Source organism: Ambystoma mexicanum, chromosome 8, assembly GCF_040938575.1.
Source record: "Ambystoma mexicanum isolate Mex_15411 chromosome 8, UKY_AmexF1_1, whole genome shotgun sequence".
Lineage (NCBI taxonomy): Eukaryota > Metazoa > Chordata > Amphibia > Caudata > Ambystomatidae > Ambystoma > Ambystoma mexicanum.
The window spans coordinates 806,652,377-806,724,465 of NC_090929.1; positions in this window are offsets into that span (position 1 = coordinate 806,652,377).

A 72,089-nucleotide genomic window follows, 5' to 3' on the forward strand; every position below is an offset into this window, starting at 1 on the left:
GGCGATTTCTCTCGAGGCTCCGCCTCCGAGGGGGTCGTCGACGCCATCGGCGCCTAGGTCGTCGAGAGACACGCTCGGAGCTCCGGCTTCGAGGCCTGTGTCGACGCCGCTGATGCTGGCGGTGCTGCAGCTGACGCCGATTCGCTCGACGTCAACGCCTTTTCTGTCGACGCCGGCGCGACTCGTTCGGCGCCCTCGACACCTTTCGGGGTTTGCCCCTAGAAAGGCTCTGGCTAAGGTCATGCACTGCTTTGGTCCCCAGAGGTCTTCCTCTCCCCGCCTGGAGTACATTTCAGAGGGTGATGAAGGCTCTGATGCCAGCTTGGTTCCGGTTACGGTTCCCGATGAACTTATCTCGGGCCATAGCCAGTTTGATGACCTGCGGCAGTCGCTGCATGATGCCAGTGGACTGGACACCTCTCCGGAGGTGGAGTTTTGTAGGCCGGAGCCTGGCACTCATGCCGATTCTTCATATCGGCGCCTTATGTCTCGGGTCACCGAGTACTTGGGTTGGTCAGCTCCCCCAGGGGAGTTTGTTCAGGATGATCTCACGGACATCCTTGATCTCGGTCCCCCCACTGACCCGGTTTTGCCTTTTCATATGGCTCTGCAGAGAAGGGTGGCGGTGGCTAGGACTGCTACAGAGAGTCTCCCGGCAGTGGGCAAGTCTTTGTCGTAAAAATACCGTCCAGCCAGTAGCGACCCCTGCTACTTGTCTAGGCACCCCACTCCGGAGAGTTTGGTGGCGCAGGCGGCTACAGCCCCGGCAAAGCAGGCGTCGTATCCTACCATCCCTCTGGACAGGGACGACAAACGTTTAGACGGCTGGGTGAAGAAAGTGTTTTCTTCGGGGGGTATGGCGCTTCAGGCGGCCAACTTCATATGTGCCTTGTCTCGTTTCACACACACTCTGTGGAACTGTGTTGCATTAGCAGGTGAACATATTCCCGAGGGGGACGAACGGGATGGTTTCCTTGCTATGGTTCAGGATGGCAAGGATGCCATGTGTGAGGCCGTTCAGTTGGGTTTGGACTTGGCGGATTGTGTCGGCCGGTCCATGGCGGCGAGCACCGTAATGCGCAGGTTTGCGTGGTTGCGGAAGTCTGGGTTCGCTCCTGATGTGCAGTCCCGGCTCCTCAACATGCCCTTTGACGGTGAACACCTTTTTGGCAGCAAGGCTGACGAGAGCCTTGAGAGGTTGCAGACCTCCAAAGCTGCAGCGAAGTCGTTGGGCGCTGCAGTTCGCCAACCTCTGCCTTTTCGTCCTAGGGGACAGAAATGGAGGGGAGGTTCCTTTCGCTATTACTCGTCCTTCAGTAAAGCGAGGGGAGCTTACAGTCTTTGCCCTTGGGCAACGCCGCAGCCGCTACCACTCAGTCATGAGGCCAGGTCCCATGGTTCGCCGGTTGGGGGAAGGCTGGCGCAGCATCTTGTAGAGTGGCAAGCCATTACTTCGGATGTGTGGGTTCTGGAGATCATAACACACGGCTACTGTCTTCCTTTTCGGCAGAGGCCTCACGACAATCGACCAGGGAGCCTCTCTTTGAAGAGTGCGGATTTGCTCCTTGCGCAGGAAATTCAAGCCCTGCTGGAGAAAGGCGCCATAGAACTGGTGCCTGTAGCGGAGAGGAACAAGGGATGGTATTCCCCTTATTTTTTGATATCGAAGAAAGATGGGGGATTGAGACCCATCATGGACTTGTGCGGTTTGAACAAACTCCTCAGGAAGGACAAGTTCAAGATGGTGACTCTTTCTCAAATCCTCCAGGCCCTTCAACTTCAGGACTCGTTGGTGTCTCTCGACCTCAAGGATGCTTACTTCCATGTGCCGATCCATCCCAAGCACAAGAAGTACCTGAGGTTGGCGGTTGGCGACTCGCACTTTCAGTTTCGGGTCCTGCCGTTCGGATTGACCTCCGCCCGAGGGTTTTCACCAAGCTCATGGTGGTGTTAGCAGCGCATCTCAGGAAAAGGGGGATTCAAGTCTACCCCTACCTGGACGATTGGTTGATCAGGGGGAGCTCTCCCGAGCAAGTCCTGGATCATCTGTCCGTCACCTGCCACTCCCTTCACAAGCTGGGCTTCTCCCTCAATTTAAAGAAGTCCCATTTGACATCAATACAGCGGCTCCAGTACATCGGAGCAGTGCTCGACACGTCCCTGGGGTAGTGTTTTCCTCCTCAGGTGAGGGCTCTTCACATTCAGCAGATGGTGCACAAGTTTCATTTTGCCCATGATCTCCCAGCGTCCGAGTTCTTGAGACTGCTCGGCCTCATGGCATCCTGCATTCTTCTGGTGCCAGAGGCTCGTCTGCGGATGAGATCTTTGCAGTGGGCACTCAAGCTCCAGTGGTCTCAGTCCTCCGGCAGGCTGTCGGACCCTGTTCAGGTGCCGCCCTCGGTAGCCCGGGACCTTCTGTCTGTGGTGGGCCGTCAAGGGCAATCTGATGAAGGGGGCCCCATTTTGGCTGCCCTGGCCGGAGGTGACGATCGTGACGGACGCATCCCTCATGGGATGGGGAGCTCATGCCAACGAGTTGACAGTCAACGGTCGTTGGTCTCCGTCGGAGTCCAGACTCCATATCAATCTGTTGGAGCTGAGGGCCGTCAGACTTGCCCTGAAGGCTTTTTTGCCGACTGTGCGCGGAAAGAGTGTCCTGATTCTAACGAACAACACGGTGGCCATGCACTACCTCAACAAAAGGGGGGGGCAGGGTCACTTCCGCTGTGCAGGGAGGCGATGCAGCTCGAATTCTGGGCCATCCAGCAGGAAGTTTCGATCTCGGCTGTTCATCTGGCCGGAGACGACAACGAGACGGCGGACGCTCTGAGCAGGCAGAGCACGATCTCTCACGAGTGGGAGCTGGCTCAGGAGATTCTTCTGGAGATCTTTGCCCTTTGGGGGACCCCTCAAGTGGATCTCTTCGCCTCCAGTGTCAACCGGAAGTGCGAAAGGTTTTGCTCGCGGGAATTTCCTCCAAAAGGAGCCTTAGGAGACGCGTTCGTGGTGGAGTGGTCATTCCCACTGCTGTACGCGTTTCCTCCAGTCCCCGTCATCCCGCAAGTGCTGCGGAGGTAACGGAGGTTCGGTTCCCGGATGATCCTCATTGCTCCGGCCTGGGCCCAGAGGACGTGGTTCCCAGACCTTCTCGACTTGTCCATCTGTCCTCCACGTCGTCTTCCCTACCGAGACGATCTGCTCTCACGGGAGGGTCGTCAGGTTCTCCATCCAGAGGTCAGATCCCTCACCCTTCACGCTTGGCTTCTGAAAGGTTGAGGTATAAGGATTGGGACCTCCCTGAAGACGTGATGGAGGTGTTGCTCTCGGCCAGGCGGCCGGCAACTAAGTCTCTGTACCGTTACCGTTGGAGAAAGTTCTGCGACTGGTGCAGAGTTCAGAATGTGGATCCTTTTGAATGTGACATTCCCATGGTTCTGTCTTTTTTGCTTTCTTTGGCCCACAGGGGCTTGCAAGTGGGGACCATTAAAGGTTACCTGGCGGCGCTGTCCATATTTAAGCGCTCGTCTGAAGAGTGTTCCTATTTTAAAATTCCTTTAATTTCGCAGTTTTTGAAAGGGCTCACTAATGTGTTCCCTCCGTCACCTTTGCTGGTGCCAGATTGGGATTTGAACCTTGTTCTTAAGTTTCTTATGTGTGCTACGTTTGAGCCTTTACATTCTTGTCCTTTGAGGCTGTTAACTCTGAAAACTTTGTTTTTGGTTGCGGTTACTTCCGCTCGCAGAGTTAGTGAGTTACAGGCACTTTCAGTTAAGCCACCCTTCACTGTGTTTCACAAGGACAGGGTTGTCCTTAGAGTTCGTCCTTCTTTTCTTCCGAAGGTGGTTTCGGACTTTCATTTGAGCCAGAAGGTTGTCCTTCTGGCGTTCTATCCTCCTCCACACCCTGGTAAGGAAGAAGAGAGGCTCCATAGGCTTGATCCTAGGAGAGCGTTGAGCTTTTATATTTCGCGCATGTCCCAGGTCAGAGTGGACGATCAACTTTTCATTGGTTACGCTGGAAAGCGTTTGGGACAAGCTGTGACGAAACAGACTTTGTCTCGTTGGATTATTTTAGCTATCTCCGAGTGTTACCGCTTGGCGGGTAAGGATCCTCCGGCTGGCTTGCGGGCCCATTCTACCAGGGGAGGGGCTGCGTCTACTGCTCTGCAGAGGGGAGTTCCAATTTGTCACATCTGTGATGCAGCCACCTGGGCTTCAGTACATACTTTTGTACGTCGCTACTCCCTCGATTCCATCAGAGGGCAAGATCTGGCCTTTGGCAAGGCAGTTCTCTATTACGCAATTTGATTGGGCACGCTAAATTTGTATTCTAAATTCTTTCCCACCTCCTTGCTTGGTACTGCTTTGGGAGTCTGTCATAGATATGGAATACTTCGGAGGACCCAATCCCCTCGAAGAACAAGTTTCTTTCTTACCTGGTAACGTTCTTTCGATGGGATGGTCCGACGACATATTCCATATCGCTCCCTCCCTGCAGAATTTCTTTTGCGAATGCAGCTTGCATTCCGCAAGGCCTTGTGTGTCTGACTGGCAGAAAACTGGCGGCGCACGTTCTGGAAAAAAACTATAACTGAGGCTATGGGCGTCGTGCGTCCTACTTATCACATCGGGTGACGTCGGCCGTCGGAGGAGGTCCTCGGGGACGGCGCATCTACATCATCGAAGCAGGACGCAGACGCCAAAGATGTTCCGAAGCAGCACAGCTGTGGACATTACCTGTCATAGATATGGAATACGTCGTCGGACCATCCCATCGAAAGAACGTTACCAGGTAAGAAAGTAACTTGTTCTTCTCCCTCGTTCTCTCCTAGGATTGGGGTCTGACAGCATCAGCCCTTCCCAGGCCACCTGAATAAGGTATTCTCGAGGCTGGTTTGGGAGAATACCCTCTGGTTTCTCTCATTGGGCTCTTCAGCTCATTCAGTGGGGTAATTGTCCGCCATTTGTGAGAAAACCACCAAACAGACCACTCCCTCCACCCCCAATCCAACCGGGACAGGAGCTCTGGGAGGTACTGAGAGCCCTGATGTTGAAGGGTGCCGTGGAAGAGGTACCTTCCGAGCACAGATGATCAGGTTGGTATTACCGGTATTTCCTGGTACCTAAAAAGGGAGGTGGTCTCCATCCCCTTCTGGACCTCAGGACCTTGATCAAGTACTTGAGGAAAGACACATACGGAATGGTGATGTTGAGAAAGATTCTCCACGCTCTTGAACTCCAGGACTGGCTGGTGTCAATTTCCATGTGCCAATCCATCCAAAGCACAGGAAGCTCCTAAGGTTCACCATAGGGGAAATGCACTATCAGTTCAAGGTGCTTCCCTTTGGTCTTACTTCCGCCCCAAGTGTCTTCACCAAACTAATGGCGGTAGTTGCGGCTCACCTCAGGAGATCCAGGGTCCACATATTTCCATATCTGGACAACTGGCTGATCCGATGGAAGTCTGCATGCAGGTCTTGTCCCACTTACAGAACACTTGCTTGCTGCTGCATAAGCTGGGCTTCTCCCTAAATTGAAAAAAGTCCCAAATGACACCAGTCCAGAGGCTCCAGTTCATCAGAGCAGTCTTAGATACCCAGGTATGGAAGGCCTTCCCTCCTGAGGAGAGAGTAGTCAGCTTGACACAAATGGTTGACTTGTTCCGGAACCGTGCCACTCTACCAGCGGCTTCCTTCCTCTGCCTCTTAGGTCTCATGGCCTCCTGCATTTTCTAGTGCCAGAGGCCAGGTTGCGCATGAGATCCCTGCCGTGGCTCCTGAGGGAACCGTGGTCTCAGTACCTCAGCACACTCTCGGATCTCATCAGGGTGGCCGCTTGTGTGGTCAACGACTTATCCTGGTCAGCGGAACGCAACCGTCTCCTGGCGGGGGAACCCTTCTGGCCTCTGACCTTAGTGGTCACGAATGCATCTCTGAAGGGTTGGGTCGCTCACTATTAGGATTTGCGGGTGAGCGGCCTCTGGTCAGCAACGGAAGGTAAGTGGCACATCAACAGGCTTGCCCTGAAAGCATTCGTCCCATGTCTGCAGAGGAAACATGTCCTCGTTCTGATGGACAACACAGTGGCAAAGCATTATCTCAACAAACTAGTTGGTGTGCGCTCCCGCCCCCTCTGCGCAGCGGCGATGATGCTTTGGTTCTGGTTGCTGGAGAACAGGATCTCAGTCTCAGCAGTTCATCTGGCGGGCACAGAGCACAACTTTGCGGATGCTCTGAGCAGGCAGTGCACGGTCTCACACACGTGGGAAGTGTGCCAGGAAGTCCTAGAGGATGTCTTCTCTCTCGGGTGTACCCCCAGCAGTGGATTTGTTCTCAATGGCGTCCAACAGGAAATGCAAACAGTTTTGCTTGAGGAAATTCCCAGCGAACAGTGCACTGGGGGAACACGGGTCTGGTGGATTGGACCATTACACGATCCCTCCGATTCATATCATTCCATGGGTTGTCTGGAGGTTGAAGAGGTTTTGAGCGACCATGATCTTGATCGCCCCAGACTGGGCGAGGAGAACTTTGTACTCCGACCTCTTGGATCTGTCCACCTCACCGATTGCCTCGGCATCTGAATTTCCAAACCCAGTCGGAAGGTCAGATACTCCACCCAACCCCGCAATACCTCAACCTACATGCGTGGCTCTTGAGAGGATGAGATATGATGACTGGGACCTCTCTGAGGAAGAATTTGAGGTGTTGCTGGCTGCACGCAGACCGTCTACAAGATATTTGTATGCGTGCATCTGTTGCCCAACCACTACAGTGATGGAGTTCCTTCTATCACTGGCCTCAGCAGGCCTTCAGGTCACCATGGTCAAAGGTTATTTGGCGGCCTTGTCTGTGTTTTAAGAGATCCCGGATGAGGCTTAATTTTTTACGATCCCGGCACAATTCCTGAAAGCCTTGTAAATAAGTTTTCGCCAATTCCCTTTGTTGTCCCGGATTGGGATATTAATCTGGTACTAACATTTCTGATGGTGGCTCCCTTTGAGGCTGTGCATACTATACATTAAGACTTCTTTCCTTGAAAACAACCTTTTTGGTGGCTATTACATCTGCTAGGCGGGTGAGTGAACTGCAGGCCTTATGTTATAAGCCACCATTCCTGCGCTTTTTTTGCACTAAAGTCTCACTCAGGGTAAGGCCTGGCTTCCTTCCCACGGTTTCTCTGAATTCCACCTGTAGCAATCCATTGACCTTCGGGTCTACTACCATCCTCTGCACCCTTCTACGCAGGAGGAACAGTTACATCACCTAGAACCTAAAAGGGCGTTAAGTAATTTTTTTGTGAGGACAGCTGATTTCAGGAGAGCTGACCAGCTCTTCGTGGCCTTTTCCTTAGCCCGTATGCTCATAATCAAACAGACTTTATCCCGCTGGATAGTTTTCTGCATAGCTGAATGCTACCAGTCCGCTGGGAAGGAATTTCCAGCAGGAATCAAGGCCTAGTCGATAAGGGGAGTCTCTGTGTCAATAGCTTTACATAGGGCAGTCCGTTAGAGAGATTTGTCGTGCTGCGACATGGTCACCCCTCATGCTTTTTCTAAGCACTATAGTCTGGATGTCGCTCATGCAGTTGATGTGCTTTTGGCAGGGCAGCGCTGCAAAATTTCTTAGTACAACTTTCTGCCCGCCTCTTTCATCTGCTGCTTTAGGAGTCATCAGATGACAAATCTGTGGGAGAAAGTAATCCATTGACGCAGAAATTACTTAACGTAATGTTCTTTCCATGGATTCTTATCCCGCAGATTCCTCATCTCACATCCATCCCTGCTCAAAGGTGGTGGTTGGTGTGCATCTTCTCTTTCACGTTGACTTGGTGATGGTCCTCTGTGTCCGTTTTCTGTATTTCCTACCACTGGTTTCTTTAAAAAAAAGATTTTTCTAACGCTACTTTGTAGTGTTTGTGGCAATTGTTCCTTCTCCGGAGGTATATAGTTATTTCATTTTAAGGGATCATTGGCCTGTTTGTTCTCTCTGTTTTCCGAGGTAGTGTGGTGTGCCCTGAAAAAAGGGGGAAACTGAGGTGTGGGGCGTAGTGACCAGGTAATTATACGACGCCTGACATCACTTCGGAGCCAACAATCAGATGTTGAGCAAGACGGATCGACGGCTGGGTCGAGGTCCACTATGCCCCCTGTCGAAAATATTACGTTGCAGCAGAGCTGGAGGGACTATCTATCAGATAAGGAATCTGCAGGAGAAGAATTCTTAGAAAGAACATTAAGGAAAGTAATTTATCCTTTGCTCACGGCTACAGACCCAACCGCTGGATGGGATTTGTACCAAACTTGTGCCAGGAGTGACAACCTTGTCCTGAAAGCATGCTTTTGCCAATTTGGTCCGTTAAGTAGATTCTTTCAAAATGATGCAAAAGTAGGTCACAAAAAATATGTATTATCTCTGTCCGGTCAGCGGACTCAATTCCTGATTCGTTGTCCGCTGATCCCTCGGAGTCAATTGCGGATCTGCGTGACATTCTTGGACACCGTATGTGTACACTGGTTGGCTAATTAAAAATATAAAGTGTGTGTAAACATTTTCAAATCGACACCATTTTGGAATTACAAACTGTGCCTATAGTCCATGGCTATACTTATAATGAAACTAGTGAGTGTGAGTAATATTTGTCTGTTTCTGGTTATTTTTTAGAATGAAAGGACTGTTTGTAGAGAGTGAGGGGAAAAAAGAAAAGTAAAAGTGTATGTGTTATTGTGTGTTAGCATTGCTCTGGATTTGTCGCTGAGTATGGATATAGTCGTCATACTCCTACATCCAGTCCCCTTTCCTCAATACTGAATAGGCGTCCCTAGCTAGGGACGAGAAACAGAACCCTTTCCCCCAGAAAACATTGGGCCACACCCCCTAAATCCAGATGCGTGCGGGGGTGCAGCCCTAGGAGCATGTGTTCCCCTGACTCTGCCCCCTGCCCCACTCCTCAGTCCTCTTTTCTGCATCGATTGGAACGGACCGCTTTCACCAGCGCTCCTAAGTTAGGCCTCCGGCTTTGTAATTCCAGGCGCTCTTCCCCAGAAGTATTTCTTTTCTCCTTCCTTTTTCTTATAGCATTTGTTAGAGAATACTCTGTCCTCTGGTGCCACGCTCCTACCTGGCGCATGCCGACGACGGCGGATTTCAGCAGGTGTCTAGCCTGCGAAGGTTCCTTCCCCACGTCGGATCCCCACGCGCTCTGCCTCCGGTGCCTTGGCCCCGACCACGGTTGGAACGGTTGTTTTGTGTGTGACGCATTGAACCCGCAAACTCTAAAGAATCTTTTGGCCAGGTGGAGGGAACTGTTAGAAAGGTCACCTCCAAAGGCCATCAAGACATACGTGAGGAGGAAGACCAGGACCAAGGTAGGTGCCTTGTCTCCTCCGCACGGGCGACTCCTTCCCATGGAAGCCCCCAAGTGGGAGGGGCCTTCCGGGTCCTAAGACCAGCAAGGGGACTGAGGCTCCTAGAGCTACCAGCCAAACAGGCCAAAGGATCTCGAGGTCCTCCCAGTCCCACTGCTGAGGGGCCACAAGGCTCTGGTACCGGGGAACTCCCCGAAGGGCTTTGCTCGAACACCAGGCTCACATCCGAGTGGGCGTCTATACTCAGCAGTTGCACTATCGGTGTCCTGGCCGAGGGCACTCCGCCTCCTGGGGGGCAGAGAATGTCCGAACCTTTGCTCTTAAGCGTGCAGGTGGAGACTGGTCCAAGCTAATCAGGCACCACGCAGAATGGCACATGACGCAGGGAATGACAGAATAGCCACCAGACCAGACAAGATGGCGGCTCACCCGGAGCTTCCTCCTTCAGGAGAGCAGGCATTGGAACGCATGTCTAGACGGGACTGGACAACACCAGTGACCTGGTCCACATCATGCCCAACCACACTGTCACAGGGGTGGTACGTAGCCCCCAGCTTCATGCGACAAGGTCCGGCAAGACCTCAGCAGCCACAAGGCCCAGCTCCTATGCCCCAAGGCCCTTTACCTGCATCCGATTCTTTGAAAAAGTAGGTTCTTTGAAAAAGTTCCTTACCCTCATGAAATCACCACAGATCGGCACCATCCTCGGGGGTCATCAAAGACATGCTCCCTCCGGTACCACCTCAGGCTCTGACCGTGGTCCAGACCCCGGTGCCAGATCAGTCCTTGGCTCCCGTGGTCGCACCAGTCACGGTGGCTCTGGCTGAGGTGCAGCCCCCAGCACTGCCAATCAAGTCCAACACAGCTGTCCACACCCAGCACTCCTCCGACAGCTCCTGACCTGCAGGACACAGCGGGTGAGACAGACGAGGACCATGATAATCCTTCCTCAGCTATTGCTTTCCATGCAAGGCTGGCGGGTGTGGCAGAAAACCTGGGGATCCCGCAGCCTCAAATTGAACAACCTGAGGTGGGGGTCCTGGCCAAAGTGCTGACCATATGCCCTACCACAAGGATTGGCATCCCTCTGCAAAAGGATGTAGAATCCCTGGACAAGAAGGGATGGGTGAAGCCGCATTCCATGCAGCCTACCAATAAACACCTGGATGCCAAGTATAGGCATGCGGGGGGACTCACTCATACTGTTGATGCAACTACAACCGCATTCCTCCGTCATAGCTGCAGCCTCCCTTTATTCCAAACCGCAGTCTTCTTTATCTGCCCCCACCTCAGCACTCCTAGGGAAAGAGGAAAAGCTGTTGGAGTCCTACAGCTAAAAGATTTACTCTAATGCCACGTTCCACCGGCGCCGGGCCAACACTGGTGCTATGTTGGCTGCAGTGAGTCAAAAGCTTTGGCGGGAGATTGCAGTCTTCCTGCCAGAGCACCCAGTGCATAGTCTGGTGCGATTCAAGGCTGGGTTGACAGATGCCAATATTGTGGCCCAGGCTATCGTGGAGTCTACTGTAGCGTACATCGACACTGCAGGTAAAGCTATCTGTATCGTCACTGATATGAGGAGGACAGCTTGGCTTAAGGCGACAAGTTTAACCCCAATGTGCAGGAGTGCATTCTCAACCTGCCGTTTGAGGGGGTGGGGGGAATTGTTTCACTCGACAAGGAGATAAATAGCTTGGAAATAGCGAAGTCCTTGTCAATTCTTACAAAATGGCTGCCCAAGGCCTATAGCCAAAGTCACCAACACTCGGACAGAACCCAGATATTCGGTGGCTTCAGGAGCAACACGCTAGACAGCCCGACTGGTCTCCTAGCCAGCACAGGCTTAAGCAGCACAAATCCTCTCACAAGGGGTTTTCCAGTCCCCCCTCCCAGGCACCAGCCTCAGAGGGTAAAAAGCTGTATCAATGCCATCCAGAGCCAAAAGACTCTGGTGGGGGGGGGGGGCTTGCCCTTCACATCCACTCCTGGCGGGCAAGGTTTGCAGACCCATGGATCCTCTCTGTAGTTTCCACAGGCTTCCGTCTACCATTTCCTCTTTACTCCACTCCCACAGATTGGGACGGCAACTCTATTGGCAGAAATCCGCTCGCTCATCACGAGTCAGGCGGTTGGGGAGGTTCCAGCTCCACAGCGAGGCATGGGCTTCTATTCCCGGATATTCGACATTCAGAAAGAGTACCAGGCTGACCTGAGAGTTCTTCTGGACCTCTCTCTCTTTAATCTTTCTCTACCCATTCAAAAGTTCAAGATGGTGTGAGAAACCTGAAGTTGTCTCCCTGACTAGTCCCCAGGGGGATCAGTCATCCAGGTGACCAGGACACAGCCATCGCTATTGGATCCAGTTCCTAGGGGGGCGGACCAGTGCGGGAGGATCTCCTGTTGGGGGGGGGGGGGGAGTCCTGGGGGAGTGAAAGTGGGAAACCGACAGGTGAGATGCGGTATCCCCCTTCTTCTAACACCTTTTCCCCAGCCTACCAAGTAGGATACTTAGAAACTCTACCGCCCCCTTTCCAACATGAACACTTTCGCACATTACAAAAGACAACCGATGAACACCAGAGCTGTTTACCTGACATGTTCCAACACAAGGGTCCGCAAAGTCAGGCAAATCACCAGAATTATACACACCTGACGGCCCTTCCCCACAGAGATAAAAGGTGGAGCACGAAAGCACACTATAAGAGCAAGGCAGACTGCAAAACGAGACAGCTATCCAAGTACGTCAGTTTAAGAGGAGGAGAAAGGTGGTGAGAACCGAAGGGACGACATGGATTGAAGCGACCTTGCCCTTTCGGACCTCAGCCCATGAAGCCTCAGTGAAGGGAATCATAAGACCGCAAATAATAGCCAGTGTGTGTTGCAGCAGATGTCAACAGACTTGCCTCCAGAAACAAGTAAAGCCAAGCGGTTAATCAGAGCCGGTGAGTCGAGGGGAGAACCGATAAGAAATCGAACTGTGTTGCATGAAAGTTGCAAATGGCAAAATTAAAGGGAAATTAAAGAACTGTTAACTCTTCAGGAGAAAACCAGCTGCAGAGGGGTCTGGCACCACGTGGGTGCTCACTCTGGAGACTCTGGTTAATTCCCCCTACTGCGAAATTGCCCTTTCTGACCCAGACCCGCAAAGCCTCTGTCGAAGGAATTGTAAGACTGTGAACAATAGCCAGTGTGTGTTGCAGCAGATGTCAACGGTACATGGAGCATGCCTACGCTGATAAGCAGGACAGAGAAAGACACCTGGTACCGTCCATGACTCCAGATACGAGGAAATCCAAGTGGTTCCTTTCACCTGGTGAGTCAAGGGGAGAACTGATAAAGAAACCAAACTCTGTTGAATGAAAGTCGCAAAGTGGCAAATTAAGAAAAGTTCACAGAACTGTGAACATTGAGGGAAAACCAGCTGCAGTGGGGTTCTGCACCACATCGGTGCTCACTCGAGAGTCTCTGGTTGATCCCCTGTTCGTTGAAACTACTGAAACCAGAAGGCCATACCAGAACCGTAAGGAAAAGGTCAAATGGGTCATATAGGGGTCTAGCAAAACTCCCTGTACAGTTGAGTCTTTGACCAGCAAACAATTGGAAAGCTAAGAAAGACGAATCTCGCTTGGTGAGAAAGGAGAAGGTGTGGTTGGCAAGAGTGAACCCAAGGGATAGATGTCTGCAGAAATGGGTGCAGTATAATGCCCCAGTGAACATTGTGTCGACAAGACTGTCCCCGGCGGAGGAATGTTCACAGTGGATTGTTTAAAAGGCATTAAGACTTGTGAATGCCACAGGTGAAATCACCCAACGTACCTACGAAAAGGAACTTTGTTTGTTTTTTTTGAATGCATCAGGCCCTCAGAGGCAAGAGACTTTTTTATAGAAAGGTGACTTAACCACCAAAGGTCCTGATACCTGAGAACGGAACTGTTGTCCCATGCCGGGAAAGCTAGAGCATGTGCTGTGCTCAAAACGTGGGGAAGGGAGACCCCGGCTACTACATCCTGGCTTATCATTTGTGAACCTTTCTTTCTTTCTTTCTTTCTTTCTTTCTTTCTTTCTTTCTTTCTTTCTTTCTTTCTTTCTTTCTTTCTTTCTTTCTTTCTTTCTTTCTTTCTTTCTTTCTTTCTTTCTTTCTTTCTTTCTTTCTTTCTTTCTTTCTTTCTTTCTTTCTTTCTTTCTTTCTTTCTTTCTTTCTTTCTTTCTTCCTTATGAACCCTATCCCACACTCTTTTTGTATTTAGTTGTAAGGATTGGCAATATTTATTTTTTAGTATAGGCCCTTTTATTTGACAAGATGCCACTAGGACTGCCTTATTATTTGAAGAACGTAGCTTGCTCCCATCTTAGATTTAGGTTTAGATTAGGTGTTTTTCCAACCTACCCATACAGTTTAATAAACACCCTTGAACTGTGATCATTTGTGTCTGTCTTTTCTGTTGCCCCCATGAGTTCCTTACAATGGTTACTCCAGCACTCATCGTGGAGACACTGTGTGGGGAGACTGGATATGCTCCCTGGATCTGAAGGATGCTTACCTGCACGTCCTGATTTGGGAGCCCCATCGTTCCTTCCTAAGGTTCAGGATCATGGGCTTTCATTTTCAATACAAAGTCTTCCCTTTTGGCCTCAGTTCAGCCCAAGGGTCTTTACAAGGTTAATGAACTCGATAGCAGCCCTGCTCAGGGTGGAGGGCTGCCACCTTTATCCATACATAGATGACTGGCTAGTCCAAGAGGAGTCTCCCGAGGCTGTACAGCGCACAGCTTCAGTACTTAAGCATATGCTATAAGATCTGGGGTTCTCTATCAACCTCAAGAGGTTGCAGTTCCTCCCCACTCAGTCCTTATCATTCCTGGGGCTCATTTGGGATACGAGGGTAGAAATAGGGTACCACACACAAGGCTCAAAATGAGGAGTATGCTGCAGCAGTTCTTTGTTTCTTGGAATCAGCAGACTGGCTCCCAGGCAGCTCCAGTCAGCATACCTCAGCACCTACACCCGGACTTGGAGTGGTGGAGTGCAGAGACCAACCTGTTAGAGGGCAGACCGTTCAGGCAGCCTTCTTTGGAGGTCATCATTACCACAGACCCGTCCCTAGAGGGATGGGGTGCTACATTGGATAACCAGTGTCCATGGAGTCTGGTCACGGTAGAAACAGCTGGAACACATCAACTGGCTCGATATGATTGCCAACTGGCTTGTCCTCTAAGTGTTCCTCCCCATTGTCAACAGCAATACCATCTGCATCCAAACAGACAGCTCCACTTGGATGTATTACTTCAACAATCGGCGAGGTACCAGGTCCCCTCCACTCTGCCGGCTGCCCGTCGACATTTGGGAGTGGGCAATGTCGAACAGCATTTGTTTGTCAGCGGTCCACCTGCTGGGGGAGTCCAACCTGGTGGCGGACAGGCTAAGCAGGTTCAGACTCGACAACTACGAGTGGCGTTTGAACGAAGCATTCCTGAGGGTGATCTTCGACAGGTGGGGCCACCCTCAGGTAGACCTATTCACCACTAGGAACAGGAGGTGCCCTCAGTTTGCTTCCTGGCTGGGGCAGGGCATGGAGTTTCTGGGGGGGACACGTTACAGATCATGTGGAACAGCATGAATGCATACACGTCCCCCACCCCACTCAGCTGATTCACAAGGTCAGAGCCTTTGACTCATCTCGATAGCGCCATGGTGGCCGGCAAGACCTTGGTTCTCAGAGTGCCTCCTACTGACCAACCTCCAGTGCACCGCTTGCTGCGTCCCACTTACTCCCCCAGCAGGAGGGCACAGTGGTTCACCGGCTCCTCATAAATTAGCCCTGGCAGCTTGGTTCCTGAACAGGTCACCCTGAAACATCTACACCTGTCGCAGGACAACCTGGCCAAGGTGTGACTCCACCAGGAGTCAGTACAGGAGCAAGTGGACCAGGTTCTGCCACTGGGCCAAGACAAACGAGATTGATCCAGCGAGAAATCAGCGGATGATGTGTTATCCTGCCATACGAATCTGGCGGCCGTAGGAGCCTACAAGGATTCTGGAGACATCTCCTCCAATCTGGTGGTTAAAAAACATTTGGCGGGCCTGACCAAATTATCTCCTCATGTCAAACGACCACATCGGGTCTGGGACCTTAACGTGGTGTTTGGCACCGTGGCTCACAAGCCCTTCCAACCCATGGCATCAGCAGGAATCAAGCTGGTTACTATTAAGACTGCCCTGCTGGTTGGCCTTACTTCAGCATGCAGGATCAGCCATATTCAGGCTCTGGTGACTTCAGAGCCTTATACCACGTTTCACGGGGACAAGGTGGTGCACAGGATGCATCCTGCATTTCTCCCTAAGGTTGTTTCTTTGACATTAATGAGTAGACAGTACTCCCAAGGTTCTTTGCGGATCCAATGTACGAGGCTCAGAAGGTATTGCACTGTCTGGATGTCAGGCGCGCTCTAAGATTCTAGCTGGACAGGACAAAGAGCTTCCGTAAATCAGATGCCTTGTTCATTCATTTTGGTGGCTCAAAACAAGGCTGTCAAGCCTCCAACTCTTAGATTGCGAGGTGGATGGTTATGGCCATCGAGCAGGCATATGAGGGGCAGCACATGGCTTTGCCAGCAAACATGCATGCCCACACCATCAGAGCCAAGGCCACGGCTGTGGCTTTCCAGAGACAAGTCTCATGGCAGACTATCAGCAAGGCGGCTGTTTGGGCTTCCCTATCTGCCTTTTGCAAACACTACTGCTTGGATGCCAGCGCCAGATTGGATGCAGCATTCGGCCAAGTAGTTTTGAAGAACTTGTTTTCTTAGAGGGGCAACCTTCTGGCCCTGAAGGAGCGCGTGCTCCCCTGACTTCGCCCCTGCCACCAAGTCGACAATATTATGATTGCCTAATGTCACTGAGATGTTACGAGTAAGGATGGTGGTACGTATGGAGGAAAGGGGACTATGGACTAGGGGTATGTTAGTGACTATGGTGAGTAACTTATTAATTACTCCTCCACTTTCCTCCATCCTGTATGGGTCATTACAACGGATTGCAGCCCTGGATCCTGTTAATGATCTCCATGGGCTTCAGTCTTCCTCTACCTTCCTCTCCTCCTCTATGTCAGATGGAGTCCCCAGCCCTTTTACTAGAAATCCTTTCCCTTATGGAGGTGCAGGCTGTGGAGCCGGTTCCTCAGTCAGACGTTGCCCCGACTTCTACTCCAGGATTGTTGCGGTACCCAAGAACAACCAGGCTGGCCTGAGTGTAGTCCTGAACCTGTCTTTCCTCAACTTGTCTTTATTGCTTGAAGGCTTCAAGATGATAACTCCTGAGCACATAGCAGAATCCCTTTGCTTAGTCTCCTAGGAGACCTGAATGCACTCTGGTGTGATTCGCTGGCTGACCTTCCGGCAAGGACAGCCACCCTACTGGGAGAGTGACAGCAAGGCTGAATGAATGGGGGAAAACTCTTTAAAAAGCGTGTCTCTAGGACTTGGAAAGCAGAGTCAACCACTGGAACGAAAGAACCGAAGAGCAGAGGAAGGAAGAGGACTGCTGCAACTCCTGGACGACCGGTGAAGCCCGGCTGCAGGTCTGAATTGCCTGAAACTCCGACAGAGAAGCCCTTCAAGGTTAACTTCTTCCCTTGAGTTTGGTGGGAACAACCAACTCACAAGCCACCTGGACACTGTCCTATTCTGGTCGAATTTTCATCAGAGTGCTGTTGAAAACCGGATAGCCAGAGGGAAGGAAACCAGGCGGACTTTAAGGCACTCCACCCTTAAAAACCGACTTCTTGATGCAGCTTTTGGCTTCATCCCTGGGCAGTGCAGGATCCTCCCGACGTCCTCCTTCTTGTCCCCACGACTGAAGCACAGGAACAGCGAGATCTGCTCGAACTGCCTGGAACAACTGCCTCAGCTACAGATTTCTTCATTTTAAAAGGTACCGTGCAAACGCAGTCCGGAAATCTTTTCGGCCATCGAGAAAGTGCGTGAAACTTTTCTCAACTACGAAGGCTTGTCCTTCCCTAAACATTCGTCAAACTTTGTGCCAAGCCAAATTCTTTAAAAACCTGTGGCAAAGACTTAACTGTTATGTACCAGAACTGTGCTATCCTATACAAAACACTCTGAACCATTGACTTTGGCCCAGGCCTGTTGAGAAGAATTGCTGGTTGTATTTAACTGAAACCCTTTGCCCTTCCTATGAATGTATTTGGGCTGTTTATTCTTATAACCTTGTCTTTTTCCTCCCTTTTCTAAGTATCCGAAGTGCCATGTTGTTCCTACTTCATTTTTGAGCTAAACTTGTTCAGTTACTTACCGGTTGGATTTTTGTGGTGTATTAGTGTGTGATCTTGAGCTGCTTATACTAGTGTGATGTTTTATAAATGATTGAGTAACTAAATGTATATTCTTTTACTAAGAAACCTTGAGTAAGTGTTTACTTGAATCACTGTATTGGTTGGTCCTTTGTGTAACTTGTTCTACTGCTCATTTAAACTCTTAAGATCAGTCTGGCTACTAAGCCATCGCTACCACTTTACTGTGTAGTACAGGATTGTACCAAAGGTGAAATTGTGCTTACACTTGTAGTCCTAATTACCTGTAGTGGTCCCAAAGGGTACTGCTCACCCACTGAAACACACCCCCAAGAACACATGGCCTACTTTCCCACATTCCCACAGGTGTCCCGACTAAAACAGTACCTCATGTGTGGGTGCACCTATCTGGGCGCAAAGGGAAAAGGCAAAAACATGGGTAACCCCAGGTCTTTAGGCAGAGCAGATTTTTTCAGGAATTTTGCTCATGTGGAAAACCTGCAGATTTGGCCTAGGGTTTCGAAGCCACCGAGGAAAACGGGGAACCCCATGCATTTCCGAAAAGAGGACACCCGGGCCGCCATGAACGGCATGGCTTCTTAGAAGCTCCTGGCTGGCTCTAGACTGGGAGCGTATTGTCTCTGGTTCCCCGCTCTGTTCTGCGGGATTCTTGATGGGTCAGGAACAAGAAAGGGAAGATCTCGCCGTCGCTCGATTGCTGGATCCTGTATCACCGTAAAACCTGTTTTAAGCTACTCTACCCCGCACGTCGCACAGCAAGAAAATGGGGGCCGGATCGATCTGGAGTTCCGTGATATTCGTACAGCTGGGGAGCCCGGACCTGTAATCGGCCCTCTGTGCCCGGCGTGGATCTGACAGGCGAGCCATACGCTGATCGGCAGACCTTCAGATGTGTTGTCCCTACCCTTGCCCCGGATGCAGCAGGACTCAGGAGCTGGAACATCGGGACCTGTCGGGGCTACGGGGCCATTCTCTTCTGGTGTAATGCAGTGACTGTCCCCTCCCGGAGCTCTGTGGGCGGTGGACGACGGCCCTCCTGTGCGCCTCGGGTGCCCTGGCTCGTCCATCAGTTGGGCCCTGGATCTCCCGGCCCAGGGCCTGCCCCTGCTCAGGATTCTTACCGCACCTCCTCTGCCTCTACTCTGGGCCTCCTGCATCCCCCTCCTGCAATCCGGCCGGACTGTCAGAGCTTCGTTGATAACTGGATCTCTACCTGAAACTCCATATCACGGGTGTCCCCGCTCCCCTGTGGCACCCTGGGACTGTGGCTCTGCGGGCTGGCCGGAGGACCCTCTTGGTCGCAGGGGGCCCCCTCATGGCAACATCACAGCCGGCTGGCGCTTTGCTGGATCAGGCGGCGTACGGAGTGTGCGATTCGCCTGCGCTGTGGGCTCTGTGGTGCTCTGCGCTGGCCGGGGGGGTCACCTCTCATCGGAGTCGGGCCGAAAACTGCTCCAGGGCCCGCCTAGGGGTGGCTCTGATTGCGGATTCCTCCTGCCTCCTAGACCTCTGCCCAGCTTCTCATGGTCCCGGGGCCCTGGGCGTCCCTACATAATGTCATAGTGTCTTTGCTTACCGTGCAGTTGGGAGGCTTGAAGTCGGCGGGGTCGTGGCGGGTCCCTCTGTTGGAATCTACGCCTCTGCTACATAAGTAGCATTGGTTAAGCTGGCCTGCCCGGACCCAGGCCACATGCCTCGCGCAACACAGAGATATCACAGGTGAGTGGGGAGCTGAATAAAGCTGCAGATTCTCACTCTCTCTGAGACGGTGGGTCCTACTCCCCAAGGGTCGTGGGGTGTGGCAAACGCAAGAATTTTTAATCAGGCGAGTACTGGCAAGCAACTCCTGAAGAGCCCCAGCGGCACCCCATCTCCCATTGAGCATCGTGCTGCAATGGCTAAGGGCAGCAAATCCACTAAGCAAACAGACATTGCCACGCTTCTGCGTAACAATGCCCCTGAGAGGCCACAGAGGGTGGAATCCCCCGGGGAGCAAATGAGCAGCCCTAGTTCCACTCAAGAAACCCCGGACCCAGGGAAACTGGTCACGAAGGCAGATCTACGGGACATTTTTTTGGTTGCCCTGACGAAAGAAATTCAGAAGGGAATGGAGGATGTCACAAAAAAGATCGATTCCCTTGACAAGAGGGTTGAAGCAGTCGAGATTCATACGGCAGAGGTGGAGAATGCCATGTGTGAACAAACCTATGAATGGGGAAACGGTCAAGACAGACTATCGGCTCTGGAGGCTCGCTGTGATGCTCTCGAGGCGAAACAGGAGGACGCGAGGAACAGGTCGCGAAGGAACAACATCCACCTTAGGGGGATTCCCTCATCTATCACTGTTGCGGAACTGGAGGGTTATGTATTGGACTTGTTCAGATTCATTAATACCCTCCCAGATGGCTCACTGTTGGAGCTGGTTCGGGTACACAGAACGGTCCCGCGCCAATCGTCTGCTGCTCCTCCCGACGTCCTTGCCAGAGTCCATTTCTTCAAACTAGAAGAAGTGATTATGCGTGAGGCCAGAGCAATGCAGCAAATCTCCTTCAGAAGCTCCAATATCTCATTGTACCAAGCCCTTGCGAACTCCACCCTTCAGAAAAGGAAAGCCCTCAACTCCCTCACTGACTGGTTCCGCGAAAGGAAGGTGGTGTACAGATGGGGCCTCCCAACGTCGGTGAGATTTTCCTGGGCGGGCTTGCAACACCGGATTCACTCCATGAAGGAGGCCGAGGATCTCATGGGCATCGCGGAAGGGTACGGGGGATCTGACTCAGAGGTGCGCTCTCAGGACCTCAGCAAGAAGCAAACCTCAACATCTTGGACGCGGGTCAGCAGATGGCGTAGGATCCGCGGCCCACCCCGCAAGAAGCTTGACCCGGAATGATCCGAGCCGTGTCTCTAGCTAGAACTTTCCAAGAAGCTTGGGCAGCTATATGGGTAGTACCAGTGTCGGTTTTCAGGGCGCCTTCCTGAGCATTGGGGATAGGAATGTCAGGTTTGCCTCTCCACACAGCTTCCGGTTCCTTGTGGAGTAGTGGCGGGGTGGGTTTGGAGTATTTCTGCCTCTTGGGCCCTAGTTGGAATCACAGCAACGTACCATCACTTTCCAAGCTCTGATGTCATGATGCCTGCCCCGGGAAACCAGATCAGGCCCAGCAACCCCGAAAGCAGGCATCATGCCATTTTGAGCGCGCCCAAAGACCCCAGCTAGGGGCTGTTTGGGTGCAGTCCTGGCGCCTATGGCGCCAGGCTCATAAACAAAGTCATGCAGACCATGCTGCATACTTACCTGATGCAGACCATGCTGCATACTTACCTGGTGCAGACCATGCTGCAAAAGGCCTCAAGCCAAATGAGGCTTAGGAGGGACTATTTTACCTGAGGGACTACTTTTTACTCGGGTGGGGCTATGGAAGGATACTTACCTGGGACTTCTTCCAAGGCTATTTAAACCACGCCCAAACAGCAGCACACGCCTCGCGTTATTCTGCATCCAGCAGCGTAATGCTCACCGTGCCTGCAGCAGCTTCCAGTCTTCTGCCACGCCCGCTTCAAGCCCGGAGCTCCTAGAAATAAGAAGAAAGAAGGAGAAGAGGTTAGAACAGGAGCATCACAGTAATCCTTACCTGTATCCTTGATCCATCACGCACTCGAGCTGGAAGCACGAAGTCACACGTGCGTCGCCTCGCATCTCGCGGAGCCGCGCTGATCTCACCGGCCTTCGCTGCATCTCCGCATTCCATCGCGATCTTCAGCATCTCCCGGCCGCTCGCCGACACCTAGGGAGACAAGAACAACAAGGTGAGCTAAGGGAAAACAAAAGGACAAGTAAGCAAGCTAGCCCCCAAAGACTTAACTGATTACCACAGGGGGTGCTTAGCTCATCTCGGGTCCGCGCAGCTTACACAGCATCTTCGCCGTACCCCGGCCCCTAAGGGAAAACAAAAGGACAAGTAAGCAAGCTACCCCCCAAAGATTTACCTGATTACCACAGGGGGTGCTTAGCTCATCTCGGGTTGGCGCATCTTACACTGCATCTTCGCCGTACCCCAGCCCCTAAGGGGAAAACAAAGGACTATAGGGGAAAACCTATCTCCACAATAGACTTACCTAAATCTTACCGGTTGCCACGTGGAACTCTTCGTGACGGCAAACCGGCAACCTGCAAGGAATCGGACAGAGTGAAGATCAGACATTTTTAACTCTTTCTACCTACCGTCTCACGGCGCCTTGCCTGGATTCTTAGAGTCAATACCGCTCTGGAACTCGCCAATTCCTCCACACCAGTGAAGTAACTGGTCATCTACGCGCCCCTGCGTTCGATGAAGGATGGAGAGCTCATCCTTCCAAACCATCAGGTGAGACTAAAGAGATATCAAGAGTGATCTGTGGGAAGACAACGGGGGGTGGGGAAGGTGGGTTAACGCTCAATACCACGGGTGGTTAATCCCCTTTCTCCTTTGCAGAAGGATATTCCTGCGAGCCAGACAAACTAGGCTGAGTGGGCCAGTCCAGTCAGTCATCTCGGCGCTACGCGTCACGCTGGTGGAAACAACAGCAGCCCAGTTCCGATCTACGCCCCCGTGGGAGCCAGGTGAGCGTAACAGAACGCGAAGCCTACCCACAAACACCCACCTGGGCGTCATGGAGACTTCTGAAACTGATCAGTTGGCCCAATTATTAGGGGAATTAAGGGCCGAAGTGCACTCCGCCCGCCAAGAAACTAATGCCCTCAGAAGAGAACTGATTGTCTCAAAAGAATGAACAGATGATTTGGCCAGACAACTATTGCAAGCCCAGGCTGGGCAAACCCCTCTACCAGGACTCGGGGCAAGCCCAGCTCCTGTACCATCGAGTAACCCAGTGCACATAAACCTACCTGGAACCGTTCCATTGGCTCCGCCCAAACGTTTTGCCGGAGACCCTAAAAGGTTCGCCGTATTTATGAATCAATGCCGCTTGCACATTTTATGCAGACCTAGAGTCTTCCCAAACGATCAAGCCAAGGTAGCCTTTGTACTGTCATATCTCAGCGGCAGTGCGGCGGATTGGTCTATTCCACTAGTCAATCAGGATGACCCAATTCTTCGGGATTTCCAGGGTTTTCAAACAAGCATGGAAAGATTATTCGCCCGACACTCCCAAGGACAGGCCCTGGATAACGAACTTTTATCCTTGTGGCAGGGGAATCGGGACCTTTTATCTTAAATTGCAAACTTTAACAGATTAATGGTGGAAACTGGGTGGCCTGAAGTAAAGCGAATCACATTATTCCATCGAGGGCTTCGGGGAGAACTCAAAGATGTCTTAGCCCAAATCGTGAACCCAACCCAAGACTGTGCAGAATACATACTTAGTGGTCCAGTTAGATCATAGACTTCAAAACAGAAAGGCTGATCGAGCCAAATTTGAAAATAGGGTGTTGGTTAAAACCCACGCTAGTCCCAAGGGAGCAGATGCCTCAGAACCCATGCAAATCGGAGGGGTTAGAGGACCCTTAACCCAAAAGGAAAGAGAAAGAAGACGGCAAATGCAATTATGTCTATATTGCGGAACTACAGGTCATTTTCTACGGAACTGCCCAGTAAAACCACCCAAGAAAACTATAGGAGCAGCAGATGAAAATCATTTGGAGACTGACTCGGGAAACGACCACGCCCGACAAGCGTAGAGGTCCGCTTGCCGAGCTTAAAGAAGGACACTCAGACCTCGCATTTCACCATACCCATGGTTCTTGTAGATCCGGAGCAACCGTCACGCATGCACGGGGTAAAAGCATACGTTGATAGCAGAGCCATAGGAAACTATATGGACTATGAATTGGCTTCCAGGATGAATCTACCTCTCACCCGAAGGACCACCTCTGATGTCATCACCACAGTAGATGGAACGGAAATTGCCTCTGGGCCCGTAACTCATTCCACCACTGAGATGACATTGCTGGGTCAGGATGGGCACCGAGAGGCTATGGTGTTTGATTTAATCAAGGCCCCACAGTTTCAAGTAATACTGGGGATACCTTGGTTGGAAAAACATAATCCCTGTATTGAATGGCGAGAGAAGAGGATATCCTTCCCAGAATGTGCACACACCTGTTATCCAAAGAAAACTTTAAACGCAGTCCTGGCCCCAGTAACTCCATCCGCCGTGCAACTACCTGCTGAATACCAAGATTTTCAGGACGTCTTCCAAAAGGAACAGGCAAACACTTTACCACCTCACAGATCGTATGATTGTCAAATAGATCTCATACCCGGCGCACAACCTCCTTGCAGCAGGATCTATGCCCTTACGGAGCCTGAAAACCTTCACCTGCGCCAATACTTAGACCAATACCTTGCTAATGGCTTCATTCGCCCGTCAAAGTCCCCTGCATCTTCAGCTTTGTTCTTCGTGCCCAAAAAGGAAGGTGACCTCAGAACATGCATAGACTACCGCGCTCTGAACCAGATAACCATTAAGAATCGATACCCATTGCCTTTGATCCCTGAACTACTAGACGAGGTAAAGGACGCTTGCATATACACTAAACTAGACCTTTGGGGGGGCATATCATCTGGTACGTGTCAAAGAGGGCGATGAATGGAAGACTGCTTTTCGCACCAACCAAGTACGGGTTATTTGAGTATCAAGTGATGCCTTTCGGACTATGTAATGCACCAGCAGCCTTCCAATTCTTCATGAATGATGTCCTCCGAGAACTTATCGACGTTTGTGTTGTCGTTTACATCGATGATATCCTAGTATACTCCTTGTCAGAATCCGATCATGTAAAACATGTCCGAGCAGTTCTGGAAAAGTTACGCCAGCACAAACTATATGCTAAACTAGAAAAGTGCACCTTTCACACTACCGAAGTGGAATTCCTAGGGTTTATTCTGACCCCAAAAGGAATCGGGATGGATACGCGTAAGGTGGACGCTATTCTTAAATGGCCTTCACCAAGCTCAGTCAAAGGAGTACAAAGTATGCTTGGCTTTGCCAATTTCTACCGCAGGTTTATCCCGGACTTCTCTCATGTTGTACATCCTATTACAACGCTTCTGCGAAAAAACAAATGCTTTGTGTGGACAAAAGAAGCCGAAAACGCCTTCTAGGAGTTAAAAGCAAAATTCACATCTGCCCCTATTTTAAGACACCCACGTCCAGAACTTCCATACATAGTGGAAACAGATGCATCTAGTCTAGCTATGGGAGCTGTCCTCTCTCAAAAGGATCCCGAAACTAACCAGCTTCACCCAGTGGCATTCTGGTCTAGAAAGTTTTCGGCTCCCGAATTAAACTATGCCATTACTGACAAGGAGCTGCTAGCCATCAAGTCCGCCTTCAAGGCTTGGCGGCATTACCTACTGGGTGCCAGACATACCATTACGGTCATCACTGATCACCGAAACTTGCAATATCTGAAGACAGCCAAGGCCCAATCTTCGCGCCAACTCCGTTTGGGCATTGTTTTTCGCCGAGTTCGATTTTGTGATAACCTATCGACCAGGTTGTAAGAACGGAAAAGCAGACGCCTTTTCCCGAATTGGAAGGGGGGGAAACGGACACAACCCAGGAACCCGTACCCATAATACCTGCACAGAGTTTTCTCGGCCTGACAACAGTACAGACACTGGAGGACATTCAAGAGAAGATCCAGCAACTCTTTGATCCAAGTGTCTTACGGGACTGGGCAAAGAAAGGCCCGGAGTACTCTATCACCAATGATTTACCTTATTACCAAGGCCGGCTTTTTCTGCCACAAAAGGATCTACAAGAACTAGTAATTTCCCGTTACCATGATACCTTACTGGAAGGTCACCCTGGTATTGCAAAAACTGAAGCTAAAATTAAGAAACAATTCTGGTGGCCCACCTGGCGAAAAGACATTAAATTATTTGTCATGTCTTGTGGCATTTGCGCCCAAAAGAAAAGTCAAAAGAAAAGACCCGCTGGACTATTACAACCTTTGGACATCCCACCAACTCCTTGGCATACCTTGTCATTAGACTTTATCACGGATCTATCCCCATGCAATGGCTTTAACACCATTTTAGTTGTTGTGGACCTTTTTTCCAAAATGGCCCACTTTATTCCTTTAAAAGGGATACCTTCAGCTTTAGTCCTGGCCAAAGAGTTCCTTGAAAACATTGTTCGCCTACACGGCTTTCTATCCGTGTTGATTTCGGACCGGGGTAGTCAATTCATTTCGCATTTTTGGAGAAAATGTTGCCAACTGGCGCAGATAGATGTTAGGTTTTCCACCAGTCACCACCCTCAGACCGACGGTCAAACAGAGAGGACCAACCAGACTCTTGAGCAGTACTTGCGTTGTATGCTACATCAGTCTGAGGGTACTTGGAAAGACATTCTTTGGATTGCCGAGTATGCGTACAATAATTCTGTACACTCGGGAACTGGACAAAGTCCTTTTTTTACCATCTATGGACACCATCCTCGAACCTCGGACCTTGATTCGCCCCAACACTTAGAGATGCCTGCGGTGGACCATCTCCACGCTGTTATTACACAAGCCTTTAAAGAAGCAACTGCACATTTGCGAAAGGCTAAGGAAAAATACAAGAAAGATGCGGATCTGCACAGGAGTGAAGCACCGCAATACCAGATAAGGGACCAAGTATGGTTGGCCACTAAGCACATCCCACTCAAGGGAACACAGACCTTTAACCCTAGGTATTTAGGACCTTACTCCATCAAGGCCATCATTAACCCTGTGGCTATCAAGTTGGACCTACCTGCTCATATGCGGATTCATCCCGTCTTTCATGTGTCCATTTTGAAGCCAGTACAACTAGGAACAAGACTAACCAAACCACCAGATCCCATCCTCATAGACGGAGAGCCCGAATTTGAGGTTAAAAACATCTTGGACTCAAAAAGAGTGAGATCAAAACTCTTATCTAATCGAATGGAAAGGTTACGGACCACAGGACAGGTCTTGGGAACCTAGTGACCACGTGCATGCACCGCAATTGGTGAAGAAATTCCACTGAGAATTTCCAAACAAACCGAAGCCAAGGGGAAGAATGACTTTAGGAGGGGCCTTGAGGGGGAGTGCTGCCATGATGCCTGCCCCCGGGAAACCAGATGAGGCCCAGCAACCCCGAAAGCAGGCATCATGCCATTTTGAGTGCGCCCAAAGACCCCAGCTAGGGGCTGTTTGGGTGCAGTCCTGGCGCCTATGGTGCCAGGCTCATAAACATAGTCAGTCCTGGCGCCATGGGCGCCAGGCTCATAGTAGAAAAACCCACCTGATGCAGACCATGCTGCAAAAGGCCTCAAGCCAAATGAGGCTTAGGAGGGACTATTTTACCTGAGGGACTACTTTTTACTCGGGTGGGGCTATGGAAGAATACTTACCTGGGACTTCTTCCAAGGCTATTTAAACCACAGCACACGCTTTGCGTTATTCTGCATCCAGCAGCGTAACGCTCACCGTGCCTGCAGCAGCTTCCAGTCTTCTGCCACGCCCGCTTCAAGCCCAGAGCTCCTAGAAATAAGAAGAAAGAAGGAGAAGAGGTTAGAACAGGAGCATCACAGTAATCCTTACCTGAATCCTTGATCCATCACGCACTTGAGCTGGAAGCAAGAAGTCACACGTGCGTCGCCTCGCATCTCGCGGCGCCGCGCTGAACTCACCGGCCTTCGCTGCATCTCCGCATTCCATCGCGATCTTCAGCATCTCCCGGCCGCTCGCCGACACCTAGGGAGACAAGAACAACAAGGTGAGCTAAGGGAAAACAAAAGGACAAATAAGCAAGCTACCCCCCAAAGACTTACCTGATTACCACAGGGGGTGCTTAGCTCATCTCGGGTCGGCGCAGCTTACACAGCATCTTCGCCGTACCCCGCCCCCTAAGGGGAAAACAAAGGACTATGGGGGAAAACCTATCTCCACAATAGACTTACCTAAATCTTACCGGTTGCCAAGTGGAACTCTTTGTGACGGCAAACCGGCAACCTGCAATTGATCAGACATTTTGAACTCTTTCTACCTACCGTCTCACGGCGCCTTGCCTGGATTCTTAGTCAATGCCGCTCTGGAACTCGCCAATTCCTCCACACCAGTGAAGTAACTGGTCATCTACGCGCCCCTGCGTTCGATGCAGGATGGAGAGCTCATCCTTTCAAACCATCAGGTGAGACTAAAGAGGAGATATCAAGAGTGATCTGTGGGAAGACAACGGGGGGTGGGGAAGGTGGGTTAACGCTCAATTCCACGGGTGGTTAATCCCCTTTCTCCTTTGCAGAAGGATATTCCTGCGAGCCAGACAAACTAGGCTGAGTGGGCCAGTCCAGTCAGTCATCTCGGCGCTACGCGTCACGCTGGTGGAAACAACGGCGGCACAGTTCCGATCGACGCCCCCGTGGGAGCCAGGTGAGCGTAACATCTGATTACATGGGGATGTAGATCACTTTACCGGTCTGGTCGCCTTCACGCTGGCCCAGTTGGCCATTGTGCTCCTGGTTGGAATCTTTCTAGTTGCCCTGATGGGAATGCTGGTTCTCAAGTTGGGGATTGGGGGGAGAGGGCTAGGAGGTTGGAGATTCCCCTAGTCGGGTTAGAGTCTCTCCTCTCCTCCTTACACAAGTTGGGGAACATCTCACTGTTTTGTTGTCCTTGTTTAACTCAGGAACACATTGCCAGTTCAATTACTTTTTAGCATCACATGAAGATGCCAGTAGGTCACGCTCCAAAGCCAAACTTGCTACCTTTCCTTGCGATGCAGGATGATGGAAGCACATTGAACTCCTCTCCTGGAATGTACAGGATTTAAATTACCCGGGAAAGGGCAGATCCGTGGAGCACAGGCTCGGCCTTTTACTGGGGGACATACTTCTCCTTCAGGAGACTCATTTGTTGCAAGCAGGTGAAAAGCGCATTAGACTTAAGAGGTTCAAAAGGGCTTTCTTTGCCACCTCGGGGTCCAAGAAAGGGGGAGTAGCTATTCTACTGATTGAAAGGGTCCCCTTATCCAGAATTACAGTCAGAAGGGATCCTAATGGGAGATATCTTCTAATGAAGGGACTACTGGTGGAACACCCAATTACCATAGGGGCGATTTACTGCCCTAATTCTGCCCAGGATAAATTTATCTCAGACCTTATTACATCCATCCTCGCCTTTGCCGAAGGGGTTCTCTTTTTAGGAGGGGATTTTAACCTGGTCCCAAACCCTCTTCTGGACAAAACTCTCCCCCGAACGAAATCAGACTATTCCCAAGCTCTGTCCTTTGCGAGGCTCCTCAGGGAAACCGCTACTGTTGATGCATGGAGAATGTTTAATGACAGTTCGAGAGAGTACACGCATTATTCGCATGCACACCAGGGTTTCTCGCGTATAGACCTCCTCCTTACCTCTAGCGAGATCTTCCCGTGTCTGGAAAAGGTAGAAATTCTCACTCGAGCTCTCTCTGATCGTGCCCCAGTTGCTGTAACCCTTAGCAAAATCGGTCATACTCACCCCCTCCTACGTTATTGGAACTCTACGACCCCTTCCTACTGGATGATGGGGTTAGAAGAGAAATAGGCGATGTGCTTACTAATTACTTCACTGAGAATTCCACTCCCGATATGGCGGTGGCTACGATCTGGGATGCCATGAAGGCAGTTGTGAGAGGCGCTTTTATCAGCACAGGGTTGGAAAAAGAGGTGGCTCTTCTGGAGAAAGAATTACAATCCTGCAGGACACGGATAGTTCAGAGGGCCTTATTGAAAGCCAAGACCGTTCTCGAGATGCACTGGGCTGACTGATCCGCCAGGTCACTAGCTTTCGCAAAACTATTTTACTATAGTAGGGGCAACAAAGCAGACCGAATACTCGCATACAAGCTCAAAAAGACCCATAACAAGAACAACATCTCTCGCTTTATTGGGGCTGACGGTCGGGCCCGTTACATGGAGGTGGACAAGATGGCTGTGCTGGTGGAACACCACAAAGCTGTAATGGCCGGACCACCAACGACCTCGGAGAACTTATCCTCATACTTACAACCTTGTTGCCCCCGATCTGAGTCTAACGTATTAGCCCTTGAAACCCCAATCACAGCGGAGGAAATCGTAGAGGCCATTAAATCCCTTAAAAATGCGGCTCCGGGGCCCGACAAAACGTATGTGCAAGTCTGGTTCCCCAGCTCGCCATTCTGTTTAACTCCTTCCTATCTACTGGCTCGATCACCAAATCAATGGCGGAAAGGATCACGATTCTGGTACACAAGCCGGGGGAAGGACCCTGAACTGGCCTCCACCTATAGACCAATTACCCTAATGAACAATGATGGGAAGGTATTCTCAAAAGTCCTAGCATCCCGACTGAAACCATATCTTTCGAATATCATCTTCAGCGATCAAACAGGGTTCATCCTTGGAAGGGGGGACTCAGGATAACATTAGACGCACTATAGATATCATAGAAAGTGCCCAAAGGTTCGGAGAGGGCATGGTTGTTCTATCCTTGGATGCTCACAAAGCTTTTGATCTGGTAGATCTGGGGCTATATTAGTGTGGTGTTGTTACACTTTGGATTTGGGCCAAATTTCTGCAAATGGATTATGGCAAACTATCAGTTCGCCACAACGCAATTGCTTCTCAACGGCATCAGATCCGAGACTATCAGGATCACCAGGGGGACGAGACAGGGTTGCCCCCTATCGCCAATGGTCTTCGCTCTTTCAATGGAGCCCTTTGCAAATAGGATCTGCACTAACCCGAATATTAAGGGGCTTAAGGTGGGGGGACATGAATATAAGATTGCGCTTTACGCAGACGACATGCTTTTGACCCTGACTACACCAAACTTATCCCTGGGTTTTCTGTGGGAGGAGATCAAGGAATTCTGGCTATTTTCAGGGTTTCGGGTCAACCTGGGCAAATCATCGGCGCTGGCAATTAATCTCACTACACAGCAAAGGGCAGAGCTTGGTCCTAGTTTGCCAATACCCTGGGCAGGGTCTGAGATTGAATACCTCAGGGTGCAGATCCCCAAAGACATATCTCGCCTGTACCGTTGTAACTTTCCTCAGTTAGGGGACGACTTCGGGCGGGATTTGAAGCATTGGGAGAATCAGGAGATCTCTTGGTTCGTGCGAATTGCCGCCGTGAAAACGAACTTACTCCCTAGACTGCTATATTACTGCAGAACACTCCCGGGGAGCATCCCGGCTAATGAACTGCATGCCTTACAGAGGAACATATTAAGATTCTTCTGGGGGGGGGGGAGAAGCCCAGAATTTCTAAGAAAATTATGCTTCGGGGGAGGGTCACAGGCGGGCTGGGGGTCCCGGATGTGCCTGGATACGCGCTTGCAGCACAATTATCCCATGCATACACCTGGTCCCAAGACTCCGATCTGCCACTATGGAAGCAGCTTGAGGAGGCTGTTAGGCAGAGACCTGTGCAGTTCCCTTAGGGACCACTGCAAAAAGTTTAAGACCACAGTAGTAAGCAGTAAACCCAATTGGTAGCAGTCTGAACCACCCAGATTTACCTCGTAGCTGTGGCTGAGCAGTCAGACTTCTCTCAAGAAGAGTTAGGCAGTATATAGAGTATACACAATAGGGCTAAAAATACAGTAGAACAAGCAAACACTGACCAGAGCTTTGGTATAAAGGTGTATAATTATTTATTTAAAAACACACTTATGAAAATACACTGGCACTAATATATCAAGCAAGTTCAAACACAGTCACTATAAGTATATACACCTCCCTAGTTAATTATTCGACAAGTCTAGGTTAAGACACCACTTATTAGCAAAACAGAGGTGAGGGTGTAACCTTAGATGGCACTCCAATAATTTGTTTAAAAAGGGAGAGAAAAGGCAGAGTATGGAAATAACACAGTACCAACACTTTTAAGAAACCACAGCAAGTCGAGAAAGGCAGGGTCTACTGTAGAGCCAAAAGTTCATAGGCCAGGCCCACTCTTGGAGAGAGCAAGGCGGAATGTGCCCAAGATCACACTGTGGAAATGCACTCAAAGTCTTTGCAGAAAAGGTCAAAAAGAGGTTGGAGCAGTTCAGAAAGGCAAAGTTAGCAGGTCTGAGGTCAACCCAGTTGGAAAGTCAAGGATTTACGGGACACCTTGACAATCCGTTGCAAGGGAGACCAGGCGGAACACAGTACCTGTAATGGTGAGAAAGCTCCAGCGGTGGCAGGTGTTCCTGGCAGTGGGTGCAAGTCATGGCTTCGACCAGAGGAAGAGATGATCTCGACGAGGAAGAAAGCTGGAGGTCGTTGCACTGCCAGGGAAGAAACCAGCCGCGGAGTTCCTGATTAAAAGGGACAACCCTTTTATTCGCGGTTAGTGGTGAAGCGTGGCTATCCAGCCGCCGGGGTAGTTGGCACGGGCGATTCGACCACGAGATGTCCAGGAAGGCGAAAAAGGCGAACTGGTTGGTCCCACCAGCTCAAAGGGAAGACTCTCCTGGAAGAAGATCTCCTCTGTCGTCGGGGAAGTGGTGAGTTCGTACAGCAGGGCTCCACCAGTGGTGTCATCGTTGTAGATGGCTCAGCTTCTCCCCTCTTCGGATTCTTTAGGTCCTGTGGCGACTTCTGAAGTTCCAGTCCCCAAAACCCTGCTTTTATGCAGAAAATCCCCCATTCAACAGCCTAGCTGTCACTCAAACATGCTAAGTGGTGAGCCGGGCGGCTCACCACTGGGCCAATCGCACAAGAGTGCGACTTGAGTTGCCAAGGCAACTCAGTCCAGGGTGCCTTATCCCCCTCCCACACATCCTGTAGACCCCAGAGTGGCACCATTTGGAGGGCTTCTGTGCAGAAGCCCGCCAAAAAGTGGAACAAAGGGCTCGACTTGGGTTAGAGTTTCAGAGGCGAACACAAACGCCATTTTAAAACCGAGTCTTGGAAAAAAGACCCAACCGGGGAATAAATATTAAAAAAAAATAACCCGGCGGTATCTTTAACATTGCACCAAAAAAGTGGTGCGTTTAAAATCAATGGGAAAATCCCATAAGAAATATTCTGGTGAAATATTTCGCGTGGTATCCACTGCCACCAGCCAGAAACTCGACAAGGGGGGACTGGACAGTGCCCCCTTGGAAAACAGACCCAGGGGTAATCGAATTACCCCTAACAGTACTTCCCCAATATGATAGTTTGTACTGGTTCTGTTCACAATTTGAGACTAGTAAAGCCAATGGTGACTTTACATGACCTGGGAGACAGTAGTAAGTCCCAGGGTATGGAGTCTATGTTTGGGGGTCACTATGACACCCCTGTATTACTGCACTGAGGGTGCTGGGTAACACACATACCAAAAACACATGAAGCCCTATGGAGTAAAAGACCCCATAGCCCATAAAACACTTTCACAGTCAAAGGACATTCTCAAATCATGCCTAAGAGTGGGAGAAAAAGAGTCTCACTCTTAGCAGGAGACAAAAAATAAACCCCAAAAATCCAGCAAAGCTGCTGGGGGACTCACTAGGTTTGGGAAATTAGCCTTAACAGAGAATTCTCCCTAACAGAGGCTTGGAGCCCTTCCCCACCCTCGGGGCTGCTCCACCTGCCTGCTACCAGAGCCCAGTCCAATCCCGGGCCCCTCGCGGCCACAACAGTTACTGTTGGTTGCTGGAAATCTGCAGCACGTAGATGGGGGTGTACAGGTCCGAGGGGTCCGCTGACTCCTATGTGGCACAACCCCGAGTTCTCCCCAGGGAATCCCCCAGGCAGCTTCCAGCAATGGAAGGAGGGCGGTCTGAAAAAGTCAGACTTTATAGAAGGGGGTTCCTCCATTACATTTGAACGATTCAAGGAGAGGTTTGGGGTGGATGAGGGGGAGCGATTCTGCTATATCCAGCTCCGGCACTGGATCTCCCAGGAAATGGTGAGGGAACGTGGGGCCAGAGCCCTAACCGCATTGGAACTCGCCTTAACCTCTGTAGCCCCCAGGGGCAGGATCTTCACCCTTTACTGTCTCCTTGATAGAACAGACCCGGGGGGAAAGGAGAAATACATGCTGGACTGGGAGAGGGACCTGGGTCGGGAACTCGGGCTAGAAGATTGGGGAAAGATTTGGGAAAGACTGCATAAAAGCACGCAATGTATCAAACGGGGAGGGAGGTTATATGCTTTGCTACAGGTACTACATCACCCCAGCCCAATTGAACAAATCTAACCCTGAAATTCCCCCAAATTGCTGGAGGGGTTGTTCAGCTAAGGGCACTCTATTTCATCTGATGTGGGACTGCCCCAAGGCAGAGCGGTACTGGAGGGAAGTAACAAACCAGATTAAGGCCATTACCGGACTTGTGTTCCTGTGGGACCCTGGAATCATACTTTTGGGTGATACGGGAGGAGAGGAATTTCCACTATCGGGTCGAGCCTTGCAGCTCCGCACGCACCGCCTGCTGGCAGCAAAGGTATCAATGTTCGCCACTGGAAACATACTGAGGGCCCCTCGATCCCACTATGGCGGTCCAAGTGTTGTGTTGGGAGATTGCAGTGGCAGAAAAAGTAAATGCCATGCACTCGGGGAATCTGCACCTTTTCTTGAATACCTGGGCGCCTTTCATGGATTATTCAGAACAATTCCCGTATCTCACCAGAAGACCACCATTGACCCGCTGGCTACAAGACTGAGCTAAACTGCTGGGGGAGGGATGGGTGTTGGGTGCAATTTACGCAGTACTTAGATGTTACGCTGACCATACTATTATGATTGCTACCTTTTCAAATTTAATGATGCTGCCTCGATGCATTTGTTCCTATTTTCTTTAATAAAATGTTGAATGGAAAAAAAAAAAGGACACCAAGGAAAACAGGGAACCCCGTGCATTTCCGAAAAGAGACAAAAAAAACACCACAATTTCCGCACATTTTCACTCTGCGCATCCACCGAAACACATCAACACATGGCCTACCTTCCCGCGTTCCCACAGGTGTCCCGACGAAAACGGTACCTCACATGTGTGGGTGCACCTACCTGGGCGCAAAAGGAAAAGGCTAGAACACAGGTAACCCCGAGTCTTTCGGCAGAGCAGATTTTCAGGAATATTGCTCATGTGGACAACCTACAGATTTGGGCCTAGGGTGTCGAAGCTACCAAGGAAAAGGGAGAACCCCATGCATTTTCGAAAAGAGGACACCCGTGGGAATCCACAGAGGTCTGACTTGCGCGAATCAGCCCAGAATGTATTACCCACAACCCCTGGCAATGGCCGAAATGTGTAAAAAAAAAAAAAAAAAAAGAAAATATATATATATATATATATACATATATATATATATATATACAATTTTCACACATTTTCTCTCGGCTCACCCACCGAAACACGCCACCAACAACACAAGGCCTACCTTTGTGCGTTCCCACAGGTGTCCCGATGAAAACAATACCTCACATGTGTGTGTGCATCTACCTGGGCACAAAGGGAAAAGGCTAAACCACTGGTAACCTCGAGTCTTTTGGCAGAGCAGATGTTCAGGAATTTTGTTCATGTGGACAACCTACAGATTTGGGCCCAGGGTGTCGAAGCCACCAAGGAAAACAGGGAACCCCATGCATTTCTGAAAAGCAGACAAACAGAGGTGTGACTTGCCCGAATTGGCCCAGAATGTATTACCCACAACCCCTGGCAAAGTCCAAAATGTGGGGAAAAGACATACATTTTCGCAAATTTTACTTTGCTCACCTACCGAAACACGCTGCCAACATGACATGTCCTACCTTTCCACCTTCCCACAGGTGTCCCGACGAAAACGGTATCTCATCTCACATGTGTGGGTGCACTTATCTCGGTGCAACAAATAAAGGCTAACCCACTGGTTACCCCAAGACTTTCAGCAGAGCAGATTTTGCTCATGTGGACAACCTACAGATTTGGGCCTAGGGTGTCGAAGCCACCAAGGAAAACAGGGAACCCCATGCATTGCCGAAAAGAAGACACCCGTGGTCACCCACCTTTCCACTAAAAACATCCATGGTGGTTTAGTGGCCCCCCACACCCACCCAAAACAAGTTATATATTTTTTTTATTTTTGTTTTGCCCATTTCCTAGGGGCAGGTGGGCAAAACGTACTGTCCCATGCATTGGGGGACCATTCCAAAGTTTTCTGGTGGCCCTCCCCCACCCCAAATAGATGGGGAGCATCTCATGTGCTCCTTCCTAGGGCGCAATCTACCCCCAGGGAGGGCTACATGAGATGCCCCCCATCCATTTGGGGTGGGGGGGACAGGGCCGCCCCCCTTTACACTAAAAATATCCATGGTGGTTCAGTGGCCCCCCACACCCACCCAAAACAAGTTATAGTTTTGTTGCCCCTTTCCTTGGGGCAGATGGGCACATTAGTGTGCCCATCTGTTCCCAAGGTGGGCAAAACATACTGCCCCATGCATTGGGGGGCCATTCCAATGTTTTCTGGTGGCCCTCCCCCACCCCAAATGGATGGGGAGCATCTCATGTACTCCTTCCTAGGGCGCAATCTGCCCCCAGAGAGGGCTACATGAGTTGCCCCCCCATCCACGTAGGGTGGAGGGAGAGGGCCACCCCCCTTTCAAAAATGCCTGGTGGCTAGGGGCCCCACCCCCACCCACCCAAAACTGTTTTTTGTTTTAATTTTATTTATTTATTGTGTGCCCATCTTCCCTGGGGGCAGATGGGTGATCATCCAGGGTATTGCCCCCATGCTTTGGGGGCCAGGGGGAGAGGGCCGCTTACATACTAAGCAGTCCCCCCCCCCCGCCACTTCAAAAACAGATCCCTGGTGTCTAGTGGGCATTGCTGGGCGCGGATAAAGCGATTGTCGCCCAGCAATGCTTCAGAAAAGGTGTTGTTGGAAAGGGGAAGAGTCTCCCCTTTCCAACGACACCTCCCTCGATCTGAAGGGCACAATAGTGTTGCAGATTGAGGGAGATAAATGTGGAAATGCACCTTTTATTTTCATTGCAGCAGCCATTTCTGCTGCTGCAGTGAAAATTACTTTGTTTCATGTCGTCATGCATTACGCACGCTGGTGTGAAACTGAAGGAAATCCAACCCCCGGGCCATGAGTGGGGACCTCCCCCTCCCATAGCCCGGGGGTTGGATTACAGTTTTGTGCGATCCCTGATTTGCAGTGATCGCACAAAACAGAGTGCCAAAAAGAACGAGCTATTTCGTCCTTGGTAATGTGAACATAGTGTCAAGGACGAGATACCTCTTCCTTGGCACTTAAGGGGTTAAAAGTCCTAATGTCCAGCAAAAGAGCTTCCTGACTGAAGTTATCCATATTTGACATGTTACAATTGCTTTTTACTTTCTGGTGGAGCTTAGCCTTGTGCTGGTTTAGTTGAACACAAGCAAAGCAAAATACTCAATGTAACAACTCTGCACAAATCCTCACCACCTGCCACCAGTGTTAGGGAAGATTGTATGTAGTAACCCTGTGGGAGACTACACCACCCATGTCTTCTTTGCAATAGGTAACCCAACCTTTGGCATATGCCTCTACTACACAAGTTGGTAAAGTGACTGAGCCGCTAGGCTTAGCTCAAGAGCTGTCAATGTGAGCTGTAGAGGTGTAACATAGAGATTCACAGTGAAAGGTATTCAAATAACACGTATACTCAAGGTTTCTTATTAAAATAATTATGTATTAATTTAACAGTCTGTTTTCCGTTTTAAAATGAGCCTTCCTTGGAAAGGGCAATTGTCAACAATAAAATACACTTCAAAAATACACTCCTTCAGTTTCAGTTAAGTAAGTAAATACCCTTTTGGGATGTCACATACACACTTCCTACACCCTCACCCTAAGGTGACTTCAATTGCTACGACACTGTGGACATTGATGTATCACTTTAACACTTTATGCAATACTGAGGTTGTGGAAAAAGGAATAGGTTAGGGAAGGAAACAAAGGTTAACACGTTTCTCCAAACAGGTAAGCACTTCACAATCCCCCAAATAAATATAGGTTAACCATTTCCCAGCTATACAAGTAACTTATATATGACTTTTTGAGGGACAGATAAACACAAAGTCAGAGGGTAAGACGTGTCTTCAGGGAGCCAGGACAGCCAATATCAATTGAGCAAAGTCTAGGGGAGCTGAAGCACTTCTTAAAGATAGCACAAAAGTCTTGCACAATGTTAGAGAGAGTTTTGTTGTAAAAAGAATCACTGTTGGGCCACAAGCTTGGAGGCTTGTGAAAAGCAAAGCTGCAAGCAACTCTGCAAAGGGCAGCAAATGCAAGTCTCCATTGAAAGCAGGCAAGCTACACACAACAAGAGGCAAGTAACCATAGTTGCACAGTACCTTGAGTCTGAAGAAAGGGATCCAGCTGGCTTCTGTTCCTGTTGTAGTCCTGCAGAACCTGTTGTTCCTGGGCCTCAGTCGTGGGGACAAGAGGGAGGACGTCTGGGGACTCCTGCACTACGGTTTGAAGGTCGGCAGCAGCATTGGGCTTATTCCAGATTAGCAGCATGTCACAGTTTCAGCTTCTTGCAAATAGCACCACCGAGGTTCTTGGACACCTTGTGGGCTCCCCTTGATTCTGGGGTCCAGCACTCTGTTGAAGTGGCTCAGGCTGGGGTAGTCCTGCTTCAATGGAGTCCAGAGGATTTTGCTGGAGCTTGGATCTGGCTTAAAAATGATGCACTCGATTCTGGTGTTCCTGTAACCTGGCACTCAGTTTCAGCAGCAGCAAAAAAGTACAGTGAGCAGGGAGAGGGGTTCCAGTCAAGTTCGTCTTGAGGTCAGTGGTCCCACCAACCCAAGGGAAGAAGTCATCCGTTCCGGGCTTCTCTAGTCGATGCGAAAATTGGAGCTTCAGCACTGCAGCAGGCCTCTACCGGGCAATTCAACGGTCCAGGAGGGTGCAGTAAGCTTCTCTTCCAGTTACTTCTTCGGTTCCTTCGTCCAGTGGTCGACTCTGCTTTTATGCAAGCTTCTCCCATTCATTCGCAGCCTAGCTGTTATGTTTGTTAGACGTATTTATAGAGCGCACAAACACCCAAAGACACCCTGGCGCTTGGACGAATACAGGGCTACCATATAACAAATTAGAACACAGATGTTTTGAGCGTGCGCCGAAAGGTAAGGTGATCGACTGCCATCCGCAATGACAAGGGAGTACCATTCCAGGCCTTGGCGGCAGCCACTGAGATGGCACATCCACCAGTACGAGTCAGTCTAAACCGGGGGACCTTGACCAGAAAAGCAGAGTGAGAACGGAGACATCGTGTTGGTATGTAATGGGGGAACTTTTCTTGAATATATTCTGGCCCATGGCCGTTGAAAGCCCGATGTACCATACACAAGGATTTGAACAATATCTGCTTTTCCACCGGAAGCCAGTGGAGCTGCCTCAGCAGAGGGGTCATGTGGACTCCAATAGGGGGCCGAAGGATAGCTCTGACAGCAGCGTTCTGCAGTAACTGTAACCAATGAATCACATAGCAGGGCTGGGAAAGATACAGTGAGTTGCAGTAATCTAGACCACTCAAGACGAGTGCTGCTACCACCGGAGCACGACATTTTTCCGGCACAAAAGTGAGGACTTTCCGGAGTATGCACAGCTTAAAATGACTGCCCTTACATACTGCAGCAACCTGGGCATCCATCGCAAGAGAGGAGGAAATAACCCCTAAATTCTTTACGGATGCCACAGGAACCGGGAGAGGGCCAAGGGTGGCCGGCCAGCAATCATTGGTCCAATAAAGAAGAGGCGAGGTGGTACCGGCCACCAGTACCTCTGTCTTGCTACCATTTAGTTTGAGCCAATTTGATGACATCCATTCCCTGACCTCCTGAAGACACAACCTAAACCGACTGGCCGTATTGGCATGATTAAGGTCAAGACGAACCAGAATTTGGGTGTCGTCGGCGTAGGAATAATAGCAGAAGCCATGGTAGTGAATGAGAGCCAGAAGATGCCTAATATACAAGTTGAAAAGATTCAGGGAGATGGCAGACCCCTGCGGAACACCGCAGGATAGTAAGACTGGGCTGGAGTGAAAAGGAGGGAGAGAAACTGATTGTGAGCGGTCAGCTAGAAAAGAGACGGACCAGTCCAGGACTCTGCCAGACAGCCTGGCAGTAGAGAGCTGGGAGATCAGGGTGGGATGGTCGACTGTGTGAAACGCAGCTGACAGATCTAAATGAACAACTGCGCCGACACCCCCTTGGTACACCAAGCGGCCAGGTCGTCGAGCACCGAGTTCAAGACTGATTCCGTTCCCCTAAGAGGCCGGAACCCAGACTGAAATAAATCAAAATAAGACGTGGATTGCAGGAAAGTGGAAAGCAGAGGGGAAACCAGGGCTTCCAACAATTTCATAAGAAACGGGAGTAAAGAAATAGGCCGATAGTTCGCTAACACCTCTGTATCAAGTGAGGTTTTTTTTAGTAAAGGGATCACAAGGGCGTGTTTAAGTGTGGGTGGGATCACACCCTCCCTAAAGGAGGCATTTACGGCTGCAGTAACCTGAGCGATAATAGCCCTCGAGTTTTCCTTCAGCAGTGCCAGCGGAATAGGGTCAGTGGGAGACGCTGATTTCAACCCAAGAATGGCAGCAAGAATATCTGATTCTAGGAAAGTGGGGAATGAGGACCATGTACTGTTTTTGCGAGAAGGCTCAGTCGATGTTTTGGTGACTGAAGGGCACCCTACATCATTAATATTATCACGAATAGCTGCGATCTTAGACACAAAGAAGGATGACAGAGAGTCACATAAAGCCTGAGAAGGGGTAACCTGCGTGCTAGTCATCGCAGGGGAGGAAAGGGACAAAAAACGCCGCCTTAGCAGCTACCACCGATTTATGGTAGGTAGTAAGTTGTTGCCGTATTACAGATTTAGTTTCCGGCAAGTAGTCGCCACTTTCTCTCAGCCTGTCTGCATAGAAGCCTATCAGCTCTTAGATGATCAGTATACCATGGCTCTGACGGACATGCTTTTTTGCTTGCACATCGTAAGAGGAGCCAATTGGTCAGCAGTGGTGGAGACGGCAGATTCCAAAGTAGACAGGGAGCAACACATGGGCTGACCACAGTGAGTGGCCAAGGCAGTCGATATGGACAAACCTAAGACCCTGTGCCAACTGCGTTTCAGGATAGTTGGCTTAGGCTGCGCAACAGTCGGAGCAGGCAGAGGGATGAAGAAAGGAACCAAATAGTGGTCAGACCAGATAATAGGGGAAGGAGAGGACAGAATAATAGATTGCTCCAGAGCGAAGACTAGATCAAGAGTATTACCCTGTAAGTGGGTAGGTTTGGTCACCCACTGGTGGAGGCCAAGATCAAGCATCAGATCGAGAAATGTTGTAGCTATCACTCGCACAGAAGAGTGGCTGTCCTCCAAGGGCAGCCAGCCATCCAATCGCCTTAGGCTGCATTGCTGTAACCAAGGAAACTAAGCAGAGGAAGTTTCAGTAGCTTGAGTACTGAGGTGCCTTTTTATCTCTAGAAGGATCGGAACATATGCAGCACGTAATGTGCTACTTCTCGAGGTGAAGGAGCCCGGAGGCTCCCTGTGAGGATCACCTGAGAGAGCAACGAGAGGAATGACTACCGCATTGCTACCAGTCACTTCCTTCAAGCCGTCTCCCTTTGCCGCAAGTGACAAACCCACAGCGATATTGGCATCTGCAGAGGACCTCTCCTCCCATACCCGACAACCATCCAGCCCGCCAGCGAAGCTCCTCGGTGAGGCGATCCATGCATTCCCGAAGTGCGGCTGAACCCAGCCCCCCTTTGGTGCGGCACCGAGGGCCCAGCCCTCCCAGCCTCTGAAGGGTGTGTGTGCCATCCCAGGACACTTGCGGCTCCGACGGGCTGACAGCTCTATATCGAGAGAGCGAGTCACCTGCCCCGTAGCCCTACAGCTGTGCTGGAGTGAGAGCTAACAAACAGCTACAGAGAAGGGGCCTCTGCTCATGGAACCGGCTCTTCCCCTGGACATCAGAGCACATCGGAGTCGTGAGACGAGGAATGCTGCAGCGCTAATCTAAGGTACTGCACCACACTGAGGGAGGAGAGGCCCCCATTGCAGCTTTCTTGCAGCCCCATCTTAACGGCCAGTTCCTGAGGCCAGAGGATCCCTCGCCCCCTAGCCCTGCCCCCCCTCTTCAACACCCGCATCTGGGAGCTATCGTCTAGGGCCTCGCTGAGGTCCCCAGAACACCTTCAGCTTGGGCTGCCCCGCTTGGAACCCCCACCACTTGATGGGGCTAGATGCCCTTTGCCCCCCATGGAGGGGTACCACTCCCCATCTCTGTCCAGAGCGGGTGAGCTGAGGACAGCTGCCAACAGCTGAACAACCCTGCAGCACACAGGCTGGGATGATCTGCGAAAGGGACAGGAGCCCTCATGCCTATATGCCTCTCTCCTCTGTTACGCTGGAACTCTATGATAACTAGAGTATAGGCCCCCTCTGCTTAACCATGCAAAGTACACTTGGAGGCGGGCCTCCGACCCACTGACTCTCCCTGGAGCTCCTGAGTGGTCCCCTCTCCTGACTGGACACACTATCAGAATCAACAAGATGTCCAAGCAAGTGAAATTCCAGAAGTGTGGGGACATAACTACCATGTTGCTCTCATCCGAAAAGGGGAGGAAACAGGAATCAGGGAAATCTATGATTTCAGTATCACCAAGCCCCCTTGGACAACTCACCACCAAAGACGACATCCAGACCTACATGCTAGATATAGAAACAGAATTCCAGAGCTGCATGTCCGAGTTCACTACCAAAATAGAGCGCACAAACCAAAGGGTCATGGAACTAGAGCAAAGATTTGGGGACCTAGAAGATCAAACCCAGGAACAAGCTGCCTCGCTACTGGAAGTCCACCAGCAGATTCGCTCCACCTGACAAACCAAAATGAGATCTTAGAATTCAAGCAAGAGGACTCGGAGAATAGGGCAAGAAGAAATAACCTCTGGATTAGAGGGGTCCCATCATCAGTCCAAAATCGCTACCTACCAGTCTATATGGGGGACTTGTTCCAGTCTTTGCTCCCCCACCTGGAGAAATCGCAACTACAATTGGACCGAACCCACAGACTTTGCCCTTGAAGAGGCCTGGACTCTGAGCCTCCACCGGACGTTATCATCAGAGTACACTCTGGAGACTGCTATGTTACAAAAGCGAAGATCCCTCCGGCCCTTGAGGCTCTTCTTCAAAGACCAGAAGATTAAGTATCGCGGGCTCTTCCCCATGGCAGTGCAATTCCTATACAAAGGAGTCACTCGTGTGATCTCCAGCCTAGAAGATGCGGAAGATATACTCAATTCTTCCCCACTGAAGGGGGATAGAGCCAGCTCTGCCCAGGCGTCTCACTCGGAGTCAGATGACCTCCCACCTAGGGGGAAAAACCAGCATGGTCCAAAGTCCCGAGGTGATGAAATAACAACAAGCTGACCACACACTCTTGAGGGTCATCCCCTGAAGCCTGATAAAATACAGCCCGGAAGCACAGAAAGAAGGCGACATGCCAAGGAACCACAAGCTGCAAAGCGCATGACGATAAGATGGGCTCCATGCGGCCCATGCCTACATCCCAGGGCGGGAAACGACCAGAATCCCCTGGGGCATTATTTGGACACTTCAAAATAGTTGGAGGGCTATGAGTCCATGGTTGGGACTCAGCTCACACTGTTATCAAATTCAATTAAGTTTTCACGTTAAACCCTCGGATGGAGCTTGTTATAATCCGGATATGGCTTCATCGGTTCACCTGACCCAGCCTGGCCAACACCCCAGCCGGAACTGTCAAATAGTGGGGAGTCCCTTCACCTGCCACTAAACTTTGTGTCATTAAATGTTAAAGGTCTGAACTCCCTGATGAAGCAGAAATCGATCTTAAAGTGGCTAAAAGACCTGGAAGGCTCGGTTATATTCATAGAGGAGACCCATCTCCTCCCAAGAGACTTTTCCCGGCTTTGCAGTAGGGACTTCAGTAGACAATTCTTTGCCACAGGTGACACGAAAAAAAGGGGCGCAGCAATTCTGCTGGCAAGGGGCATCTTGTTTGAGGAGCTAGACACAATTAAGTATCCGGAGGGCAGATTCATAGGAATTAAGGGTCTTTTTTATGGTCAACTATACTCCCTAATTTCGGTCTATGCAACAAATGTAGCACAGGAAGGCTTTCTTTAGGATCTGGAGGCCTCCCTTCTCCCCTTTCTGGAAGGTTTAACTGTTATTGGAGGGGACATCAACGGGGTCCCAGACCCTAATAAAGATAGAACTTCTACTCCAGCTCCTAAAGACTTCAAGTTGCCACTGAGTATCCTACACCTCTTCAGAACACTGGGAGTGGTCGACACCTGGAGATTATTGCATCCAAGTGAGAGGGACTTAACATTCTTCTCTCATGTCCACCGCTCCTCTTCCCAAATCGATTTGATGCTAACCTCTCTGCAACTGCTATCCTATACAAGTGAGGTGGTGATCTCCCCGAAGCTTCTCTCGGACCATGCCCCAGTGTGCCTGCAGACCAGGGCCTGGAATCCAACTCTGGTCCCCAGACCGAAGTGGTGTCTTTACAACCCACTTGTAAATGATCTAGCCTTGTGGGATGAAATAGCAAAAGCAATCAAACAATACTTTCAAGAAAATCCGTCGAATCACCTCTCCAGCGATCAACTGGGACGCCATGAAAGCTTTTATCAGAGGAGTGCTCATCTCACACACGGCGGCCTACCACAGATGCAAGCAACAGTCAAGGGAGAACCTGGAATAGGAGATCCGGGAGATTGAAAACAAATATAAAAAGGGATGGTCCCCTAAAGTTTGCGCTGCCCTCCGTATCACTAGGAATACATTGGAGGCATTATACGCTGAGGAAACGGCTCGCTCTCACAGCAGCAAAGCAGAGCTATTATGTGAAAGGCAACAAAGCTAGTCGCCTCCTAACCAGTAAGTTGGCTCAAGTGAAAACGTGAAACTTCGTTGTGGGACTCAAGGACCGGAATGGAACCACTCACTACAGGGAACAGGACAAATTGTGCTTGACACAAGAACACTTTGAGGGAGTCATGTGGACCCAGGGTAGATCGCCCACAACACAGAAAGACTACATCACATTAGCAGCCCTCCCACATCTGCCCGAAGAAGTTATGACAGTATTGGAATCCCCAATTCGATAAGAGGAAGTGGAGGATGTCATTAAGGCCCTCAGACCGAGAGCCCCGGGCACCAATGGCTTTTCCCCAAAATGTTACAAAATGTTCAGCATCTAATTGGCTTCCCCCCTAACTGCTCTCTTTAACAAATTTGCTGCTGTGGGTACAGTGATGCCTTCAATGTATACCTCTGATACGATCTGGACCCTCAAGCCAGGTAAAAATCCCAAGGAATGTGCCTCCTACAGGCCAATTTCTCTCTTAAACATTGACACTAATATCTACTCAAAGGTGCTGGCTAACCGCCTGGCCCCCCTTCTCCCCTCCCTAATCGACGCTGACCAGACAGGGTTTATCATGGGAAGGAAAACCAGGGATAAATTAGGAGAGCTATGAACCTCATAGATTTTACTACATGGGGTAGGGAGAAATGGCCCTACAGACGTAGGACGCCACCAAAGCGTTCGATAAGACAGACGAGTCCTTCTTGCGCCTGATGCTGGAAGCATTCAAATTTGGTCCCCAATATTGTAACATGATCATGGCCAACTACTCCACCCCATACACTCTACTACATATTAACCACATGCATTCAGCCCTGATCCCTTTGACATATGGTAGTTGACAGGGTTTCCCCCACTCCCCTCTCTTATTCGCCCTGGTTATGGAACCTTTAGCGCAGCACATCCGGAGTAACGGTTTGATCAAAGCGGAACAGATTCAAGCCTCCACACACAAGGTTTCCCTATTACAACATTCTTCTCACCATCTCTGACGTCCAGCCATCGCTTGAGGCAGCCCTTCAGGAACTCAGAACCTTCAGCGAGGTAGCGGGCTTTGGGCCATAAGATAAACTATGGGAAGTAGGCGGCCCTAGGGGTGGGTCTGTCCCCACGTGATCTCCCTGTCCTCCAGCCCATATGCCCGATCCACTGGTCCGCAGACTCCATGGATTACTTGGGAATTCGTCTCACGGCCTCGCCGGCACATCTTTATGCGGCCAACTACCCCCCCGCTCTTCCAACAGCTTGAGAAAGATTTAGATAGATGGACAAAACAAGAAATATCATTGATGGGCCCTATTACAGCGATAAAAATTCATCTCCTCCCGTGCTTCCTGTACACTGGCACCTCACTCCCAGTGACGATCCCCAAATCGGCAATAGATCATCTTCAACGAAAGGTCCTGGGTTTCATCTGGCAGGGGGGAAAAAGCTAGAATACCTAGGAAAACTATGATGGGTGGGGCCCGCTTGGGTGGTTTAGGAGTCCTGAATCTCCTAAAATATTGCGAGGCAGCCCAACTATCACACTTACTGACAAGGACTTCGGAAGCACACCCCCCTCCCGAAATGGATGGCGATTGAACAATCACAATGTTTGCTCCGTCTACACTTTCTCCCTTTAGTCCCGCACACAAAGCATAAACACTGGCTGCTCCTCATCACTGCAACTAAACTCAAATTGAAGTGCTAGGGCGAGGCATTAAGGAGGGAAAAAGATCCCGAGAGATACGGGCCCACTCTCCCAAGTCTTTAACAACCCCTCCTTTACTCCTGGTTTGCCACTGGGTGCTTTCGGAAATTGGAAATGGGGAAATCTTCCCCGCACGTTTGAAGATTGCAAGAAAGAATTTCTCCTGTAGGAATCGGACAGGGCCTCTTATCTCCAGCTGAGACACTGGATCACGCACCCTGAGATTAAACACAGGGCCACGCGCCCCTTACACCCGGTAGAACTGACAATTTGTGAAGGTCCAAGTAAACGGGGCGTCTCGAGACTGTACAAACTTCTGAGGGAGGACCTCCTAACTCCCCACAGACCAGACTTCATTCCTCATTGGGAAACTGATCTAGGTCTTCAGCTAGATGATTCCGATTGGCTGGACATCTGGGCTAGAGCCCACTCATCCTCCAGATGTGTTACTAACAATGAGTGCACCCTGAAGCTGATATTCCGATGGTAATACCCCCTGACCCAGATTCATCATTTTCAAGCTTCTAGCCTCCCACCTGTTGGCGGAACTGTGGTGCACAAGGAACTTATTTCCACATGTGGTAGAGCTACTGCCGGGCCCGTTCATTCTGGGAATCTAGTGCAAGGGTAATAGATGACATAACAGGGAGCAAACTCCTGATCTACCCTAAAACCATGTTGCTGGGATGCCCATTGGGGGGGAACTATCCCAAAACGGGGGTACATGCTAAACTCCTAACTCAGCTCCTGCTGGCGGCACGCATCACCATAGCCCTGCGATGGAAAGCCCCAGAAGGCCCGGATGTGATCTTTTGATGAGGTAAGATTTGGGACATATTTGTATCAGAGAAGGTAACCGTGGTAGGGGGAAGGAATGCTTCACCAATTTCACGCATTTTGGTCCCTGCTACTTGAGTTTGATGGCAAATACCCAGCTCTGACCTTTAAGCCCTGGCTGGCCCGACTGTAGTTAGGCTGGAACAATAAAAGAAGTGGGGGTGGGGGAGGAGGAAACTAGCAGGAACACTCCGATGGAAATGGAGGCTGGGAGGGACTGCATACGATGATCGTACCTGATGTTAGGAAAGATTTCGTAATTGTAGGTAATTTTCCTTCCATGTGGCAACCCCTAAACTTTTTGCTGTTGTTTTTCACCTTGTTCTTGACTTTGCCAGAGAAGTGCAGCCTTCTGCCGCACTCCTCTGGGCTTTCGCTCCTTTCTTATGGGGAAACTGACATGCCCTTAAGACAGTCAGTACCGGGGAACGCTGTTTCCCATAGTTTCTTTTATCATGTTGCGGCTTTAGTGCAACATGACACGAGAGGGCACTGTAAGCTAAGTTACAGCTCTCTTGTGTCTCTAGCCTTCTACAGGCCCTAGATACTCGTTTAGGATTGTATTTGATCGGTGCAAGTCATTCAGGGATTGGAATGGTGGCAGCGATCGTTTTGTGTATTTTGAGCTCCTTTTGGCGTTCTGAGCGTGTTTTTCGCACTGAACCCAAAATGGTGGCCTGGCTCCCAAAATGGCCAGACCACGAGGCTCCTTTGTCCTGTCCACTGACCGTCTTGCTCCCTTCACCTTCCCCAGGTCGAGCGACCCGGGGCCTTCCTTATTTGGGCATGTACTTTCCCGCGAAACACGGATGCTTTCGCGGGCTTCTACATGTCTTTTGTGTGCCTCCAGGGTGTGGGCTGGGATGTCTGGTCCCAATACACATCCTGGGTGCCAGAGAGTCTAGGGTAGTGTGAATGCCTGGGACCACCGTGGTTCGTGATTGGTCCACGAATGGTGTGTGTGTTGATGAGCGGATCTCCCATTGGCTCCCCTCCGTTTTGGCGCGAAGGGAACCGTGGATAAGAGGGGGCTGGAAACACCACTACCATGTCGATCTCCTGAGTTCTCACGAACGAAGGAATACAGGAGCCAAGTATCCTGCAACCAAGAGGCTGGACCGAGGAATCGCTGGTGACCCGCTGAAGGACTCCTCCTTTGCACTGCTGTCGTCCTGTGAAACCCTTTCCTCCTTTGATCGAACCAGAAGGCCTGTACTGGTGCTTCGACCTTTGGAATAGCAGGAACAGCTATTCTCGGCGACTTCATCATCTCCTGCCAGTAAGCCTTCGGAAGCGTCTCTGGGCCATCCAGTTGACTGACCAGCTTACACAGGAGTCCTGCTCTGTAACCGCCGCCAGGTTGTGTTGTATTTCGAGTCCTTGTCACTCTCACACGCTTAGTACACTTGGCGTTCCCAAGTCTGAAGTGAGTAGTGTACATTTGGCTCAGATACACACGGCCGCTCCGTTGCCCTGCTGTGGTGACAAAACTGTGCAGGTTTCTTCGATTGGGACGTCTTTTTTCTCTACACGACGACGAGGCATTCCCGGCTCTTCTGAACCTGCCAGCTGCTGAAACTAACGTGGAGAAGCCTGGGTCTGCTTGCATCGGGGACCGGTGAGTAGTATAGCTAGGATCTGGTCGCCCTCCTGCAGTAGCCCATTGCTTTTCCCCGCTGTGTAAAAACAGCACCCTTTTGTCCGTACTCGCGCTCTGCTTCTGCTCACTGTGGAGGCTGCGCTTGAGTCGCGGAACCTGTTCTTCTTCTGTTGTGCACTAACCCGAACTGCCTGACTTCCTCCGAAGAGCTTCTCCTTTTGCCCGTTGGCACCAGCGTGTGCAGGTACTTTGAGCACAAGGCTCCACTCTTCGCAGGGCTCGGACTTCCATCTAGTTAGGTGCCTCTGAAGGCGAACTGAGTCTAAAGCATTATCGCACTGCCTGTTTTCTTTCCCTTTCAGGTGGACTACACATTTCGTGCATATAACGCTTGCGACTGTCGTATTTGTATATATATTGTGTTGATATGGTATGTGTTGGCTTAATATTGTGATATTGTGATTTTCTCGCTGCGGTCATTATTTTAAAGGCCTTAAAATAAATGTGTATATATTTTTGATATAACAACTGTTTGGAGTAGTTTGTAAGTGATCTTGCTTTGTGTGCTCATTGCGGGCTTTCAGTCCCCCTCACCCCTCTTGAGACCTAGTCTTGACCGCCGCGATCGCTACCTTGATTGGTCTGGCTCGTCCAGAGGTTACCCTGTTCCAAGTAATTAGGTTGGCCTTCTGAACTTCTGCGCCACCAGGACAGAGTTCAGAAATCCGTCTTAACACCTGAATGTAACCTATCCTTGTTATCACTGTATTGTTGCTTATTGCTTCTTCCGTTTGATATTAAAAAAAAATGTAAAAAACAAAACACTGCCTCCAGCCATTAAATGTAGTAAGGGTAACAAACAATGTTACATGAGAAGGTAGACAAAGGGGATACTAAGTAACCCCCAGCACTCCACATAAAATGGTGTGTGCTGGGTCTACAAAGAGAAAAAGGTAAGTAAAGCCAATTTCACTTTACTACTCTTGGAAAAAGTATTTTATCCCAGAGAAGGTATTTAAACCTTAACAGAATCCAAAGGACTTCTCTGTAACACTGCGCTGAGGGTGCTGTGTGTCACAATATAATAAGATGATGCCTATGGCGTTTGTCGGACTCCAAAACCAAAAGAAACACAGGGTTCAAGTCAGAAGAAAAATATGTGAGAGAGTGAGATAAAGGTCTCACTCACTCCAGGATAAAAATTCCTAAAGTCCAGCAAAAGAGCTTCCTGACTGAAGTTATCCATTTTTGGCATGCTACAATTGCTTTCTGCTTTCTGATGGAGCTTAGCCTTGTGGGGGTTTAGTTGAACACAAGCAAAGCAAAATACTCAATGTAACAACTCTACACAAATCCTCAACCCCTGCCACCAGTGTTATGCAAGATTGTATGTAGTAACTCTGCAGGAGACTACACCAGCCTTGTCCTCTTGGCAATAGGTAACCCAACCTTTGGTATAGGCTTGTACTACACAAGTAGGTAGAGTGACTGAGCAGCCAGGCTTATCTCAAGAGGGGTCAATGTGAGCTGTATAGGTATAAAATAGAGATTCACAGTGACAGGTATTGAAATAACACTTATACTCAAGGTTTCTTATTTAAATAATGATTTATTAATTTAACAGTCAGTTTTAAAATAAGCCTTCCTTGGAAAGGGCAATTGTCAACAATAAAATACATTTCAAAAATACACTCCTTCAGATTCAGTTAAGTAAGTAGATACCCTTTTGGGATGTCACACGCACACTTCCTACACCCTGAGGTGACTTCAATTGCTCGGACACTGTTGACATTGATATATCACTCTAACACTTAATGCAATACTGAGGTTGTGGAAAAAGAAATAGGTTAGGGAAGGAAACAAAGGTTAACATGTTTCTCCAAACGGGTAAGCACTTCACAATCCCACAAAGAAATATAGGTTAACCCTTTCACAGCTATACAAGTAACTTTTGTATGACATTTTGAGGGACAGATTAACACAAAGTCAGAAGGTAAGAAGAGTCTTCATGCAGCCATGACAGCCAATGTCAATTGAGCAAAGTCTAGGGGAGCTGATGCACTTCTTGAAGATAGCAAAAAAGTCTTGCACAATGTTAAAGAAGGTTTTGTTGTAAAAAGAATCACCGTTGGACCACACGCTGGGAGGCTTGTAAAAAGCAAAGCTGCAAGCAACTCTTCAAAGGGCAGCAGATGCAAGTCTCCACTGAAAGCAAGCAAGCTACACACAATAAGAGGTAAGTACGTCTAGTTACACAGTAGCTTGAGTCTGAAGAGAGAGATCCAACTGGCTTATGTTCCTGTTGTAGTCCTGCATATCCTGTTGTTCAAGGGCCTCAGTTGTGGGGGCAAGAGGGAGGACGTCTGGGGACTCCTGCCCTATGGTTGAAGGTCAGCGCAGCAATGGGCTTACTCCAGATCAGCGGCACTTCACAGTTTCAGCTACTGGCAAATTGCACCGTCGCGGTTCTTGGACACCTTGTGGGCTCCCCTTGCTTCTGGGCTCAGCACTCTTTTGAGGTGGCTTAGGCTTGGGTAGTCCTGGTTTGAGGGTGCCCAGAGGATCTTGCTGGAGCTCGGGTCCGGCTTAAAAACGATGCACTGTATTCTGGTGTTCCTGTCCCCTGGCACTCGGTTCCAGCAGCAGCAAAGAAGTACAGCCAGCAGGGAGAGGGGTTCCAGTCAAGTTCGTCTTGGGGTCAGTTGGTCCCACCAACCCAAGGGAAGAACTCGTCCGTTCCGGGCTTCTCTATTCGATGCGAAAATTAGAGCTTCAGCACTGTAGCAGGGCTTCACCGGGCAAACGAACGGTCCAGGAGTGTGCAACAAGCTTCTCTTCCAGTTTCTTCTTCGGTTCCTTTGTCCAGTGGTCGACTCTGCCTTTTCTGCAAAAGACCTCACCTTTTATGCAAGTTTCTCCCACATTCGCAGCCTAGCTGTCACTCACACAGCAGGGTGGCTGGCCTCACTTAGGCTGCATTCCTGTAACCAAGGAGACTTGGCACAGGGAGTTTCGGGAGCCTCCCTCGCTTCCTGCCCTGCCAGACACGCTGGAGCCAGAGGTGGGCTTCACCCATGAATCCTGCCAAAGATAAAACAAACAAAGGGACTACACCTGGTTTGGCACGCAGAGTCAATCTCAAGAAGGACCATACCAACAAGAAATGGCGAAAAAAAGAAGACCGGGACATTTTGATAAAATGGGGACTCATGGGTGCAATACTGCAGCTGAGGATTCAGCCTGCGGTAAAAACGTGCAATGGTAGGAACATTAAGCCACTTCCGCCAGCCATTAAATATAGTAAGGGTAACATAAACAATGTTTGTTTGTTTATTCATTTATAGTGCGCGCCAGACCCGAGGGTATCGGGGTGCAATAGTACAGAATATACGAAGCTTAGTTACAATGTTACATAATGAAACAGAGGAGATATATATACAGGCATTAGAGGTACAGTAAATAAGTACATATAAAAGGCATAAGAAAAATTAGTAAAATACATATATACAAGCAAGGTGCAACAAGGAATCTTATATTCAATTATGTGAACCTAGGTGTCCATAGAATTCAACAGGTTCATGTAATTGGATCTAAATTTAAGATAGGGTTGCTCTTCTTACGTAGGATTTGGTAAGGAGTTCCAGAGTTGGGCCGCTTTGGCTGGGAAGCTGTCGCCTCCTATCTTAGACAGCTTGAATCTAGGTATGGTGAGGCTATTGGTATTGCTAGCTTTCATGTGTCTGGTGGAGACTCTTCTCTGGAACCTATCCATGATATAGCTCGGAGCAGCGTTGTTCACCGCTTTAAGGGTGAGAGATGCAACTTTTAGATGAATTTTATTTTGGGTAGAAAGCTATTTCTTTTGGCGTCTTATCATAGATATACAAGATCTTTTGGAGATGGCGAGAGCCGCTCGCAGGGCATTATTCTGTAGGATTTTAATCCTATGGATGGTAGATTTGTTAGCGCCAATATAGAGGGCATTACAATAATCAAGCCTGGATAGAATGAGGGCTCTAGCAAGGATGATACAGTTGTCGTCTAAGAGAAAGGGTTTGCCTGTTCTGATAAGCTTACATGTGTAAGCTGTGGCCGATGCCATGGACTTCACTTGTTTGGACCAGGAGAGGGTAGAGTCAAGGTAGAAGCCAAGTGTCTTCACCGCCTTGGCCACCTTGATAAGGTTACCATCAATTACAAAGGAGGAATAGTCCTGGCCTAATTTCTTAAGGTTGGGGTGAGTGCCTAAAATAATGAGTTCCGTTTTATCATCATTCAGGCATAGACTGTGGGTTGCCATTCATAGACTGGATGATGAGATACACCCTATTTACCAAGGCCAAATCCTTATTGTAATCCCTGGAAAGTGGGAGGAGAATCTGAGTATCATCCGCATAATTAGTGTAGGTGATACCAAGAAGGTCCAGATCATCAAAAAGGGGCTTAGTAAATATGTTGTATAAAGTAGGTGAAACACATGAGCCTTGTGGTACACCGCAAGTAATGGGGATCGGGTCAGCCGCTGCTGAGGGGGAGAACACCCTCATCGTCCTGTCACTTAGGAAAGACTCGATCCATGTAATTGCCTCTTTGGAAAAGTGTGCGGCAGAGTCCAGGTGGCTGCATAAAACCTTGTGATTTACAAGGTCAAATGCAGCCGAGAGGTCGAGAAGTAGAAGGAGGGCCGTTTTCCTTTGTCTCGCAACTGATCAATTTGAACCTTCAGATTCATAAGGGCAGTCTCAGTTCCATGTTGGGGTGTGAAGCCTGATTGTTGCGCTCCTAAGTGTTTGTGAGATTCTAAAAAAAAAATAATTTGATTGTAAGCGACTTTGTCCAGGATTTTTAACAGGAATGGAACTGTTGTAATAGGATGGTAATTGGTAGGTATAAGTGGATCTAATGTTTGCTTTTTTATCAGCGGCAGCACACAAGATTGTTTAAGGTTGGTGGGGACAATGCCAGATGTGAATGAAGCATTAATGAGTTTGGAGACAAATTGGGAGAGATGTCTTGCAGCATCTTTTATTAGCTGGGCAGGGCAGAGGTCGCCCTGGCAATTGGATGGCTTAAGTGCAGGGATAACTTTTTCTACCTCGAGAATGGAGGTTTTTGAAAAGTTAAAGCGGGCTAAGGCGTTGTGTTCCTTCAAGAGAGGGTCAGGGGTATTTTTGTTGGGGAGGGGTGAGTGATCTAGTAGGGCCTTTATTTGGCTATTTTGTCTTGAAGGGTTATTACTTTGTTGGCGAGTACCTGTTGTATGTCTGAACACCATGTTTTGTCTTTGGTGCATGTGTCGGGAATAGGAGTGGGGGATTCTAATTCCAGGAGGATGGTAAACAGTTCCATCATGTTAGAGTTAGCATTGGAGATACGCTTATTATATGAATGTTACATGGGAAGGTAGACAAAGGGGATACTAAGTAACCCCCAACACTCCACATAAGATGGTGTGTGCTGGGTATGCAAAGAGAAAAAGGTAAGTAAAGTCAATTTCACTTTACTACTGTTGGAAACAGTAGTTTATCCTAGAGAAGGTATTTAAACCTTAACAGAAATCCAAAGGACTTCTCTGTGACACTGTGCTGAGGGTGCTGTGTGTCACAATATAATAAGATGATGCCTATGAAGTTTTTCATACTCCAAAACTAAAAGAAACACAGGCATCAAATCAGAAGAAAAATACATGAGAGAGTGAGAGAAAGGTCTCACTCACTCCAGGATAAAAATTAAAAGTCCTAAAGTCCAGCAAAACAGATGGAGGTCTCTAAGGTAGAAGGGAATTGGCACAGAAATGAAAATTCTCCCTAACAAACGTAAATGCATGCAGGTCCTGGGTGGATTGTTGAAATTGGCTCGTAGAGGAGGGAATACTCATTGGCAATTTTGGCCCAATTGTATTCGGCTAAGATCCTCCAGATCCTCCTGTATGGAGTCGAGACTTGGGCATTTGGTACTATTCCTGCCCTAAATAGGTTGTAGTCCAGACTACTAAAAAAGCTGTTTCGTCTACCAGCGCATATTTTGGTGGATTTGATTCGGCTTGAATTAAATTTGGTTTCTTGTAGGGCAAAATTACAGCTGTCATGTGTCGACACTTTTCAGAAATTAGCTAACGCCCCACTTGGCACCCTAAATCACTACAATTTTTAGGCAGTGAGGCTAAAAGCTAGTTTCATGTCGAATAGCAATTTGGCTAACATCAGGATGGTGGTGGACCACTGGCTCCCTACGGAACTGGGTGATTCATTGGGTTCCACTTACCTTCGACAAAAAATTGGCATAAGAACTAGTATCCAACAAAAATACCTTGACCTGCAGCTTGTAAAGCTCTCTGTGAAGAGCAATTGCACTCTGTTCTATGAGTACATCCTCCATCGTGAGCAGTACCCCACATATATCCATCAGTTTGTGAGTAACGCTCTGGTGTGGGACTACCTAAGAATTAAAACTAACGTTGCTAAGACCCTTGAAATAACGGGAGCCTGGTCTAATATTCCGCGGCGCCGCCATTTTTGTAGGCTTTGCGGGGACCTCCATCTTTAAACTGCCAAACATCGCTTAATGTACTGTGAAGCAGTTAAGACATTGCGGGCAGCTGCTTGTTTGGCAGCAGGAATTCAGGACGTGGTAAACAAGGAGTTGTGGTTGATGTTCATGAAAGGCAATAATGAACTTTGCATCATTTTCTTTACTATTCTGTGGAGAAAATTGATAGCTATTTTTGATGTTCTCCATTGAGTAGGCGGGGAGGTAGGAGAATTGATTTATACTTTGTGTTTTTTATTGAGTACAGTGGGGTACGATAGGAGAATGGGGAACTAATGTCAGTTGATAATGTGTGTTGAAAAGTTGTCATTTTTGTATTACTATGTAACGCGTTAATTAAAAACAAAATATCACAGCTGGATCAGAAAATCCAAACTCACAAATATCATATCAATTTACTTAAAGAGTAGAAAGAACCTATGAAAAAGATACCTCTATCATGCTAACCAGTCTTTTATCCGAAGAGAACAAGGATAACCAGTTAATTTCCCCTGAGCTATCTCAAAAATCAAAGACAGGATTTATTAGACCTGTTACACCAGTTCACTAATGTGTTTAAACCTGACCCAGGGAGAGTGAAAGGAGTATACCATTATATACGTACTCTTCCAGGACTAGTGGTACATCAAAAGCCTTACCACATTCCGGAAAGTAGGAAATAAATAATTCAGGAAGAAGTGGAAACTATCTTTCTTTGGGGAATATATTAATAAAATGCAATGATCAAAGTTGAAATGAATATTGATAAGTTTGAGTTCCACCATGGCGAAGAAGATAGCTCACTAAGTTAAGCACTAGTTGGAGTGTACTGGGAAGGGGCCCTGTAAAACTGAAAGGGGGCCACGCAGCCAGTCACTATGAGCAGGGATGGGGGGCTGGAGAGGGAAGGAAGAAGAGAAATGGAGGGTCTTGAGCTTCTGGAACTAGAGGAGATCTGGCTCAAGCATGAAAGGGACAGGGAGACCATTCCAGAGGGAGGCACCTGCAGAGGAGAGAGATCTACCCCCACTCTCTGCTTAGAGAAGAGTCTGATCTGCAGAGAGTTGGAGCTAGAAGATAGAAAGGCTCTAGCAGGGAGGTATTTATGAAGAGAGAGTTGGATGTCGGAGGGTCCCAGGCTCCAGAAAGCCTTGAGAGTCTTGAACTTGATCCTAGCAGCAAATGAGAGCCAGTGGAGAGATTTTAGGGCTAGAGAGATTCAGTCCCTGGGCTTGAGGCCAAGGATAAGTCTTGCAGTCCTATTCTGGATTAGTTGAAGGGGCGAATGGAGGATAAAGGAAGATTGAGAAAGAGGCTGTTGCAGTAGTCCAGCGTAGAGAGGACCAGCGCTCTGGAGAGTTTCTGGGGGAAGATGAGGAAAGGGAGAATGCTTCTGAGGTGGTGCAGCTGATAGTGGGCTTTGTGGCAAGGTCCGTGATGTGAGGAGAGAGAGGAGTCAAAGATGACACCAAGGGGTTTTGCCTCATAAGAGGGTCAGAGTAGGGGACGCATAGAGGGTGGCCAGAAGGTAGGAGGGAAGGATGGAGTTGGAGTCCCAATGAGAAGGATCTCAGTCTTACTGGCATTAAGGCAGAGATCATTGGCAGCACACCATGCCTGAATAGCAGTCAGTCGGGGATGAGAGAGGAGGAAGAGGGGGTGGTAGAAGGAAGCTTGAAGGAGAGCTGCATGTCATCTGCATAACTCTGGGCGTGAGGAGAGAAGGAAATCAGGTGGGCTAGGGGGCAAGGTTGAGTTTGAAGAGCCACAGTGAGAGGATAGAGCTGTGAGGGAGCTGCAGGGGGAGAGTGTGATAGGGGAGAGTAAAGGGCCCAGTTGAACCTGGAAGTTGAACCTGGAAAGGTTGGTCAGAGAGGAATGAGGTCGACCAGTCCAGTGGCAGGCACGTGATGCCAAAGGTATCACAGAGCCAATTTGTCAGGGTGGTATGATTGACCATGTTGAAGGCAGAGGAAAGATCCAGAAGGATAAGAACGGATGGACGGTTGGAATCAAGATTTGAGAGCAAGACTTCACAGATGTTCAGTAGAGCAGTTTCCATGCCTCTAGCTGCTCTGAAGCCAGATGGTGGTTGTGAAGACAACCAACAGATTCAGTGTGTGTTGGAGCAGTTGGGATTTGACCAGCATCTCCAGGAGTTTGCCCTGGAAGGGGGTAATGGAGATAGGGTGGCAGTTAGCTGGGCAGGAGGTGTTAGCAGAGGGCTTTTTGAGGAGAGAATGCACAAGGGAGTGTTTGAGGGGCAGCGGGAAGCAGCCAGTTGCCAAGGAGTGAGTACAGAAATCGGCCAAGGCTGGCACAAGGTATGCAATGGTGTTCTTGATAGTTCTGGAGGAGCAGGGGAGCACCTGTTTGGAGGACACTTTCATAGAGAGGACTTGTCTAGAGACCTCATGCAGTGCTATGGGTGTAAAAGAAGAAAGTAGGAGGGAAGGGCAGAGGGGGACAAAGGGAGGCCTGAGAGCTGTGGGGGGAAGAGAGAGGGGGCAGAGGAGGGTGAGGGCAGGAGCGCCTGAGATTTGGTTAAGAAGTGGGAGGCCAGTGAAGTACAGAGGGTCACGGATGGCAGGGGAGAAGTGGAGACTGCAGTAGGATTGGTGAGTTCCTTGCAGATTTTGACCAGTAGTCCTGTGTTGTTAGTGGCCCCAGAGATGCAGGCTTGAATATGGGCCCGCTTTAAGCAGATGGAGAGTCTGCATTGCCTATGGAGCAGGCGGCAGGCCAGTCTGTCGGGGGATGTGCCTGATTACTTCCGCTCAGCAACTCGGCAATTGCATTTTAGAAAGGCTAGTTCAGAGTCATTACAGGTGTTACGCTTGGAGACAGGCTTTATGCGGATTCTCATTACAGGGGCAAGGATGCCCAGGGTGGTTGTTGATAGAGAGGTGAAGATTAGCAAGGGCAGAGTCAGTGTGGGAGCCTGCAGCAGGAGTGGGAGGGGGAATGAAAGTGGTGGCAAAAGCAGCAACTGACACTCGCTTCCTCAGTCAAATGACAGAGAAGGAGACTGGCAGTGCAGGCAGATTCTTAGCCATGGGACCTAAGAGATGCAGGTGAGAGGACAGGAGAGCATGGTCAGAACAGGGGAGATGTGTAGTGAGAAGGTTGGCAATGGGGATATCTGCTGAGATGAGAGCAATGAAGGTATGTCCGGCTAAGTGTGTCGGACCGGAGGGATGAATGGTGAGGGAAAGAAAGTCACAGGGGCTGCGGAAATGTCCAGAAGCCGAATCAGGGGAGTCAAGGTGAATATTGAAATATCAAAGAAGGAGAAGCTTGGAGGTGGAGGTCAGAAGAGAGGAGGTGAGGTCAGACCACTCTGAGAGGAAGAGGGAGACCGTACCGGGGCCCTATATGTGGTGGCAAAAGTCAACGAGAGGGTCGGAGAGACACCAAGCCTGCAGATGAGGCATTCGAAGGAAGGGTTGGTCTGAGTGGTAATGACAGTAGCAGGGACACATTCAGGGAAGCTCAATGCCACTCTGCCTCCAGTCCAGTTGGGCATGGGCTTAGAGAGGATCTTGTAGCCCTCCGGGAGGAGTGTGTCAAAAGCAGTGAACCACATCTCAGGGAGAGCGAGAATGTCAAGGTCAAAGTCTTCAAGAAGGAGACGGATATCAGAGGAGTGTTTAACAGCAGAGCGAGAGTTCAGGGTAGTTAGGTGAAATTGTTTGCCACCTTTGAAGGTCTTCCGAGGAGGGGGTACAGGATGTGGTATGCCCATCGGTGGTGGAGGAGGGAGGGGCAAGAGGGGTGGTAGATGGAGGAGTGTCGGGAGAAGGAAGGAAGTGGATGAAAAGACGTCTATCAAGGAGGAGAGGTTGGGCTGAGAGCCCTGGGCCATGACAGTGCCATTCTGATAGAGATTAATGATGCACCTAGACGATAAGAAGCATGCCAAGAGTACTTTCCATCTGGTGCCACCGTTAATGGGCGACAAAGAGAAAGGGGCGATAATAGAGCCCATGTGAAAGAGTAGCAGCTAGAGTAAAAATGAGAGATGGAGAGCACCATCGAGAGAGAAAGCAGAGAGATGGAATGGGAGAGATGGAGAAAATGCAACGCACAGAGGAACTGCACAATGCACAGAGAAACTGCATAATACACGACAGACTCATCAGGTAGTCTAGCAGCAAGACAGTTGCAGACAAGTCAAGCAAGTCGAGAGCAGACGAGAAGTCCCAGGTCGCCGAAAACAGGGTGAGTTGCTTGATGCATGGAGATTCTCTACTTATTAGATGATTGGGGTAGCAGGCCTCCCAGGCTTTGCAAGGTGGTGTGCACCATCAGGAGCCCTCCACCGTTGTGGCCACTTCACTGTGCAGTGTAAGGAACTCATGGTGGCAACAGTAAAAACCGACCCAAGTGATGGTGATCACAGTTCAAGGGTGTTTATTAAACTGTATAAATGCGTGAGAAAAAACTCCTAATCTAAACCTAAATCTAAGATAGGCGCAAGCTATGACCATCAAATAATAATAAGGCAGTTCTAGTGGCATCTTGTCAAATAAAAAGGGCCTGTACTAAAAAAAACTATTGCCCATCCTTACTGCTAAGTTACAAAATAGTGTGGGATAATATTCACCAGAAAAGAAAGAAGTGTTCACAAAATGATGTCAGGATGGTATAGCTGGGGTCTCCCTTCCCCACGTTTTTAGCACGGGACAAGGCAGGACTCTTGATCACAGCACAGAACTGGGCTTCTCCAGCATGAGGTTACAGTTCTTTTCAGCGACATCAGGGCCTTCTGTGGCTAAGTCTCTTTCATACAAAGTCTCTTGCCTCTGAGGGTCTGATGTGTCAACAATAACAAGACAAAAGTTCCCTTCCACAATCTTTTACGTTGGGTGATGACTTTTCACCCCTTGATCACCCTCAACCAAGCTCCGATCCTTCTTGGATGTTAGCCTCCCTCCGTCAGGTTCACTCCGGCCTTTCACTCAAAATATTTTCATGTGTTGTGTTCATGAGTCTCAATGTCTTTTTAAACAATCTTTCACTGTGGACATCCCTCAGCCGGGTTCACACTCGTCAACACAATTTTCACTGTGTTATTATGCTACACCCCAACTTGCAGGCATCCCTCAGCTGGGTGCACATTTGCCCGATACACGATTCAATTTGCTTTTTCACAAATACGGGATTCACTTCCCTTAGTTTTCCTCTTGGTTACGAGTCAAAGACTTTCAGTTGTACAAGGGGTTTTCCCCCCTTGTCCTTTCAGGTCTCAATGCCTTTCTCCTACCTGGAATAACTGTTTCCTCGTGCGTTTTGCCTTACTCAGTGTGAGCTTTTCTGCTGCGTCTTTTATCCCTGTGGGGAAGAAAAAGGACAGTCAAGTGTGTGTAGTTATTGTTAGGGAGAATTCTCTGTTAAGGCTAATTTCCCAAACCTAGTGAGTCCCCCAGCAGCTTTGCTGGATTTTTGGGGTTTATTTTTTTCTCCTGTTAAGAGTGAGACTCTTTTTCTCCCACTCTTAGACATGATTTGAGATATCCTTTGACTTTGTGATGTGTTTTATGGGCTATGGGGTATTTTACTCCATAGGGTTTCATGTGGTTTTTGGTAAGTGTGTTACACAGCACACTCAGTGCAGTAACACAGGGGTGTCATAGTGACCCCCAAACATAGACTCCATACCCTGGGACTGACTACTGTCTCCCAGGGCATGTAAAGTCACCATTGACTTTACTAGTCTTAAATTGGGAACAGAACCAGTACAAACCATCATATTGTGGAAGTACTGCTAGGGGTAATTAGAATTGCCCCTGGGTCTGTTTTTCGAGGGGGCACTGTGCAGTCCCCCCTCATCGAGTTTCTGGCTGGTGGCAGTGGTTACCACGCGAAATATTCCTTAAGAATATTTACTATAGGATTTTCCCATTCATTTTAAACGCACCACTTTTTGGTGCAATGTTAAAGATACCGCCGGGTTATTTATTTAATATTTATTCCCCTGTTGGGTCTTTTCACCAGGACTCGGTTTTATAATGGCATTTGTGTTCACCTCTGCAACTCCAACCCAAGTCGAGCCCTTTGTTCCACTTTTTGGCGGGCTTCTACACAGAAGCCTGCAAAAGTGGTGCCACTCTGTCTGGGTATACAGGATCTGTGGGAGGGGGGTTTAGGCACCCTGGACTGAGTTGCCTCAGCAACTCAAGTCGCACTCTTGTGTGATTGGCCCAGTGGTGAGCCGTCCAGCTCACCACTTAGCATGTTTGAGTGACAGCTAGGACTGATGAATGGGGGTTTTCTGCATAAAAGCAGGGCTTTGGGGACTGGGACTTCAGACGTCGCCACAGGACCAAAGAATCCGAAGACGGGGAAGCTGAGCCGACCTGCAACGATGACACCACCGGTGGAGCCCTGCTGAACCGACTCACCACTTATTTCAACGACAGAGGAGATCTTCATCCCGAAGAGTCTTCTTCCTTTGACTGGGGATAACCAGTTTGCCCGCCTTTTCGCCTTCCCGGATCATCTCGTGGCCGCCTTGCCTGTGCCAAGCACCCCGGCAACCGGGATACCACGTTTTTCCACTACCGCAAATAAAAGGGTAGTACCTTTTAACCGGAGAACTCTGCGGCTGGTTTCTTCCCTGGCAGTACAATGACCTTCAGCTTTCCTCCACGTCGAGATCTTCTCTTCCTCTGGACGACGCTGCGACTTGCATCCACTGCCAGGAACAACTGCCCCCGCTGGAGGATTCTCTCCACTTTCAAGGTACTGTGTCTGCCTGGCCTCCCTCGCGACGGTCTGTGTGGGGTGTCTCTTAAATCCTCAACTTACCACTTGGGTTGGCCCGAGGCTGGCTAACTGAACTTTTCTGAGCTGAACTGATTCATTTTTAAACTCTCTGCAAGACTTTCCAAGCCTTTTAAACTGTGTGATCTTGGGCGCATTGGTGTTCTACTCTCTCCAAGAGGGAGACTGGCCTCTGAACTTTTTGCTCACAAGTAGACTTTGACTTTCCTGCCTTGCTGAGTGCTTCTAAAGTATTGTGTTGTGTGCTGTTCCTAATTTCTGCCTTTTCTCTTCCTTTTTCTTAACTTATTGGACTGCCATCTTTAGTTAAGCGCTCACCTCTGTCTGGAAATAAGTGGTGTTAGCTAAGACTTGTCTAATAAGGAATAAGGGGTGTATATATATTAATAGTGACTGTGTTTTTGAACTTGCTTATAATAATAGTGCTAGAGTGTTTCTAAGTGTGTCTTTAAATAAATAATTATATACTTGATACCAAAGCTCTGGTCAGTGTGTGCTTGTGCTACTGTATTTTGGTACCTATCTTGTATACTCTATATACTGTCTAACTCTTCTTGAGAGATGTCTGACTGCTCAGCCACAGCTACCGGGTAAATCTGGGTGGTACAGACTGCTACCAATTGGATTTACTGCCAACACCTGTAGTCTTAAGCCTTTTGCAGTGGTCCCTAAGGGAACTGCACAGGTTTCTGCCTAACAGTTATCGACAATGGCCTGACTCTGCCTGATCTTTGTGCTGGGATATGTCAGGTAAACAGCTCTGGTGTTAGTCCGTTGATTGTTACGGTGTGAGAAAGAGTTTGTGTCAGAAAGGGGGGTGGGGTAAGTAGAGTTTATAAATATCCTGCTGAGGATGGGGAAAAGGTGTCATAAGAAATTATATCCCTCATCCTAGGGGGTTTGGTAAGATCAGAAGGGTGAGTTTCGTTGGGTTTGTGAAATGAATAGGGGGATTGTGGGAATGGCAGTGTTTTGTCAAAGTAGACTGGGAGTTCGGAAAATAATAATCAGAGCGATGTGGAGAAGAATGACTAGGAGTACTTGGGTAGGTAACAGGGAGACAGGGATTCTGAAAGATGTAGTTTATAGGGTTTGAGTTCCTAATAGGTTTACCAGATGCAGAGAAGTTGTTGGATTTGGGTAAGGGAGATTCTTTGGGTGGAAGGGAGGTAGATTTGGAACATCCTACAAAAGCTTTAGAGACTTCGTCTTCCTCGCCGCCTTTCCTGGTATGATACTGCGTCTCGCCTAGGGGATTCCCCCGAGCATAACCCGGGTTCCCCTACCCAGGTGATCCTCCCTCGCTCGTCCACCCCTAGGGTTGGGATCTGATGGCGTCAGCCCTTCGCTGGCCACGTGAATAAGGGATTATTGACGTCTACTTGGGAGAATACCCTCAGGTTTCTCACAGGCGCGACCAACCCAAGGCTCCCATGCTCCCTCTTGCTGGGTTTGATCCAAGAAACCCACCCCCACCCCTCGCCGGGGTGTCCAGATGTGGGGGCGACCCTCTGTGATCCGTGAGCATTGGCCTGCTCGAAAAGTGGCTGATTAAGCTTACCAAAACACCCTGGGAGTGTGGTAAGCATTGCTTTTTGTGCATTGGAGGGCCCAGACTTTGGCAGGGCCACAGCAGGAGAGAAACAGCTTGGCTTAACATACGTTGTCCCTAGGGTTTCCCACAATGATTTTCTGAGTTGTTGCACACTTTTAATGTATTCTTGTTTCAGTCTGCTGCACGTGTGGTGCAATTTAGATGGAGTAGATGTTGGCCTCTAAGGGCTCTGATCATGTGGCCACCGCTACACTCATTAGCACAATCATTTCCCTGATTCTTGACTCCCAGCTTTAACCTTCTTCATTCTACATGGTGCGCGTAACAGTGATTATGGTTTTACATTGGTGGGGTTTGGGGGGTGTTCCATGCTCAAGTACTGATCTAAGAATGGGTGCTTTGGTGGTGGCAAAAACTTGAGTAAGGCTGTTCTTGCGTTACATAGCATGGGTGAGTAAATGTATGATATGTATCACCACATCCGGATGCGCAGTAATAGCTTAGAATTTTTGTTTTTTGCTCCTTTTCTCCAAACCATTTGTGGACTGGCTGGTGGTTCGTATAATAATAATATTAAATATCTTTTTGGAATATACATAATTGTTTGGTTGCTAATTTCTTTTCTGTAATTTTTTGTGCAAAAAAATATTTTGTTTTAATTGGTGTTTAATCACTGTTTGACAAAACTTGTATATTTGTTATTAATAAAATATGAATGTATCTAATGTGTTCATGGTATAATATTGTGTTACTATGTGAATATGTAATTTGGCATTGTATCGCTGAAGAGGACCTCGGTATGAGGTCGAAACACATGTTGGTAACAAACCATTAAGCAACAAATCATTAAACAATAATATATGTCAATTTTGGACATTGACAGTTTTTTCTGTAATTTGTATTGCACAAAGTTAATTTGTTTAGGGTATGGCGCAAGTGGTCTAGACCTTTGGTTGTAGCTTTTGTGATTTAGTGACGTTGGTTTAAGGGTCACTTTGTAGACCAGTGCTTGCCCCCCCTTCTATGTGGAATAACAAGATGGCTAGTAAGAAGTAGCTTGTGTCATGATGCCTGCCTCCAAGGAGCCAAACCAGGCCCGGCACCCTCAGAGACAGACACCATGCATTCAAGGGAAGTCCCAGCAGCCCCAGATGGGGGCCCTTTGGACTCAGTCCTGGCGCCGTTGGCGTCAGGCTCATAGGGGACATCTGTCCTGGTGCCATCGGCGCCAGGCTCATACAGAAGTAGGTTGGGAGTAGTGCTTGGTGTAAACTTACCTGTGCAGACCATGCTGCAACTTCCAAGACTGGAAGGAACTATTTTTCTAGGGACTACTTGATCTCTAGGGTGTGACCGGTGGAGGAATACATATTTCTGGGGGAAGAATACATACCTGGAACTACTTGAAAGGCTATTTAAGCCACACTCAAGCAGCAGACCACGCTTTGCGTTGTTCTGCACTTAGCAGCTGGACGCTCACCGTGCCTGCTCCTGCCTTAGTCCTCCATCACGCCTGCCAGCATCCTGGAAACACCTAAAGAAGAAAAGGGAAGAGAACAGGTGAAAACAAGAACCTTACCTGATACATCTGCACTCTGGATTCTTGTAACGCTCACCTGATTCCCGTAGAGGCGCCGGTCTTGACTGGGCGTATACCGTATCTTCAAAGGTGATGTGTAACACACGGCTGGCTCTTTGGGCTGGACCTCTGTGCACTGTATGTCTGACTCGAAGGGTAAGATGTCTGCAGATAGAAAATATGGGATTAATGAACTGGGTTATTGAATGTCTCTCTCTTCTTCCCTTTCTCTTCTCCTGTAGAACCCCAAAGGTTAACGCTCTCACCTTAGGTAAGTGAACGCCGTGCTCTCCATCTGCCTCGGGGCAGGGTGCTGTAACCAGTTTCTTCACTGGATAAGGGGAGCAGGCCTCTTGACTTCAGAGGACGGCTGTCCGTCGTTTACTGCACGAACGGTAAGTTTCGAGTAATTCTAATGTCTTTAAAAGTCTTTAGTAATGATGTCTCTTGTTTTGCAGGGTTCCGGCGATGGCGGATGACGGGCTGAAGTGAGTAAGCACGTAAGTAAGCGCTTGTTGCCTGCTTCACGATGCGCTCTAACTGTCTTTTTATTCTGCAGGTACAAGTTCGGAGCGGCTGCAGGGTGCCGGAATACCCACTGGGTTAGATGTGGGAGGAGTAATGGCACGTGAGTATTAAAGTTCCCCAATGTCTTTAAACACACCTTGTTTTGTCTTTCAGATGCGGGATGCAGCGCCGAAGGCCTCCGGAGCGTGCGAAGAGTTGGTAAGCTTTTGTCTTTCAGATGCCGGAATGCAGTGCGAAGACCTCCGGAGCGCACGAAGAGTAGGTAAGCCTTTGTCTTTCAGATGCCGGAATGCAGCGCGAGGCGTTGGTGACAGCCGATGGACCAGGTAAGTGAAGCGCTGTCACTGAAGACCGTAATGCTAACCTGTTCTTTCTTGTCTTTATAGGTGTTGCTGAAGACTGGATTCAGGATGGTAAGCCTTTTTCCTTAGGCCCAGGATCCGATGCAGAAGACACGATGAGCGTTCTACTGCAGAGGATGCAGAATAACGCAAAGCAAGATTCATCCATCGGGTGTGGTTTAAATAGCCTCCTGTAGTGCTTAGGTGTCTCCTTCCACAGCCACGCCTAGGTAAGAAAAGAGTTCCTGCTTTCCAGAAGAGTTCCAGTGTTCTGAACCTAGGGAGTGGCTCCTGCCCCACCCAACAGGAAAAGTAGTTCCAAACAGAAGAGGAGCAGAGGCTCAACTGGCAGGCAAGTAAGCAGCATGGCCTGCTGCAGGTAAGTCAACCCAAGCATTATGAGCCCGGCGCTTCCAGCGCTGGGACTGGGCATATTTATGAGCCTGGTGCCACTGGCGCCAGGACTGGGTCCAAAAGGTCCCAATTGGGACTGGTTGGCACTCGGAACCTGGGTTATGGATCTGCTTCCAAGGGAGTTGGGAAAACCCTGACCTTTTGGAAGCAGAGATCATGACAATTCTGCACACCGACGATCATGCAAAGAAGGCAAACATTTTAAACGCGCATCGTGTCGCGCGCAGCACGCTGCATTTCACTCACCTGCATGTGGCGTTTTCGAGTCCTGCGACGTCCATCCGGAGCTTCCACCGCCATCCAGCACCGATTGGAAGGAAGGAGAAAGAGAGGTGAGAAGGGAAACACGAATCTAAGTAGAACTTACCTGTGGTTCAATTCCCTCTCCGCCTTCGGGTTTGTGCCATACCTTCGGCATCTCAGCACCCCGGCCCCTAAGGGGAAAAGAAACAGACATTGTATTAGTGAGAGCATGTGAGAACATTAGCAATACGCTCACTCAAGACTTACCCATTTGCAAGAGAGACACAGCAGCTCTTTTCGGGTCGGCGCCTTACCTCCGGCATTGCCGTACCCCGGCCCCTATGGGGAAAAAGACATTGGACATTAAAGGAGATACTTAAAACTGCAAAGGAATCTCTCATCGGAATTCTTACCAGAATTTGGCTTCATCCAAATCGCCTGCAGCCCGGAATCTTCTCCAGCACCTGCGAAAGAAAAGAACAGATGAGTGAATATAAACCCAAACTTGCCATAAACATTTGCAGTACGACGGGAATGGACAAACTAGTTTAAACTCATCAATCCAGTGAAGTAACTGGAATCACAACGCGCCCCTGCATCAGAAGCAGGATGGAGAGCTCGTCATTTTGGTCCCTAAGGTGAGTCTTCGCAGGGAATCCCAAAAGGGTTTCACGGAGGGAGAGAAGGGAAGTGGGAGGTCGGAACATCACCCGCAGACTATTAACCCTTCCTTTTCACACACAGTGGGATATTCCTCCGAGCCAGAAAAGCCAGGTTGGGGAATCCAGTCCAGTCCATCTTCCGGGTCTTACGCATCTCTGCAGAAGAGGTCACAGCAGTCCCAGCCACGCCCGCGCATCCGTGGGAGCCAGGTGAGCGTTACAGCTTGGTGGAGTAATTACCTGTCCCTTTGATAAAGCAATTTAGATGGAGTAGATGTTTGCTCTAAGGGCTCTGATTATGTGGCCATCAGTACACTCATTAGCAAAAGCATTTCCCTGACCCTTGACTCCCGGCTTTAACCTTCTTCATTACTGAGGGAGGGGTGTAAAGGGGGACAGAGACTGCAGTTGCTACCCTTCCACTCTTCTTGTTGGCTATTGTAGCACAGCATAGTGTATTTGTGCCCTGATGCATCAGTGTCCTGATTTGCAGTATCTGCTCTGCTCGTGGTGTAGAGCAGATTCAAAGGTCACAAGAGGCCCACTTGACGGCCTCAGTGACAGCCAATTTCTGCACCACAGGGGCAGCATTTAAGATATGCCCTGTACCAAAACTATGATGATCATGAGTAACCCATGCTGGTGGCAAGGTAAACTCTAAATAAAGCTATGCTTGTGTTTAGGCATGGTACTACTTATGATCATTGACAACACATCCCAATTGATATCACACATGTCAGCCCTTGTGTGTCAGCTCTGCAGTGGAAGGTGTAGAGGTGCAGTCAGACACCCTCACTAAAAGCTCTGCCCCCATGTTGCCTATATGTTGGGATCCAGAGATGACGTGCAGTTCCAGTAAGAAAACCCTACATAAATGCACAAAGACATAGGGGGTCCTTACAAACCTGGCGGTACGGCTGCTGCCACTATTCATTTTTTTCCGGCACCCAGAAATTGGCAATTACTGTGTCATTATGGCCTTGCCGGACCCGGTATTTGCCCATTCCTGGGCGCTGGAAAAAATTCTTCCCCATTCCCATTTGAGCGCCATAGGGCTCAATGGGAATGGGGAAGCCGGATGCACAGGCACCGTTATCAACGGTGCCTGTACATCTGTTTGCGGATGCCGATACGGCCGCCAGGCCTGACCTGGCAGCTGCAATGGCACCGGCGAGCAGAACTTGTAGTTTGCCGGTCTGGGAAACTTATGAGGCCCAGAGTATTCTTTTGGAAGAGGTACCAGGAGAATTGTGCATTTGAACATGAAGAGGAGCTTGATGATGTCATACGAAGTAAGAGCTGACGCATTCATAAAATGATTTGTAGAAAAGAAACAAACATTCTCTAAGAACTGAAGAGAAGATGGTAAAGATGAGCAACATTTCGGGCTCGATATGAAGATGTTCATGCTACAGAAACGCTGAAGAACATGTAAATCAGTCTACTTTACACGTGTAAAGCTGCCAAAACGCAAGTAGGGAAAAGTAATCATAAGGCTGGCTTCATAGTGAATTAGATTGCGGCGATGTGCCAATGTATATACATAGGAATGCATAGAACCTGGATGTTCCACACCGCACTTTAGCAGGCTCCTGAACCCTGAAAGAAAAGGTCTTTCAAAATGTGTGGCGCAGTTGGAAATTACTGATGGCAAGGCGAGTTTCGAGAAAGGTTGGGATGGCCACCAAGTAGATGAGGCAGGCCACAGTGTCAAAAGGCTACAATGAACGTGAGAAAAGAGCACACCTCTGTTTGAAGCAATATGAAAAAACACTGAAGGCATCAAAAGTTCATAATTTAATAGGATTAAATGTTGCAAAAGCTCAAAAGAGTGGTCTTCAAGTCACATGGGTGAGATCGAAATAGCTTGGGTCAGACTGTACCGAAACCAGGAGGACAGAGTGAAGCTACACTCCCTTTATTTCCCAATTGAAGGCATCATCTACAAGGCCAAGTTCAAAAGCTTAATTGTCTGACAGACTGTAGGAGTGTTGATAGATGGTGGGTTAATTGGAGGGGAGACATGATCACGCCGAGCCTCCATGAACCTGGAATGGTAGCCTGCGTGCTGCTAGCGTGTGGAATATTCCAGAGGGGTACAAAGGTGGCATAATCGGTCATGTAATGAAGAGCCCTGTAGTTTGAAGAACCAATTAATCGTTGTGTATTTAGTGACGATAATGATGACCAGTTATTTGGGATGGGCTTAGATGCTCACCTGACTTAGATACCCAATCATAACCACTGGCTATATAGAATGTATACCTAGATGTTCACTGAGAGTCAACCACCATTACTCATATGTTTTGTAGTTTGCCACGTAGTGTGACGTCAGCAGTGACATTTTGTTATAAAAGAGCTGTTTTTTATTAAATGCTTCGAAGTCTAGCTGTGCTGGGTCGGATGATGCCTGTTGTACTCCCTGTTTTAAATAATTGATAATAAAACCGAAACGTATTTTGCCAACTCCCTGAGTCATTTTGATTATTGATGTTTGAGTAACTTCTGCATCCCCATCTACCTCTGGGTATTGCTAACTCGTCTTAAAGGGCTCTTGGCCAAAAGAGTTCACTTGGTAGCAGAGGTGAATGTTAAGGATCCATCAATCTAGTAAGCTTTGGGGTCTCAGTAATATCGGACGTCCTCTGCCATTTAGCTGAAAGAATGTGAAGCTCCCTGTAGATAGCGGTTGTTAGTTTAAGGATAAAAACTTGCAAGTACATGTCATGATGCCTACCCCCGGAGCACCAGGCCAGGCCCAGCACCCCCGGAAGCAGGCATCATGCCCTCGGGTAAAAGCCCAGCGGCCCCTTATAGGGGCTCTTTGGACTCAGTCCTGGCGCCTTTGGCGCCAGGCTCATAAAGGGAGGTGTTTTGTGCACTTACCTGATGCAGACCATGCTGCACGCTTCAGGCCTCCCTGAGACCTGAAAGGGACTATTAGGGACTATTTTTTCACTCGGGCGTGGCCAGGGAAGGATACATACCTAGTCGGGGAAGGATACATACCTGGGACTCCTTTGGAGGCTATTTAAGCCACGCCCAGACAGCAGCTCATGCTTCGCGTTGTTCTGCTTCCTCCAGCTTAACGCTCACCGTGTCTGCTCCTGCTCCTGGACTCCAGCCACGCCCGCCTCGAACCTGGAAGACCTGCAAGGAAGGAAGAGAAGAGAAGAGAAAGGTGAAAACCAAGGACTATTTCAAACTTCTTACCTGCATCCGGAATCTTCTCGCCAGCATCCCTGAAGAAAGACTTCCATTTAAAAGCATTGCGTTGCTCGCTGCAGCGCCACGCTTCACTCACCTGTCCTCGAGACATCTCCCGGCTCCATCGCGGCTGTCAGCATCGGACGCCACATCTCTGCACCTAGGGGAGAGAGGAAGAAACAAAAGGTGAGCAGAAGGAACACAGAAGGAAAGCCTGATTAACAGCCATAATACTTACCGGCTTTTCTTCCACATTTCGGGTCGGCGCCGCCCCGTTGGCAGGTACCGTACCCCGGCCCCTATGGGGAAAGAACAAGAGACATTTCTGGGGAATGATAAGGACATTTAGAGGGATCGCCCTCATCACTACTCACCTCGGCAGTGTAACCCCTCGACGCATCGCCTTCATTCTGCACCTGAAATAAAGGACAGATCACAGGTTAGAAAGACAACATAAAGGGGGCCTCACTTGAACTTTGAACTTTCATACTTACGGCACATCGCTCAGGAAAGTCAAGTGGATTTTGCCAGCGCCATTCTGAAAACCAGTGAAGTAACTGGACGAACACGCGCCCCTGCACCAGAAGCAGGATGGAGAGTTCATCCTTCCAAACCATAAGGTGAGCTTAAACCGGGGTTTGGAGGAAGTTAGAGAGGAACGAAGGGGGAAGGGGGAAAGGGGGGAGCTAGCACACTATTCTGCAGACTGTTAATCCCCTTTCTCATCTGCAGAAGGATATTCCTACGGGCCAGGCAAGCACGATTTGGAGGTCCTGTCCAATCGGTGTTCCGGGTCCTGCGCATCACGCTAGAAGAGGCCACAGCAATCCAGACTAGACCAGCGCCCCCGTGGGAACCAGGTGAGCGTTACAGTACAGGTGGGACGGGTCCCTCGTTTTCATGCGGAAACCCCTCCCGATGTCTACGAGAAGCTGAGTGGACTGAAGGCTGTAGCGGCTGGCTGAGGAGGAGACAATCCCGAGAGTCGGAAGTTGAAAAACGAATGGTGAGTAGATTGGGGAACGTAGGAAACTATATGCATGGGGAAACTAACAATGGAAAGAGTAACGGAGGGTTGGTTGGGTATCTGAATAGTAATAAGGAATATTGAATAGAGATGTATGGATGAAGAGCATTCCATAGGTTAGCCCAGAGGCCTGCGTTGAGGAACGACAGAAGAAAATATCTTAAAATCGAAGTAGATATATAGGAGACAAACAGGTCTGTTAAGGAAGATATTTTACACTCCCCATTAGGAGTAAATTAGGGGCGATAAAGAAGCCATGAGGAGCGTCGGCAAAGAGATAAATCTGGGCCGGCCAAGTTGTGTATGTTATGTTTGTGTGTAAAGAAAAAGTGAAGTGTCGATGAGCGACAAGAGAATAGAATTGTGTTTAAGAGACAAGAGAGAGTCATTCATTTTGGTCATTGAGAGGATTAACTAAGTAGAAAAGTTGAAGTGAAATGAAATAAAAAGGTTTGGAGCTGCGACAATTGGTGCACGCTCATATTGTAGTAAATGTCTGTTTAAAGTGTTGTTTGTGTAAAACATGGTGAGC